Source organism: Zingiber officinale, chromosome 1A, assembly GCF_018446385.1.
Source record: "Zingiber officinale cultivar Zhangliang chromosome 1A, Zo_v1.1, whole genome shotgun sequence".
NCBI lineage: Eukaryota > Viridiplantae > Streptophyta > Magnoliopsida > Zingiberales > Zingiberaceae > Zingiber > Zingiber officinale.
This window is the reverse complement of record NC_055987.1, coordinates 148206198-148278286: the sequence shown is the minus strand read 5'-3', so window position 1 is coordinate 148278286 and position 72089 is coordinate 148206198. Positions and strand designations below refer to the sequence as shown.

At 38.6% G+C, this 72089-nt stretch overlaps 1 protein-coding gene and 1 long non-coding RNA gene across 2 annotated transcripts; both read right to left on the bottom strand.

Annotated features, from left to right (window-relative positions):
• Positions 1-18112: 18112 nt before the first annotated feature.
• Positions 18113-23730, bottom strand: LOC122037917 (5-methyltetrahydropteroyltriglutamate--homocysteine methyltransferase 2-like). The gene is made up of 13 exons (XM_042597393.1): positions 23623-23730; positions 22156-22509; positions 21982-22069; positions 21272-21399; positions 20987-21178; positions 20711-20913; positions 20464-20627; positions 20027-20107; positions 19784-19950; positions 19577-19682; positions 19008-19258; positions 18712-18913; positions 18113-18635 (listed from the first exon to the last, which is right to left on the bottom strand). The coding sequence occupies exons 1-13, from the start codon at positions 23700-23702 to the stop codon at positions 18267-18269; spliced, it is 2385 nt and encodes a 794-aa protein (XP_042453327.1). The 5' UTR covers positions 23703-23730; the 3' UTR covers positions 18113-18266.
• A 2535-nt stretch (positions 23731-26265) lies between these two features.
• Positions 26266-30293, bottom strand: LOC122037918. Its single transcript, XR_006127763.1, has 2 exons — positions 29144-30293; positions 26266-27006 (listed from the first exon to the last, which is right to left on the bottom strand). It is a non-coding gene; the product is annotated as an uncharacterized LOC122037918 (long non-coding RNA).
• Between the last annotated feature and the right edge of the window lie 41796 nt (positions 30294-72089).

The window sequence follows — 72089 nt, the reverse complement described above, 5'->3', positions numbered from 1 at the left end:
GTCCAACTCAATTAGCCTGCTTTGGATTACTCTTAATCCAATTTGGTTCATCATATGAACGTAATCATTTAGGTTCATCTAATGAACCTAATCTCCATCTAATTGCTCTTAGTGTGTGACCCTATAGGTTCTTGTAACGTTGGCAATGCCCCTAAACTCATTTAGGAGCATAAGTAATGAGCGGTATCTAGCAACACATCATTACTACCCAAGTTACAAGAATGTTGAGATCCAACATCACCTTGTGACTACTAATTGTGACTCCTCACAAAATATGACAAGTGTCCTTCTATCCTAGACATCTAGATTGATCAATGTGAGGCATAGACCGTGTCATCTTCTAATCAATCTAAATCTTGAACTCCAAGTAGACTCACTCAATCAAATGAGCTCAATATCCTATATTGACTCATTTGGGCATGGCCATGCACTTCATGGTCTCACTCTATCAAGAATATCGATGTCGCTCCCGTCATATAGGAGGGATAGATCCCATCTACATCACTCACATCCCTCTGCATAATTCGTTACATACCTAGTAATCGTCTTTATAGTCCACCCAGTTACGGGTGACGTTTGACGAAACCAAAGTACATAACTCCTTATGTAGGGAACCATGATGACTTCAGGTCTAAGGACTAGTAGTCATACTAATAGCCACATGAGAAAGTATATGACACTCATATAACGATCCATGATACTTTCTCATGGCGGGTCATTCAGTATACATTCTCCAATGCATACTCATGTGTCAACTTGATATCTCTATATCCATGACTTATGAGATCAAGTCATCGAGTTGACCTACATGCTATTCTTATTGCATTAACATTGTCCCTGAATGTTAATACTCGACTAGGAATGATTAAGAGTAGTGTTCCCTATATCATCTCACTATCGGTTCAACTAACCGATTGATATAGGTGAGAACCGTCTACTCAAGGACGTTTTTATACTTAGTTTATTTGACACCAATATAAGTAAGTATAATAACCAAAAACCAAATGCCTTTATTTATATAGAATATGATACAACAAGTCCAAAATACAATCATCAAATGATTGGTTCTAGGGCTCTAGCTAACATTTTGATAGTAGATAACTCTGAACATAGTCATGATTCACAGAATTAGACTAGCACTTGTGTTTCTATGGTGACTTCTTAATTATATATTGGTTATTGGATGATCTCGGATTATGGTAACTCAGAAAAATCAAAATCCCTATATTTACATTTATATATTTGCATTTGTATTAGTGCTACACCTTTAAAGCACTAAAAAAAAGACAAAAATATGAATAAGGGATAAAAAATAGTTATCGTGAGTGAAAACTAACAATTTACCCCTTTGATATTGAGTTAGGTTACTAGGGAAATAAATGTTATGTTTCTCTTGATCCCGAGCAGTCCTTTAAGACCTTATGTAATTTTAGAAATATGAACCATGCGTGTAGCAGATAAGTGCTTATCGCTAGAAGCATAAAGAACACAGTTTTATAATGACTTGACTAGGCTTAGGAATTGATACTTGACAAATTTATGTCACTATTGCACTGAGCATGGATAATTATTACTTAGGTCATACTCAAACAACTTTTGTATATTTCTCATCAATGAAATCATTTGATAGGATTAAATTGACTTGCTAGAGATTATGATGCACTATTTAACCACATGAATTTAGATACAGTTTTTGCTTGAGGACAAGCAAAGGGTTAAGTTTGAGGGTGTGATGTGCGTAGATTATATATACTTTTATGCATAATTTGACTCACATATACTTATATTTTACGAGCATAATCTATGTTTATTGCACCCTATTTCATTATAATGTTATATTTCCACTCCTTTTGTTCGGAGATCTAGTTTTTGCTTGTTTTGATTGATAGGACGTGATTTGGAGTGAAAACGGAGCAAAAGACGCACATTAGAGCAACTAGAGAAGATTAAGCCTAGGTCGTGTGGAACCACATGGTCGTGTGGTCTTGCCCATGACAAAGTAATCTTTAGATGTGTGAACTCACATAGCCGTACCACACATCAAAGAGAAGAAGACCATGGTCATATGAATCCACACGGCCATGTGGCCCAACAAGAGAAGGAGCAAGACACGGTCGTGTGATCCTGCACGGGTCGTGCCACTCATCCAAGAGCAAACAAGGCGCAGTTATGTGGATCCACATAGCCATGTGACCTTAACCGAGGCTGAGAAGACACCGGCCATGTGGATGCCACAAGGTTGTGGCACAGGCCATGCCAGGCCTGTGCCCTACCCTATTTAAAGAGTTTTTATCCCCTTTTTAGGAATCTTTGGCTTAGGGCTCATCCCATTCCTTGGAAAAGGGTTCTCCCCCTTGGGGAATCCTAGATCTTCCATTTTCTTTGCTGATCCGTCCATCTCTGGAGCAAGGGAGCGCTTCCAAGGATGCAACGCTTCATAGATAAGCATCTCTTCTCTCTATCTCAATGTATTGAGTTGTAGTTTGCTTTTTTCTTCGTCTTTGAATTGTATCTCCCTTGTAATGGAGTAGATTCTATAGATCTAGGATGTAGAAAGTAACTATGATGTGATGTGATGTATACACTATGTATTTGGATATTTTTCTATGCAATAAAGTATTTATATCATGTTCTATATATGTTGTGTCTTGTATGTGTTTGACGAAATATATGTAAGGTCAATTCATGTAGATATGAGGGATTTGTCTCTATGTTAAGATTTCTACTAGACTGGACAACTAGGGGATCCTTAGTAACAGAGGATACTCATTCAACCGGACATATATGTCCTTAGTGACAGAGGGCATCGATACTTACCCATTTTCTAGAGTTAAAAGATCTTAACATAGGACTAATCCTTGCTAGGGCATTCTAATTGGAGTGGATACTTCAGTGCTACCGTTAGGAAGTATATTAGATAACTCTAGCGATTGTATGACCGGGGGTCCTATGACAGAGGATAACCCTTTAATCGAACTTTATAGAGTTGCTTCTTTATTTAATGGCATTAGAACTTCTCCGGTGTGACTTTCACGGAGTTATGTTGGATTTTAGTTAGAAGCCCTGTACAAGTGTAAGCATGGAGTTAAGGATATGAATAATGCATATGGATATTAACTAGTATCATAATGAAATCGAAATCCAAGCATCTATCATCCATCTCCTTCCAAGATCACCTCTTATTCCTTCTCTCTCTCTAATTCTTCTTAATCTTTCTCTCAATCTCTCTTTTCCAACCAAACGTTCAATTGTCTAGATAGCTCGCCATAAAAAGTTAGCTAGTACTTAATCAATAGTCTTTGTGGGTTCGATATCTTTTGTATTACTGACAACATAACCATATACTTACGGTTCGTAACATTTACCTCTTCCATTACCTCAACGACCTATTTAAGTTTAGGACCAATCAAGCTTTTAAAAGAGTGGCATAAAAAATAAGACTTACTTTGGTAAAAGTGTTGACGCTTCGAGAGGACTACCCGTCGAATCAATTATCGATGCAAGCTTTTGGTTGGTGACATGTGTCTGCGTGTAATTACGAGTATAGCCCTTTCTTATACCCATCGTTTTACCTTACCATCTGATGGTCCATAATTTAGCACGTATTTTTACTATTATGAGCCGAGGACTTTGATTAAAAAGGAGCCCAAAAGGCAACCTTTAAAGGGTTTCCATAAAAAATCCTTAAGAACCCTAGCGTCCTTAGTTCTTCTTCTTCGTCGCTTCTTCTTCATTGCTTCCACTCGTTACTTCTTCTTCATTACTTCCATACCTTATATTTCCCTCATTTTCTTTTTCTTCCTTTTACCCAAAATGGCTGAAAATAGTGAGTGGTATATACAATGCTCTTCCGACTTCACTATCATAGATGCCTACGACCTCAACATCAACTACGGACTACCTTCTTACATAGTCATACCAACCAGTGAAGATCGCCCTCATCTTCCCCCAGCAGAAAGCATTGTTGTCTTTAGGGAGCAGGTCATAGCAGGGCTCTGTTTCCCCCTTCATCCTTTCTTTATAGCCATTAGCCAATATTTTGGCGTTCCGCTACATCAAATCCTCCCCAATTCCATCCGTATTCTGAGTGGTGCCACTATTATTTTTCATTTACTTGACCTCCCTTTATCCACTCGCCTATTTCATCATTACTTCTACCCTCAGCAAGTGATGAGTGACTTATTTCATTTCTGCGCCCACCATAAGATGGCTTTATTTGATAGGATTCCAACCCAAGGTGAATGGAGAGATAAATACTTCTTCATTTGACTCCCGACCTCTTTGCCTTGCCCAATAACTTGGCAGCAACATCTTCCCCCTATTCCAAATTTGGGTAATATCTACACTGATCCATCCTTGCTCCAGGCTCTCGAAGGCTAAGAGGCCTAAAATTCAGCCTACCCTAGCTAATCATAGAAAGCTTGTTATACATCTTTGGGCTCACCACAATTAACCTTGGGTTAAGCGCTACTTTTGGTAAGAACTTTCTATCTCTCCATTAATTATTTGTAAAAGTGTTTCTCATGACATTCACTTATTATTGTAGCAGAGGCTATTACCCCTACCTTCCTTTTCAAAAGCACTCAGTTGAAGAAAAATATTTTGATCCAACGAGGGGAAGCCTTGCTAAAGGATCGTGAAGTCGAGCAAGCTTCGCCCTCTTCCAGCTGCATGCTCCCTATAGATTCTCCTAAAGGAACATCCTCTTCTAGCTCTACTGATTCAGATATTCCTCTCACATTTAAGTGTAAACAGCCCTAGTCAGGGACTTTGAGTCTAGATCTACTCAAGCAACCAACCACTGAGCGGACTTCCCTTGATATAACCAAGACTTCTTTTGCTTGAGGTAAAGAGCCTAGATCTCAAAAACGTCATCAAACTCATTCTAGAATTGCCATGATGAGGCCAACCATTCTTACACCTGCATCTTATAAGATTGCTCCAGATATCCTGCCAATCGAGATAGTACCAGAACCGTTACTTGCTCAACCAACTTTGCCACAAGCTCTGGGTGTTTTTTCACTCACCTCAGGTTCTGAGCAAACTTCTGATACAAGATTGGCTGGTCGTACACTTGTGCGCCCAATCGTTGCACGGGATCCTGGGTTGGTCGGGAAAGCACTATAACCTTTGCTTGCTCAGCCAACCTCTATTCGTTCGAAGTCACTTAGGACTTCCATCGCTCTCCCTTCAAGGCCTAGCTCTCCAACTGGTCCTTCTTGCCATTTTAGACAATCTTATGTATTGTCCACTTAATAAGGGATGGAGGCTACTATTTCTTCATCGTATGGGGTGTTAAAGTTAAATGGTCCTTTAGCCAAATCCTAGTTAAAGGCTTAGTAATAGTCAAAAGGATTGATCGTTTCAGTAGATGCGAATGAACATGCTCTGAATGTGATTGCGGTAAGCCTACGACTTGGCCTACCTTATAAACTAATATCTTATTATTATACCTTACGCACTAAGACCTTATTGTTGTTCTTTTATAGTTTTTCGCTTCTGGGTCCTACAACCTCAAGACAACCATCTATTTCATAAGTATATCCTAAAGTTCTTTCGTCTGTGCCTACTTGTGGTAAAAACCCAGAGTTCTCATCTACTGATTGGTATATTGATACTGGAGCAACTCATCATGTCACATCAGATTGTAATATCCTTACAGACGTAATGCCATATTATGGCTCAGATACGGTGCAAGTAGGCGATGGTTCAGGTTTGCAAATTGCTAATCTTGGAAACACATATGTTCATTTATCTAATCGAACTTTTCACATGCGCAATGTCTTTCATGTTCCATCTATCACTAAAAATTTACTTTCTACACGCCAGTTTTGTCTTGATAACAATGCATTTAAGTCAAATGGCTATGGGCTTAGAGTGCGCCAATAAAGTTTTGAGAGAACGGATAGAGGAGCTAAAGGTTGCTGCCTCCACTCCCAACACTAAAGTGAATGACTTCTGAGCAGAAATTAAAGCCCAGGGTGAGCTCCTATTGGATATGGGGCAGACTGATGTGCGTAAATTATATACACTTTTATACATACTTTAACGAATATCTACTTATATTTCATTAGTATAATCTATGTTTATTGCACCCTATTTCATTATAATGTCATATTTCTACTCCTTTTGTTCATAGATATACTCTTTGCTTGTTTTAATTGATACGATAAGATTTGGAGCAAAAACAATGTTTAAATGGAGTCCAGAGCTTCCAAAGTGTACGGGTCGTGTGGAACTCACAATGGCATGCGAAAATTAAGTTTTTCCATGTTCTGGCCATGTGGAATTCACACGGCCGTGTGGAGGCCGTGTGGGGGTCGTGCAGAGGCTGTGTGGAATTACGACCGTGTGAAAGTCGTGTGAAATTTTTAGTACTGCAGACTGAAATTAAAATGGACATAACTTTGTGCTTGGTTGGAGTTATGGAATGTTCTTTATATCAAAATGTAGATAACTTCAAGATCTACAACTTTACTGAAGACTTCAACCAGAAAAAAACCCTATCGTGATGGTCTAAAAGACGTTTCAATAAGACATAGGTATACAGAGCCATGTCAGGGGGCATGCAAGGGTCAAGTCATGACCGTATGGACCACACGACCGTGTCACATTCCCAGAGAAGAAGAAGCCTTTGGTTGTGTAGACCACATGACCGTGTCGCATTCCCAGAGAAGAAGCCTTTGGATGTGTGGACCACACGACCGTGTCACATTTCTAGAGAAGAAGCAGAGTTAGGTCGTGTCAATCCACATGGCTCGTGTGGAAGTTCTAGATAAGAAGAATACTTTGGTCGTGTGGACCACACGACCTTGCCATCATATCAGAGCTAAGGCAGCACATGGTCATGTAGATTCACACGGCAGTGCCACAACCTGTGCAAGGGTTGTGCCAAGTGTTATAAAAGAGATTTTTCTCCCCTTTTCATGGATCGTTTGGCTTAGGACTCGCCCCTATTCCTCAGAGAAGGGTTTTCCCTCTTGGGGGAACCCTAATTATTTCATCTTCGTTGATCTGTCCACCTCTGGAGTGAGGATTGCATCTAAGAAGACCGGTGCTACATGGATAAGCTTTTTCTTCTCTTCTCCTTATATTTTGAGTTGTAGATTGTTTTACTTATTGTTTCTTGGTTATATTCTCTTGCAATGGAGTAAATCTTTAGATTTAGGATGTAGGAAGTAGTTATGATGTGATTGTGGATGTATGAACTATGTATTTGGACATTTCCTTATTCAATGAAGTGTTTTGTCATATTCTATTTGTGTTGTGAATTGTACAACATGTAGATGTGGATTGATTGTAGATCCCATAGAGGGATACCCTAGATCGTATGACCGAGGGATGCTAGTGACAGGCAGATCCCTCCAACAGATGTCTAGGGTATCATCTTGAAAGGAGAAGCAATTCTCTACAAGGAAGTAAGTAGTCATAGTCAATTATAATCCTCATCTCTATGTTTATTAAGTAGTGCATATGTTCCTATGTTGTATGACCAAGGGATGCTAGTGACAGGTAGATCCCATTAACGAACTTCATAGGAATCATTCCTATTTAATTTCAAGGGATGTTGATCTAACTATCCTGCCGATTGCCCACTACAGGGGATAGCCGGTAAATTTCTACATGTGAATAAGAGTGGAGGTAAGGAGATGAATAATGCATAGGGTCATTAACTAACATCATAGTGAAACCGAATTCCTAATATCTATCCATCCCCAAACCCAACTCTCCCTTTTTTTTTACTCTTTACATTCTCTCTTTTCTTCACTCTCTCTTTTCCAATTAACCTTCGATTGTCTAGATAGCTCCCGTGTAAAGTTAACTAGTGTTTAATCAACAGTCTATGTGGATTCGATATCTTTTGTATTACTGACGATGTAATCGTGCACTTGCGGTGGCATAACATAGACCTTAAAGACATCCTAATGACTAGAAAATTATCATTAGATGGATAAGAAGAGATTAGAGATTCTGCTACAAACTAGCGAGTCCCAGCTTCGAGTCAAGAGTGCAGTTATTTCTGACCTAGCTTAGAAAATTGTTCTACTAGAGGAGCTACAGTATTCTCACCTACCTGCACCCTTGAATCCGGTCGATGAATTATCTTCCAAGGACTTGGTGATAATAGAACAATGATAGAAAATGGATGTGCAAGAGGCCCAGCTAGGGTTATTGCAACCTTAATTAGACCTCGCAAGGGCTAAGTTGGAGACATACAAGACTAGGGAGGATGAGCGCTTCGAGACTATATGAAAAGCTTATCTCAATTCTCCCGATTTTGGGACAACATTGGCTAAGCACATCTCTATGACACTCACCCATGCAGCCAAGGGAGCTACCAAACAATTAAGAGAGGGTGACTATTTATCCACAGAGCCTCCCCCGCGATTCATAAATCATCATTGTCTCAATAGAGAGCTCCCAGAAGACATCTTAAGTGAGTTTGACTAAGTATATACCCATATTCATCACGTCATGCCTCATAATTGGTTGTAAAGCACAAATCAAAATGTTAAAATGTGCATTGAACATTGCTAAATCACACTTGTTTTCTCTCATACCTCCAGTATATCTTTAGAACCACTGATACTTTAAGTTATTTCTTAATCCGCACCATGATAATCCGAGTGACCAAATTTCCAAGATGATTTGTGTCATAAGGATTAGAGGCTATGATGAACAGCATATTGGCACCGGCCAGAATAACCAGATTGAACAACTATAACCTCTCCATACATTTGTGATACAATTCCTGAGCGAACTACTCATAATTGCTGATCCGACTGAATATTAACCTGGGCAAGGTAATAATGCCGAGAATATCAAGCAAGCCACATAATTATAGCCATTTAATAATGGAACTGTAAACAGATCCTTTATAGTAAATTTCTGAGTTGAATAATAAACCAAGCAGGATAACGCTACCGAGTATGATAATTAGGCCAGACAATATGATAATAATCTCTTTACAATTTGGATTAGTTTGAAGACTTGAGAGTCTGGGATTTGAAGATGCAGGACCCGCTTGTTTATGACCCGGTCAGCGGCTCAAGAATTTAGAATATAAGAGTCAATAATTTTCATCGTTGTCATCGTTGCTTGCCGGACTGAATAATGAAACCGAACAGGATAATTATACCGAATAGAAATTTAATAATCCGGACTATAGAAGCCCAAGTGCATGATTGCTTATAACCCAGAGTCTGAGACAGGCCTAGTCTGAAACCCGGGGGTTATAATTTTAAAGCACGAGAGCATGCTTGCTTATAACCCAACTAGTGGTTCGGGAGCTGGAACAGGTCCGACCGAAAACCCGAGGGCTATAATTTTAAAGCGCAAGAGCATGCTTGTTTATAATCTGGTCGGTGGCTCGAGAGTCTAGGACCAGCCCGGTTTAAAACCCAGGGGCTATAATTTTAAAGTACGAGAGCATGCTCGCTTATAACTCAGGCGGTGGCTTGAGCATCTGAGATAGGGCCGGTCTGAAGCCAGGAGCTATAATTTTAAAGCGTGAGAGCATGCTCACTTATAACCCGGCTGGCTTGGGAGTCTGGTATAAGCCCGATCTGAAATCCGAGGGCTATAATTTTAAAGCACGAGAGCATGCTTATTTATAACCCGGCTAATGGCTTGGGAGTCTGGGACATGCTTAGTCTGAATCCCAGGGGCTATAATTTTAAAGCACGAGAACATGCTCGCTTATAACTGAGTCGGTGGCTCGGGAGTTTGGGACGGGCCTGGTTTGAAACCCGAGGGCTAAAAATTGATAATCACGAGAACAAGGTCGCTTATAACTCAGTCGGCAGCTCAGGAGTCTCGGACAGGCCTAGTTTGAAAACCAGGGCTAAAATTATAGTTACAAAAGCATGCTCACTTATAACCCAACCAGTGGCTCGAGAGTCGGGGACAAGCCCAGTCTAAAACCTGAGACTAAAACTTTATAGTCGTGAGAGCATGCTCGCTTATAACTCGACCAGTGGCTTGGGAGTCTGGGATAGGCCCGGTCTAAAATCCGGGGCTATAATTTTAAAGCATGAGAGCATGTTCGCTTATAACCTGACCGTAACTTGAGAGTTTGGGACAAGCTCGATTTGAAACTCGGGGGCTAAAAATTGATAGTCATGAGAGCGTGCTTGCTTATAACCAGGTCGGTGGCTCGGGAGTCTTGGACATGCCCGGTTTGAAATCTGGGGGCTAAAAATTTATAGTCACAAGAGCATGTTCACTTATAACTCGGTCGGTGACTCAGGAGTCTAGGGCAAGCCCGGTCAGAAACCCGGGGGCTAAAAATTGATAGTCGCAAGAGCATGCTCACTTATAACCCGGCCGGTGGCTCAGGAGTCTTGGATAAGTCTAATCTAAAACCCGGGGGCTAAAAATTGATAGTAATGAGAGCGTGCTCACTTATAACCCGGCTAGTGACTCGGGAGTCTAGGATAGGCCAGGTTTAAAACCCGAGGCTTAAAAATTTATAGTCGTGAGAGCATGATCGCTTATAACCCATCTGGTGACTCAGGAGTCTGAGACAGACCCTGTCTGAAATCCGGGGGCTAAAAATTTATAGCACAAAAGCATGCTCACTTATAACTCAGATGGTGGCTCAGGAGTCTCGGACAGGTCCGGTCTGAAACTCGGGGGCTAAAAATTGATAGTCGTGAGAGCATGCTCGCTTATAACTCGGTCTGTGGCTCGGGAGTCTGGGATAGGCCTGGTCTGAACCCCGAGGGTTAAAAATTGATAGTCGCGAGAGCATACTCACTTATAACCCGATAGATAGCTCGGGAGTCTGGGATAGGCCCGGTCTAAAATTCAGAGGCTATAATTTTAAAGTGTAAGAACATGTTCGCTTATACCCGGCCAATGACTCGAGAGTCTGGGGCATGCCCGATCTCAACCTCGGGGGGATAAAAATTGATAGTCACAAGAGCATACTCACTTCTAACCCGGTCAGTGGCTCAAGAATCTGGAACAGGCCCCGTTTGAAATTCGGGGGCTAAAAATTAATAGTCATAAGATCATTCTCGCTTATAACCAGGCCGATGGCTTGGGAGTCTGGGACAAGCCCGGTTTGAAATCCGGGGGATATAATTTGAAAGAGATTTCTTGGATGAATTCGCTTGCATTTTCATTAAATGTAGAATTTTAACATAATACATGAACAAATTACAGGCGTACTCTCCAGGCTCTATAAGGCTGTAAATGATTTGCACTCCAAGGCCGCTCCAATCTTTTCCTTTCTGCGTCCTCGAGATAATAGGAGCCTGAGGTGAGTTTTTGTACCACCTTAAATGGTCCTCCCCATTGTGACTCCAGCTTGTTGACGTCCTCGACCGATTTGATCTGCTTCCAGACCAGATCGCCTACTTGGAAAAATCAAGGAATAACTCTCCAATTGTAATTTTGTCTCATTCATTAATGGTATGCCATTAGTCGTGCAGTCGCTTTGTATCTGATTTCTTCTATCAAATCAAACTCCATAAGGCATCGACCATCATTGTCTTCGTCGTACATCCGTCTCCGATCGGATTCCAGGCCGATCGACTGGGACCACTACTTCTCCACCATAAACTAGGTGAAAATGTGTTATACCTGTCGCTTCTCGAGGGGTTGTATGATACACCCACAGTACACTGGGTAATTTATCAACCCAACTCCCTCTAACATGGTCTAACTTGGTTTTGAGCCCTCTAATGATTTCTCTATTTGTTACTTCTGCCTGACCATTAATCTGGAGATAAGCTACAAAAGTGTATAATACCATAGGTAGAACACCACTCTCAGATTTCCTGCCCTAGAATTCCCTTCCATTGTTCAACCCCAGTTTGTGTGGAACTCCAAATCTGCAAATGATATGCTGTCATAAGAATTTGATAACCATTTGTTCGGTTATCTTAGCTAGTGGCTCGCCATCCACCCATTTCGAGAAATAATCCACTGTCACTATCAAGAATCTTCTCTGGACGAATGCCAAGGGAAAAGGTCACACTATATCCATACCCAACTGATCGAAGGGGCAGGAAATAATGGAGGTCTTCGGCAACTCCGTGGGGGGGTGATGTGGAATATTCTGGTGCTTCTGACCGGATAAGCAACTTCTGACTAACTGAACTGCATCAGTTTGCAAGGTAGGCCAAAAATATCTAGCCAATAAAATTCCTTGAGCAAGAGAGCGGCCGCCCGCATGACTTCCACATGAGCCCTAATGTACTTCCTGTAACATGTATTGAATATCGTCTGGTCTAATACACTTGAGCAACAAACATGAGAAAATATGTTTGTAAAGATGATCACCAATCATAGTTAATCGACTGGCTTTTTTCCTAATCATGTGTGTCTGCTCCGCATCTGCTGGTAAAATGCCTTGCTGTAAAAATAATATTATGGGTGTTCTCCAATCACTTTGCAACTCAAGGTTTGTCTGTCTTTCAATGCAAGGTACCAGTAGTGTTTACTCCACCGGTCTGTCTATGGTCCAGGGAATTATGGAAAAAGCTAACTTGGCCAGTCATATGCCGTTTGATTTTCTGATAAGGGAACCTTCCTAATAATTACCTCCTGAAACTTGGCCCTAAGTTTTTCGAAAGCTTCTGCATAGAGCTTGAGCCTTGATAACTACTGTGCAGCTAGTTAAGAGTCAGAATAAATTAAAACCCGAGACCCCCCACATGTCTGGTGGCCTGCAGGCCGACTATTAACGTTTCATATTCTGCTTCATTATTAGTAGCCTGATAATTCAACTGAATGGATAACTGCATCGCATCTTCCCTAGGCGATATCATTAAAATGCCTATGCAACTATCTTGCCGAATGGAGGACCCATCCATATATATTTTTCAAGTCCTCTCAGGCTCTGGGTTTTGTAACTCTATTATCAAATCAGTTAAGGCTCGAGCTTTGATGGTCGCTCGGGGTTGATATTATATATCATATTCACTGAGCTGGATGGTCCACTTGATCAACCTTCCAGAAGCTTCTGGGTTGACAAGTACTTGACCCAAAGTACTACTAGTGAGTACTATAATTAGGTGTGAAAGGAAATATGGTTGTAACCTCCGAGCAGCTAAGACCAATCCGTACTCTAACTTCTTGAGTGCGGTGTAATGACACTTGGCTATTTTTATTAAATGACTTAAAAAGTACATAGACTATTGTTTCTTTCCCTCTTGCCTCACTAATAATTACCATAGTATATGGTCATTAGCTGACAAATACACCCACAAAGTTTTGCCTACTATTGGCTTGGCAAGTATAGGCAGGGCATACAAGTAATTCCTCTTCAAAATTTTATCATAGTCGGCATCCTATTGAAATTTGATCGTCCAACGGAGTATCTTGAAGAAAGGCAGGCTTTGATCGGCTGATCGGGAAATCAAGCGAGAAAGGGCGATGATCCAGCCAATCAGTCTTTGTGCCTCCTTCAGATTACATGAAGGAACTATATCTTGAAGCACCCGCACCTTGCTTGGATTAACTTCTATCCCCTGCTCGGTCACAATGTATCATAGGAATTTCCCGCTCTTGGCCCCGAACAAGCACTTACTAGAATTAAGCTTTAGTCCGTAATGCCTTGCTTGGATTGGCTTCCTCCACTTACTGGCCCCGAACAAGCACTTACAAGGTTTTCAACAACTCCGTATGGCGGGTTTCCTCCACGTCAGCACACAAGTCGGTCGCCTAGAGAGATTTGATAAGGATGTCATCCACGTACACCTCTATATTCTGCTGATCTACTTCCAGAACACTTTGTTCATGAGTTGTTGGTAGGTAACCCCTGCATTCTTCAAACCGAAAGGTATAACATTATAACAATAAGTACCCTCAGCAGTTATGAAGTTGATTTTCTTTTGGTCGTCCTTGGCGAGCGGACTTGATGATATCCTTGATACGCATCCAGCATATAGATAAATTCACACCCGGAGGTGGAATCCACCACTTGGTTAATGCAAAGCAATAGATAATAATCTTTTGGGCAGACCTTGTTAAGATCTCTAAAGTCGATACAAACCCTCCACTTATTTTCTGGTTTAGACACTAGGATAATATTGGCCAACCAACTTAGGAATTGGACTTCGTGAATATAGTCTGCCTCCAGTAATTTGTCCACCTCCTCTTTGATGAGCTTATTCTGATCAGCTCCAAAACCCCGTATTCTTTGCATGATCGATCGAGTGTCTGGGTAGACATGAAGTATATGCTCTATGACTGTTGGTGACATTTCGGTCACTTCTTCGAGTGTCCAAGCAAAAATATCGTTGTTACGTGTAAGGCATGTAACAAACTTTTTTTTAGGTTCTTGAGATAGGTCGGCCGCCACCTGCATAACAGCTTTCAGCCGGCCTGGTCAAATCTAGACTTTCTCTTTCTCTTCGTAGACCAGGGTGGGTGGTGTCTCCTGGATGGTATTGACCTCCATCCATTGCATCTTCCGTGCAGAATTGACCTTGCTTTTTATTATATCGACATAGCAGTTATGTGCATGTGCCGCCAGTTGGTCTCCTCTGACTTCCCCGACTTGATCATCCACAAGAAATTTTATTTTCTGGCAGAAGATGGATACTACTGCCCGGAACTCGTTCAAGGCCGGTCGACCCAAAATGACATTGTAGGCCGAGGGTGCGTCCACCACTATAAAGGTTGATCGACGCATCCTCACTAGGGGATCCTCTCCTAAAGATATGATCAACTTTATTTGGTCGAGCGGCTGGACCTCATTACCTATGAATCCATACAAAGGAGTCGCCATGAATTGAAGGTCACTCGAATTTATCTACAATTGCTCAAACGCTTGTTTGAAAATGATGTTGACTGGGCTACCTATTTCAACGAAAGTACGAGAAATATTATAATTGGTTATAATAGCCTTAATTATTAAAGCGTTATCATGGGGTATTTCCACTACTTCTAAATCTTTGGGCCCAAAGCTAATTTCGGGCCTTGTCGGCCGCTCTATGTTGCTGCCGACTGCATGAATCTCCAAATACCTCCGGGTATCATGTTGATGTTGCCCCGGGAGGCATTATTGTGGTTCTCCTCCTGCCAGGTTGGGAGCTTCGGTTGGTTTCGGGTGGGAGTTGGTGTCCGATTTACTAGCAACGGTGGCTTCCTCTAACGCCACTCGGTCTCTCGCTGATTTCTTCTAGGTGAGTTATTTGGTTGTCGATAAGGGTGACGGTTGAGCGATGGAGTGCGCCTATGAAATCTCCGATTACCCTTGGCGATTGGCCAAAGTATAGCAATCTTGTGTGTCATAAGTAGTCGACCGGTGGATGGTACACCACCATCACGGAGCTCCTTGAAGAGGGGTGCTTGGGGTACCTCTCTAGCTCGACCTCCACATGATGCACGGTCTAGAGTTGTGGTTCTTGATGATGAGGCTGAGGACCCGCTCGAGGTCCCCTAGGTGGAGCGGGCAATGCTCGGTGGTCGGCCACCGGAGTAATAGTTGGCTTGGTGATGTCTTTCCTTCGAGCGGCTTGTGCCTCTTCGACATTGATGAATTCGATTGCCCGATCCAGCAGATGATCGAAATTCCTTGGAGGTCTCCTAACCAAGGAGACGAAGAAATCATTATTGATAAGCCCTTGGGAAAAGGCGCTCACCAGAATCTCGGTAGTGCCTTTAGGGACGCCCATGACCACTTGATTAAATTTTTTAATATAGGCCCTCAGTGATTCCTTGGGCCCTTGTTTGAGCGAGAAAAGGCTCAAGGGAGTCTTTTGATAACGTCAGCTGTTGACAAAGTGATGAAGAAAAGCTTTACGGAAATCTTTAAAACTACGAATGGATTTAGCTGGTAGTCTCTTAAACCATCTTTGTGTCGAATCACAGAAGGTAGTGAGGAACACCCGGCATTTTACCCCATCGGTGAATTGATGAAAAAGGGTAGCATGCTCAAATTTAAGAATATGATCCTTAGGATCTGTTAACCCTAAGTATTCCCCTATTTTCCAGGATTGATAATGTTTCGGCAATTTTTCCTTGAGCACCATTTGAGAGAACGGGGTGCTAATTTTCTCTTGCTCAGGAGAGCTGCAAGTTGTTGAAACTTTTCCCCTGCGTCCTTCTCGGACAAGAACTTCTCCAAAGGATTCTTAATGGAATCCCTCTTGGCCCAAGTGTTCAGACGGCATGTGAAAAAGTGCTCGATGACGTGGAAACAGTGAGTGAGACACCCACGACAGAGGAACTAGGGCCTTCTTCCCCAGCTCCTCTCTCCCTCTGATGAGTTGTTGTGGATGCTACGGGATTAGGTGGTGGAAGAGTACCCTCGATAGCCCCTTGTTGTTGTTGTTGCTATTGTTGCAGTAATTTTTGTGCTCGGGCATTGATGAGCAGATCTAGAACTTCTAGCGTTAAGGTAACGGTGGTGAGTCTTCCAGCTTCCTCCATCTCTGATTCACAGATTCAGGCAAAGATTCCTTCAAACGACACCAAATTTGATCCTGTCTGAAAAATGTAGAGATAACGCGCTAGACACGGTGGATTAGTGGTTGACTGGTAGAAAACCTTTTACTCCACGGAAAAGTTTCCTTATGCTTCTGCGCACACGGAGATGAGCCAACAAAACGTTAGTGTCTAGAAATCGGGGGGAGAGTCCCTCGCGAAGGCTCTCCAATGCTCAAGTCAGTACAAGCTCGGAGGGTGAATGAAGAACAGTAAGAAACGTGCGCCCTAGAGTAGAGTTGCATATGTCAGAGAGCGTACCTTCACCACGGAGATGACTCCCCCTTTATATACCACCTCTTCGAGTCTCCACAATCATAAGGTAGCAAACTATGTCAAAGTTTGTTAGGCAAGGCACAATAATTATCCGAGAAATCTTTCTTTTACCCACATGTATACCCCTTTTATCGTTTATATCTTTTGCTATTGCTGGGGTTGATAAGAGAATATGCTGTTATAAATGGTCTGGTGATGGGAGACATGATGATCCCAGATAAGTTTCCAGAAGAATATTTTTTTGACACATATGTTATTTTGACAGGTTGTTAGGATGTTGTCTGTTAAGTATGTCCTGACTGGTCTTTAAGACCGACCGTCTCTATTAAGCTCCTTGGTTACCTTCCGTATAATCTGCTATGTTATGTATTATATTTCCTGTATCTTGATCGGCCAATAAGGCCAACCACCTTTATACATGTCTCGACGTTAAGCCGCTTAGTTATGTTCTATACGGCATTGACATCTTCGTTCGGAGAATAATATAATGCCCTAATTATGTTAGTTATCCACTTGAGAAATAAGATGATGTCCTATGCTTTTTGGAAGTCCATCTGACAACATATGCTTTGTTAGAAATCCGTCCAAATAGTGATATGAAGATAAATACTTCAAAGCTGGTCGACTCAAAGTTGGCCGACCTTTTATCCAGCCGAACGTGCATAGAGAGATCCGCGATCCTCGAGGAGGCCAACCCATACTCTAACCAACCATATGGCTGGTTGATTATGAGATGGCTCAGGCATCCCAGTCGGCTGCCTCAAAATCCGATCGACTGTTAAATGATCGGATGTACTATCTCTTAGGTAAAGTACTAGGTTCTATATGTTTGATCGGTTGAAGGGTCAGTCGACCTTTATTCGCTCGGATGGTAATCTCGCCAGGCTAGACTTGAGAGCTCTAATACTAGGCGAAACTAGATGAGGGATGTTTTTCTTCCGTTAACTTTGATCATCACATCTCCTTAATCCTGAGCTATCACGTTATCTCTTGATCCACTGGTCCTAATCCGTATCATTATCCGAGTCAACATGAGCTAAATCTCATGGTATAATTAGTGAGAATGTCTCTTGTAGTTTTTAGATCTCCATTATAGAGCTTCGAGGATACAGCTTCTCGAAGAGCCGCCATTAGGTAATTGATCTTGTCCGTTCAAATTTCTACCCATCTGCATCCTCACGTTGAACATCTTATTTCCACTCATTAAATACTTGAAGAAAATGAGCATCAAATAGGGCTTATCAATGCGATGGTGAAAACTATTATCGACATGAGAAAACAATGATGCAGACAGACATATTATCATATAAAATTATAATTGATATTTTAAAATGCACAAACGATAAATATACTAACTTGTGTGAATCGACTAATTTGGATCATCTCGAATCAGTTGTCAAGCAAGAATCACGAGAATTCATTAAGCTGAAACACTTGAACAGACGGTACTACAAAATTCTAGCAAGACGCGAAACATTTGACCAATTTATAAATGGCTCACACCAACAACGTTATTAAGAAATATCACGATAAAGTTGGGGCGTCTCTCACTTAGCGCTGGCCAATTGGGTGCGGAGGAGCTTGGCCGCGGCAACCATGTTGGTAAGTGCAGGCTTGACTTCAGCATACTTGCGAGTCTTGAGCCCGCAGTCCGGGTTGACCCAGAGAATGTTAGTCTCAAGCACAGCGAGCATTTTGTTGATACGGTCAGCAATCTCTTCGGTGGTCGGAATCCTAGGAGAGTGGATGTCATACACACCTGGGCCAATGCCAGCTCCGTACTTGACTCCCTCACGAAACACGGACAGAAGCTTCTCATCAGACCGGGAGTTCTCGATTGTGATCACATCAGCATCCATGTCAATGATGGAATGGATGATGTCATTGAAGTTAGAGTAGCACATGTGAGTGTGGATCTGTACGTAAAGGATGAATGGTTAGACAATGACACAAGGTGCAACTAGTTCAGGAGGAAGAGTAAAGATGGGGAACCTGAGTCGTGTCCTGAACACCACAGTTTGTAATTCTGAAGGAATGAACAGCCCAGTCCAAATAGAAAGCTTCCTCAGACTTGCGGAGAGGAAGGCCTTCACGAAGAGCTGCTTCATCGATTTGAATAACCTGTATACCAGCTGCTTCTAAATCCTCAACCTCTTTCTTTATAGCAAGAGCAATCTGGTAGCAAGTTTCAAACCTGATACAGGAAGCAAGTGTATTTATGCAATTTTAAGATAATTTGATGTAATCTAACAATTTATCAATGGGATTTATAGAGAAACTGGCTTTACCTGGGTTGGTCATTCCTAACAAAGGACCAGTTAAGAATTGTGACGGGACCTGTCAACATACCCTTCATTGGGCGAGCAGTCATGCTTTGGGCCAGTTTAGACCAGAAAACTGTCATGGCACTGGGACGGCTAACATCACCGTAAATGATGGGAGGCTTAACACAACGTGAACCATAAGATTGCACCCAACCGTTGACAGTGAATGCAAAGCCCGAAAGTTGTTCTCCGAAATATTCAACCATGTCATTTCTCTGCAATGAAAAGGTAAAATTTTGACTAACATTGGATAAAAGTTGAACCAAAGTAGAAAAATAGACCGGATGCCACTTGGGACTATCAAAAACTAACAAATGAAAAGCTGGCAACATTTTCCTACATTCCCGATATGAAACAAGAAAATATGGCTTGAATTTTTTTAAAGGTCTACTTTTGAATGTGCATACACCCAGTTTTACCCAATAGACTGGGGCAAAATCATCTACCTCTAAAGATTAGTTGGACAAAACCTAGACACAGATTATAATAAAAAAAAAATAATAATAATAAAAGGATATGGCTTGCAAGCTCACCTCAGGCTCTCCGTGGACCAAAACATCAATATCAAACTCTTCTTGGAGTTTAACAACCTTGCTGATTTCCTCTGTGATGGCCTTCACATATTCCTCTTCAGAGATTCTGAAGATATACATGGTGATGAATATACAACAAATGCTAGGATTATTTAGAAAAAGGAAAAAAAACAACACTAGAAAGAGGATTTATTTTACAGCACCCACTTCTTTGCCTTGTATTCACGTCGGACTCTGCGAAGATCCATCGTCTGAGGGAATGATCCAATTGTGGTTGTAGGAAGAATTGGAAGGTTAAGCTTCTTCTGCTGTGCGTCTAGCCTAGCACTAACATTGGTGGCTCGGCGATGGTCAGAGCCCTTCAAAGCAGCAGCCTATAGTGCCATGCCATCATCGAATTATTAGGAGTTACCGAGAAACCAGAAATTAATCACAGGACAAAATCCTTACAGCTTTTTGAACTTCTTGGTTGGTCACCCTAGGAGACGACTTTCTTGAAGACTGGGCAGCAGCATTGGCTGAGAAGAAAGCCTGTTCATATAAACGAACAAACAATATAAGAGAAACATTTAATAAAATCTGTGCATGGTGAAAAGTAGAACTTGGCATGAATGAAAAGCAGATCACAGTAGAACCAGGTGCTGTTTATAACCAAACCTAGTGCGTAAAGAAACAAAAAAAAAACGTGTTTCTGAACCACTGGTAGCCTATAAATGTATCAATTGGCATCTCATGTTAGGGATATTTAACATGACACTGGTGTTCCTAGAATCTAATGGTAGATATGATTATCTTCTTCGGATAACTATTGCAAGGCCAGCCAAATCAAATTCCTTGGCTTTCAAAAGAAACTTAAAAGCTAATATTATCTTTGTAGGGAAAATTACCTCATCCTTATGACCAGCTAACGCCTTAGCCAATGCATTCACTTCAACCACTTTTTGAGCAGCAAAAGCAAGCCATGACTTAATCTCATTATCTAATTTAGTTTCATTGACAAGGTCCACAGCAGTGTGCATGAGTGAGCATGATGTAGAGACAACAAGCTTGTCTACAGGCAATTAACAAATTCTGTCAGCTGCCATTTTCCAATACAATGGCAATTGGAAAGAGTGCAAGAGTTATCCAAATTACCTTTGCCAACAATGGCCTCAAGAGCAGCAAGGGTGGTGAGAGATGATGCAAGATCATTTGCCCAAATGTTTCTTCCATCAACAACTCCAGCAAAAAGATACTTTCCAGTAGGGAAGCCTACAGTCTTGATCAAGTCAACTGTTTTTGTTCCACGGATAAGATCAAAACCAAAACCAGAGACGCTCTTCAAAGAAGTAATAGTCCTGAAAAATTCAAAATAAAGATGAACTTTCAAAGAAGATGCAATACTTTTTCACTCAATATGAGTAGACTAACTTGTATGTTTCTGCAGGCACATCAGCAAAATAAGTCTCAATAAGCACATCCAAGCCAGACAGTGATGATTCTAGTTCCGAATAGGCCTTTGTGAATGCCTCTATCTGGTAGGATTCAAGATCCTTGACAAGTGTTGGCTCATCAAACTGAATCCATGAAGCACCAGCTTCTTTCAGCTCAGCAATAACTTCCCTGTTGTTTTACAGTGTTGTTGTAATTATCGCTACATGATAACGTAAAAAGTAATCTCAATAAATATTGCAGGCCTTGGTTTAAGAACCTTACTTGTAAACAGGAAGAATGCTGTCAAGAAGTGAAAGAGGAGAAAATGACTTCTCAACACCTCTAGCAGGTTTTGACAGCAATAAGTATGTTACAGGACCAATTAGAACAGGGGCAGTCTCAATTCCCAACTGTAGATAACAAAATCAGACAAATAAGTTGATCAATCAATAAGTAGCATAAGCTTCTTACAATCTTCAACCATACCAAACATTTGAAGAAGAAAAAAAAAATTAATCATGAATGTCGAAAAAGATAATATACTAGTATAACTAGTTCGTGGTACAAATAAAATTTAATGTGCAATTGAATTTTCAAGTCACTCACTTTGACAACAAAGGATAACATGACCACAAGACCAGTTAATACCGATAGAAGTGATAGAACATAGATTTATTCAAAAAGATAGCTTTAGCCATATGCAAAAATAAATTATTCACATAAATATTTCTAGTTTATCATCAAATGAAAATGTAGGTGATCAAGGCAACATCAAAATGTTGAACATTCTCATGTCCTTGTAGAACTATAGGCTCTTCCAATAAACCTCCAATCAGATACAAAATAAATCAAATTTAAATTTAACAAAGAAGACAAGCATAATTCCATCAACACGAGTCAAAAAGATACTGGTAGAATAGGAACAACTGAATAAGAAAGGTCAGCAAGAAAATTCCAGTTTAGTTGGAAAACAGAAGGAATCAGGTACATACCGCCTTTGCCTCTTTATATTCAGATACTGCTTTGCGAGAGGAGTATGAGAACTTTGTGTGTGGGCCCAACTCAGGGACAATGAAATGGCTATAAAGTAAATGTAATAATGCATCATCAGAAAGAATAAAATCAGAAGAAACTAATTTAGGTGAAGGAAGCTGAAGAGGACTTACTAGTTTGTGTCAAACCACTTGGTCATCTCCATAGCAGGAACAGAGGCATTTCCCCTGGCCATAGAGAAATAAGTATCAAATCCAATCTCTCCACCAGTATAGTTGTACCTCTCGGGAACCGCACCAAGCATTGCCGTGGTATCAAGCACTTGATCATAATAAGAAAAAGTATTGCTGGGAATGTATTTGATGCCAGCATCAGCCATTTGCTTCCAAATGGCACATCTAAGATCAGTAGCAACCTTTTGCAAATCATCGGCACTGCTCTTCCCATCCCAAAAGGACTCCAATGCAAATTTGAGCTCTCTCTTGGGACCCATACGAGGATATCCAACAATGTGCGATGCCATTTTTCTGTACATAACAATAAAATGAAACTACAATCTTCAGGGAAAACATTTCCTTTGTATGGATAATAACACTACATTTTCATAAAACGCAAACTAATTAGATTCAGCAGAATATAACTCAAATACATTTAGCTCTTGTTAGCCATGGATAGAGAGTAAACCCAGCTAGGCTGAATTTAACTTAATCGAACTAACTTGTGCTAACATCTTAGAAATTCAAGAAATAGAACGTGTGACAACAATAACCAAGGCGATTTGGTGAGATCACAGGGCTTTTGTACATCGCTATCTCATCCATCAAAACTTAGTCCAAGATAAACCCATTAAAGCTAGATATCACTGTAGTTTTTTGAGTGTTGGAAAACCAACACGCGAGGTTAATTGTAACTAAGAAATGTGAGATAAAAGTAAAAGATCGAGATAAAATAAAGCAGGACAAGAAATCATCGGTTAACAACTACAAGACATTGATAGAAAAGGAGCCCAACCTATGTCTCACGGGTATACAAACAAACACAAGGATTACAATAGAGAAGTGCATGGCCAAAAAAAAAAAAAAAATTAACATAGCCGACAACAAAGGTAAATTAAATCACAGCAAACTAACCAACCTCGGATCTACAGTGTAAAATACCGAGGAACGATGGCACGTCAAAGAGCCAGATCTGAGTGAACTAATTATCAAAAGCACAGAAAGACATGCAGATCTAACATATCACTCAGCAGAAAGATTTGGCAATCAGCTTGAGATCAAAACTAAGAGAAATCAAACATGTAACCCAGATCCGAGTGCAAATATTATCTAGTGGTAGATATCCAGAACTGATCCAAAAAAAAATAGTGACGGCAACAATAGTGAAGATCAGATGCATAAATGTAAAAGTTCGGCAAATAAAGGAAAGAATGGTTAAGATCCAAATATATATTAAAAAATCAAACCCTCGAGCGTTAGCGAAGGATACTAACCAACTAAAACCTCGACAAGAACCAAAGTCAAGACGTTTCACGGACGAATCAGACCTAAAGAGGTTCTTCTTCGATGCAAAGAAGGGAAATATAACAGCGAGAGAGCTAGGATCGAGTGGAGAAGAGTAAATCCCGAGCAAGGAAAGCTTACCTTGGACGGCGGAGTAGGAACGGGAACCAAGGAGTGGCAAGGGATAGCGAAGAGAGAAGCGCGAGCTTGAGAGGTGGCATGGAGCGCTATTAATAGACTTAGTCAGATCTGCATTCCATATCGACACCAAACCAAAAAATAAATTAAAAAATAATAATTTAAAAGGCACCAGCTAATTTAAAGTTAAACCAAACAAAACAAATACAACTGATTAAGAATACATTAAAAAATACAGTAAATAGCAATATAAATTTACAATTTCCCTAATTTATTAAAACAGTTTACATGCACATGAACGTCTTTTTTTTTCCATTCATTTCGTGGGTAAAAGGTAAAAATAATGCTTTAATATAAAAATTACACAAAAATGATTCAATCATCCATCCATTTGTTAATCGTCTAGTAGTTTCTCATACAGAGTCGTAGATATTTGAATAAATTCTAATGTTCCTATGCCAAAAGTGAAGGAAGATAGTAGGTGAACAGAGGGCTCCTTTAGCCATTTGATAATTAATTACTGACGACTGAGATTATATTTTGATGGGATCGGATGGTCAATGAGAAATCCCTTTCGCGGTAGGTGAAGGGGGTTGGTGAAGCAGTGATACGCCATTGTCAATGGAGTAGGTTTCATGACTTGGCTAGCACTTTCTGAACCAATCGATTCATTATTCTTTCACAGATGGATGTAGAACGAAAGTTGGCCAACATGCTCCCGAAGCTGATGCTTAATTTGTAAAATTAATACACATTGATCGCTTGGCAAAAAGCTTCAGAATGAGAGATGCATGAGACGACTGACCTTGTCTTCTTCTTCAAGCCAGGCCTCACTCGTTGCATCAACAACTCGACGCGTCGTCTCAACCTACTTCACTACAAGGCTTGCTGCCCAGCATGACACGGCCCGCCTCGCCATAGTCGCTCGCAGTTCATCTCACAGGAATTGTGCCTCACAATGGCAAAAGACGAATATGCTCGTCCCCATTATCCCCGTCGATCCATCTCAGGATTAACATGAAAGAAATAAATCACAAACGATTACTAATCTTTGGAATAATTACTAAACAATTATACCTCACAGGTGGAAGCCTCACTTCGTTGCTGTCCCTGCAGTTTGTTTCTTTGACAGCGCACGGCAGGAGGTTTTTTAACTATGAAAAACAAAAACAGAGGGAACACTGATTTTTTGAACTGATGCAGGAATGTGGCCGACATATGGAGTGGTACCATATCATGATGCAAGGTTACAGAGTTGAAGAGCGAGCTGGAAAGTTGTGTCGGTCAGATCATCCAAAGCTATATGTTAACTGCATGTGGATGTGCAATCTTCCAAGGTGGTTTTGGTTTCAATGAGCCAAAACAAAGGTGTGGTCGAGCCATCCTATTCCTTCAATATTAAAGAAAAGGTTCAATTTTTCTTAAAAAAAACCCATATTGAAAACCAACATAGTATTTGACTAGTAATTTTCTTCTCTTTTTTTTTTTAATCTAAAAAAAAAGAAGAAGCCTTTGAGTGAAGTATGAATTGTGTTATATTAAATTGTGCTAGTCCCAACAACAACGATTGCTACATATATCTACCCAGCCTAATTTATCAAACACTCAATCTCAGGTGCAGCAAAAAAAAAAGGTTAAACCTCTCCAACAATCTTTCAATGAAAATTTGATATTTGTTGTGCTATCGAATTACAACCCTTTTAATTGGTAGGTAAAGTTCAACAACTAATATCTCCATCAATTTGGATGGAATTTATACTTCTTTTTTCAATTAAAAAGTCAACTTAAGCGCAATTATTCCTGATAAATTATTAGCAATGCGGTAGAACTTACTCATGATCATCAATAATTTATTAATAAAAAGTGATCATGGACGGACGAGATTAATTCCCAACTAAATTGAACAATTATACCCACACATGTTTTTATATCTAATCTACCAACTTTCCTATATAGATATTAAATACGAATCGTGGAAGAAGGAAATACTTAATTATTCATCCATTGACTAACAAGTGATTTTGCAACTTTTCCATTTTCATTATTCTAGTTTTTGAACATAAACTTTTCTAATGTTATTCTCTTTTCTTACCAATGAAATGAGTTTGTGCTTTGCCCTTGATATGGATATATTTCATCAACTCGGTTAAAAGTTTGATTAATTTGCATTGAGCTGATTAAATTTGGATATAAAAGTAAAATTATTATATCATTTTGAGACGTCGAAATCTTGTCGTTATGTTATTTTTTTAGATTTTATTGTTATGGGTTTTGTTTTATTTTATTTTATTCTCAGATTTCCAATTTTTTTTTGGAAATCACATGATAAGCGACAGTTGAGTGAGTTTTGGATTTTCTCTTGTTGCCTGCCTTAAAATGTTAGTTTGACAAAGATTCCCAAGAGTGGCAGTTTTACATATGTTCACCCAGAAAATTCCAATCATTAGTCTAATATATAAATACACAAATCAATTTTATTTTAAGCTGTAAATGAACCGGAGATTAATGAGCGAATTGATATTCAGTTCGATAAAGCTCAGTTACCTATGCTCGTGCAAACCGCATGAAATTACATCTGCAAGCAAATGTTGCAAAGTTCTCCAGATGGAAGAAAAGCGACGTGTCAGTAGAGCATAATACTGATCATTTTGTAGATCAAGAGGTGTATAAACCAAATTACAATGATATGGCTTAAGATTCATGGATAAGAGTACGCATGGAAGTTCAGATACACGTACAATACTTTGATGTAATTCAAAGCTTTTCCTATAAGAAATATCTCGGACATATTGGGAAAAAAATAATTGGAACAGGAAAAAGGATTAGAGAGCAAGAAAGAAGAATTTCAATATTCTCAATTCATTGGATAAACCAAATTAATTTTTAATTAGTAAAAGATAGAGAATATATTTTATTATATTCAAAACCAAAGCCAGTGTGAAGAAATTGTAAAGAAGCATCTCAATATGCTGCAGTGAAAATATAAATAAGGAGCATGAAAAGAAGGAAACTAAAAAAAAAACTATAAAGATGTTGCAATGTCATAGAACTTGTTAATGTCCACTGATATAACATTAACAAATTCAAAATTAAAATGCATTGCAATTCGCTTTTGGTTGCTTGCTGGAAACTGTACAATTCTCTAGTACAGTTTGGAAACTGCAACCATCTAGCACCGCTAGTTCCCTAATCCAGTTGATACATTAGATTTTGTAGCCAACGTACCCCCATCATCGTGGTTGAGGTGGCCAGATATCTAGACCTAGTTCATACCTCGTCTGATGTGCATAATGCACCCAGTATGCAAATGATAAGTGGGAAACTTTATTTACCAAAAATGGAATGCAGGTAAAAATTTCCAATTCCAAAGAACCCCACAGCCATGGACTGAGGCAAATTTAAAAAGCAATCAACCAATCAGCGAAATCAGATTCAAAGAAAAGATATAAACTTAATAAGTACTTATAGGAATCAGGCGGAAAAAAAAAAGGAAAAGCAATTCAAAAACAGCAAAAACTGCACTGTTATATGCATAATTTTCCCCCAATCAGTTCATATTCTAACCAGCCTTAGTGTACGGAAGCTCCTCTAGCATAAGCAAAAAAAATGAAGTGATCACCATCTCCACTATAACATGCAAAATAAGATGCAGCTCTTTGTCAATTTACCACACAAGCCTCGTCATTCAAACCCTAAAAACTAGCACAAGATCTTTTATGTCCGTTGCCACATTAGCTCTATTTTGGTATAACAATTTGGTGTTATATCAGGAAAAACAGGAAGAACAAAACAATGTAATTATCAATTGGAAGAGTGAAAAGAAACTTTCCATCGGTGAGATAACAAGAAAAGATAAAAGAAGAATTCACAATCACCAAACAAATTTTCTACTTTCCAGATAACGTAGTTAACTCCTTGTAAGCTTTATCTTCTAAAGTCTAAACCCTATATGTTTTCCTATTCAATACTCTTTTTACCTGTTTTCTCTATTCTGAATTCCAAATCATAATAACTATTGTTGGAGAGACATTCAGGAAATAAACAAGGTAGACATCAGCAATGGCAAATATTATTCCACACAATTATGATGATTACTTTTCAAGCTGGCTAATGGACTGCTGATTTTTGTCCATGATACCGCTGCTTCAGAGAAGGTGGAGGTTGTATCAGGTCGTGGTGGGACAAACACAGGGACCTGTGTGCCAGGCAAACTATGGTGGAATCCTCAATCTTGTTGGCATTTGAAAACATGGGACTGGAATGCGCACCAATGGTGGCATTAAAACAGGCATGTTGGTTCTCATCCCTAGATAAAGGACCACCTAGGGTTTTAAGAGGAGATTTCAACTAAATGGCTTATTCGTATCATGGTTTGTGGTTGATTTAAGTCCCATACCCAAAAAATAGATGAGGTATAAACGAACTTATAAAAAATCCCTTGAATGGACCTTGGATATACATGGGTGAGGGTTGGCTTGGCCAATCATGTATGCACACACAAACACATGGAGCCAAGCCGATACACACAAGAACGAATTTTTAGCAAAATATTTCTACTTTTTTTTTAAAAAAAAAAAAAGATCACTTTGAAAAGGACCCTTTTTGTATCCAGTTTTTCTCAATTCCGTTGTATCAGTCTTGGATGAATTCATAGTTAGATCAGTCCTATCATTGAACAGCTCCCTTGAATGAATCCAACCCATGACTTGAAAAATTGGGGGCTCTCTTTGGTGATTAACAGTATATTTGTTTTACCACTTGGCGTGCACCTATGTAAGGCAAATTGATTGTTGGATCTCATAGGAAATTCATTGTACCTTCTGCTTGGGTAGGATGCAATATTCTCTCTAAAGAGAATAGACTTGGCAATACTTCAACCAGATAATCTTTCTCTCTAGCTTTGTTTCTATTTTATCAATGATTACACTTCATTTACATTGCAAGGGTCCGTTCTTGTTTTGATTTTGGGCTCTCAGTTAAATTTGTCCCTTAATAGATTTTTATTAAATTGTTCAGAACAAGTTTAGAGAGAATAGTGACTATTTTAACTATGTTTTTTTTGCACAAATAATATCCTTGAAAAATATCAAAGAAAAAATAAAAAATTATAGAGTTGAAACTTTCTGCCATGACAATATTCGTTTTACTCTGTTTGATCCCTTGTAAACAGTTGTAATGTGTCCATGTAAAAGAATATGTTCATCACATAAATAATCCCTCTGTTTGAACTCTGCAAGGGTCGTAATACATTTAAACTCTAGTTTATAAGAGGAATCAAGACCAATTCTATATGTAAAAAAGAGACCTAAAGCTGTTGACCAAACATTTATTTGTTGGCAAAGTCATGATCAGAAGGTTTGCCTTCACCTTTTTACAGAATTAAAAATGGCCTATTCTCTCTAAAGTTGTTATAAATGAATTGACCGAAGAGAACTTTAACCAATAAAATCAAACAACAAACCAATACAGTGTAAAATGAACCTAATACAAGTAAAATAGAAGCAATGTTAGAGAGGAAGTTTACCTGATTGAAGCAACAGCAAGCCTCTTTGAAATAATATTGTCACCAACAGTGAACAAAATGTGCCAACCCGCCCAATATCCGACAACCAACCTGTTTAAAATAGATACATTCAACAATGTAAAACATAACGAATTATGAATTTCCAAAAGGCCTCTAGTAAATGAATATGAAGAGTTTCTAATTGGGACATAAAGAAGAATAACACTGTCTGAACATATAGAAGAAGAATACTTTCAGAACTGGAAGCTTTTGTATTTATAAACAACAGATTTGATCAATTCATAAAGCATGATAGAACTAAACTTATCATATACGTGAAGAATTGGTTATGCTACTTATGTCCAAGCCGGTAATGTGCACACCCCGGCCGCCCAAGTGTGTGTTGGCTAACACAAACTCATGCACACTCACATCCATGCACCATGTGCAAGATGTATATGGCGTGACTTGGTTATAAATCCCTTTATGGCCTCCCTACCTTTGGATGTAGGACTCCTAACAACACCAACATGACAGAACAAAACATCTAGTTGAAATCTTCTTCAAAAATCAACATGTCTCGTCGTCTGAAGCGGCCCCCAACGTGCATCCGCCAAACTATGGTGTTGGGGTCAAGAAAGGCAGTGGTAGAGTGCCAGGAATGGCAGCACACTGAACTTGCGCATATGAGCAGGCTAGGAAATACAGGCATCTGCCCTGGCACGGGTATGCGAACAACCAGAGGGCAAGCTGCAAGCGGCGCTGACAACTAGGCACTAACTGGAGCGTGATATGCCGTTGTATCCCCAGAGCGGTCGTGCAAGGACGAAGGTGTTGCGGTCCTCATTCTGTTCGCTAGGCTTTGTAGAGCCTACCAATGTAGGAAGCATATTCGAGAACTTCATGCGATAGCCGATAACAAGGTTCGTCACTTCATCTCGGTCGAAGACCATAATTTGCCCGGGAACTGGAGATCGTTCTGGTCCTTCTGGACGACTACGAATGACGCGAAAGCGGTAGTTGATGTGATGCAGCACGAGCCCTTGAAGATAGCCATGGCTGGAGATCGCATTCCCTCTCGCTTCCAGGGTGTCAGGGCAGCTCCGGCTAGGGTTTAGGAAAAGGAAAGCGGACCGCGGCAGGACGATGGTTCGTTCAGTCAGTCTCAGGAGGCGTGTCACGTGACTACTATATCACGACCACGAGCGACGAAATAGGACGGCCCAACACAAAAATGGCAAAGCAAAGACAATGCGAAATATAGTAAAAACAAAATTGATATGCAATAAAATTTGAAGAATTTTCAAATGAATTAAAATGGTATCTAAATAGAAATAGTTAATCTAATGAAATTTAGCAAAGGTTGATTTTACACAAACTATATTAAAAAAAAATTGATAAAGGAAGTCAAGTTCGAGCTAGGCACTAGCGTTTGTTAAACTAAAAGGACTCAATAATAGACCTAATATCTAAAGCCTTTTAAAACTTCAAGAGAAGAATAATGGAAAGTTTGAAAGAATAATGTTGAATAAAAGGAAGGGAATAAAAAACAAAGATGTTAGACTTGGGATTTATAAAGAACTTTTAGGGGGCGTTTGGTACGCGCGTTTTCTATTTTCATTTTCTGGAAAATGCGCGTTTTCTGAAAAACGGTATTTGGTTTGCGTTTTCCGTGCGCGTTTTCTAAAAATTTGGCTATCGTTTTCTAGAAAAACAGAGAATGATAAAAAGTCGTTTTCTGTTTTCTAGAAAACGCACGTTTTCCAGAAAATGAAAATGAAAATGAAAACGGTGTAAATCAAACGCACCCTAACATTTCATTTCAATTTTGAGTTTCCTCCCTGAAAACTTCTCTCACCATAGTTCCCAAACCCTTTTATATGAATTTTGATCAAAAAACCATTTCATCCAAATCTTTTCAACTAGCAAAGGCTATGAGAGATAGATATACCTAGGGATAGGATTTTTTATTTTTTTTATTTGATATCAAATCCGAATGAAAGAGGAGGATATGTTGAGATTTTATAGATCCGATTAAATAATTAGATAATCGAATATGAATATTTCGATAATAGAATATGGAGGAGATATAGTAAAATCTTATCCATATCCAATTAAATTATATATAACCACATAGAGTCATCAATTTGAGTTAGACCTGTCGGGTTGGTCCGTCCCGCCAAACAATTTAAGCGAGTTGGGTTGAAATTTTATCAATCCAAGTCCGCCGTGGGCCGACCCGCGCTGGTCGGCCCGCTCGGGCTTGGGTTGGCCCGCGGGTTGAAAAACATATGTAAGATAAGTTTTAGGTCAATTTATTATCTTTCTTTGTTATAATTTTGAAATAAAAATAGTATTTTTCATCCAACATAAATACTCGTTTATGTTCATTTATATTTAAAATACATGTTTATGTATACATTTAATTGTAGAAAATTTTTTCGAAGTAAAATGTTGAAGATATGAAATATTTTTAAATTTTTTTAAAAAATTTTTGATGGGTCCGCGAGTTGACCCGCCAAACCCGCAACCCGCTTTAGAATGGGTTGGGTTGGAAATTTCCCAACCCGTCAAGTTGACGGGGTGACCTGCCCTACCAAATGATTAGTCCACCATGGACCGACCCGCCCCACCACGAACTGACCCACCCTCCCATGGATTGACACGTCTGATAGCACTATAACCACATACAACTTAAAGAACCAACTTCTACCAAAGCATAGATAACTTCGATGAAACATATATATAAATCTTCTTAGAAAACATTAAAAAAACACAAATAACCACCTGCAATTTAAAAAACCAACTTCTACGAAAGCATAGAAAAAAATTAGTATAAGAGCTTTTAAGATTCTAGCGACCACTACCTATTTCAAAGTAATTATTTACATGAACAAAGTACAATATAAAAATACTTATTACAAAGATACTCTTAAATTCTCATAACAATTTACTAAAATTAAAGAAATCGGTTATTGTAATTCTACATTAGTAGGACAAGGAGATCGAATCTTACTACAACAAAACAATACTATCTCAGCTTTGCTTACATCCTTATACTATCGCCTTACGATTTTAGAAAATCAATTAGTAACAATTGAAGTCATCTTCACAAAAATACTGAGGCAACTAATCTTGAAGAAGCCTTAGGCAATTTAAATAAAGACCTTAGTAAATTTTATCTAGGAAAAATGTTCTAAGATAATTACCTAGTACTTACAAGTTTCTTACATATACAAAAGAACAAAACAAAAATTTCACCAATAAATCCACACACTTGAACCCACACTGTGCCTTTTGTAGGACCTTCATAAACATTAAGACAACCAAATAGAATTTTAACTACTCTACCTAAAAGATAAAGTCATGTTGCTACCTTCCAATTAGAAGAACTTATTGATATTGAATAAAATTTAGATACTTTTTCTAATGAATAATTAAATATTCTTAATCCAAGAAAGATATACAATCAAGGATTGTCATCATTTTCCACAATACTTTACCAACATCACAAAACACAACCACTTTATTTTCCAAATAGAGCTGAATAGCGTTTTACACTTATGACTGAAGATACAACAAGAACACTCTTGCAATACAAACATAACTATATTCATTTAGGACTAATTATGTTTGGCTTTAGAGGATTTATTATAAAAGGTATATGAGCTAAAGTCTTTTTAGTTCTCTATGACTCTAGGTTTTCTAGTAATGACAAAGTAATTATTGTACTTATTGAAGTTGATATGAATAGTAATATGGGCATCACTTATTTATGCCCAAACTTTAATATGATCATACCCGATTTTATAGAACACATTAAAATCTCAGTCCAAGCAAGAGGTTGTAAGTACTCCAGGTAAGTTTTGATGTGATCAACCAGATTAAATTAGGTCCTGTTAGATTTGATCCTTGTGTCTAAATGTGCAGGAACTTAGGAATACAATCAGTCAAGCAAAAGACGTGGCTAGCAAGAAGGATGGCAAGAGAAGCGAGTCAACGGATTCGGTGCATCCGAGAGACAAGGTACTGCAGAAGAGTACATCGGTGGACGAGAAAGACAGACATGGTGCTTCTAAGGGATGAGAAGCCAGAGCGAAAGACTGCTCGAGGAGAGAAAGCCGGAGTTGGGTTCGCTGAGCTCAACTCTGGATGGTGGGAGAATCACCCAAGCAATCAGAGTCAAAGCCGGACAAAATCAACTCTGAGTTGATCTTGTCCAGGTGCACAGAGAGGGTCTAGGCGCCCGAACCGCCTCGGTGTCGAACAGGTGCCTCGTTGCAAAGTTGTTACCATGGATCACTTTCAGGTCTACGTCAGCAGCACTCTGGGCTCCTGAACTGGTCCAAACACTAGGACAAGGATGAATTTTATCATCACATCGTTGAGTAACCGTTGCGAGTAGATAAGGTACACAGCTAGGGGCATCAAGATCGGGTCCATGCACCCAGAGATGTCATGTTAGCAAAATGGCTCGTTCGACCAGTAGGCTATAAATAAAGCTTTGGTCCTCTTCATTTGAGATATCAATTTTTGTACTTCGAATTTATTATTCTATTTTTCATAGTTGTGCTTTCAACGCGTGTACGAGGCTTCTCTGCCTTCGAGGATTCGCTCATAGAAGGAGATCTTAGTGAGTTGACATTGCCTTGGACTAGCAACCTTTTGATTGTCAACCAAGTAAATTTGATTGTCTCGTATTTACTTTTTATTTTTTTTGTTTTCCTTTATTAAGTGTTTGTCTAACTTAAGTGGAAAAATCGAGGAAGTGTATACTTATAATTTCAGGCAATTCATCCCCTCTTACTGGTCGTATCAGGACTGACAATTTGTATTATAGCCCAGATCATTCTAGAAGGACTAATCACCTACTAAAGCAAGGAGACGATGGTTGTACCAAGCATCTATCCGCCAAAGTTCGAGGGAGAGTTCGCACACTGAAAATGACAAATGGAGGTATTTCTAAAAATCGATTTCAAAATTCTTTTAATAATCAAATATAATTTTATAGTTCCCAAGGATCAACAAGGAGAAGAAAAAAAGAAGAATACCTTTGGACAAAGAATGAGCAAAATAACTTCGTAGCCAATAGCAAAGCAGAATACTACCTGCTAAGTATGTTACTACCTCAAGAAGTCAACTGCATCAAAAGTTACACCTCGACCAAAGAACTTTGGAAGAAGTTCCTAGAGCTTCATGAAAGCACATCAGAAGCAAAGCTAGCAAGATGGGACATTCTTCAAAGCCAGTTGACAAACCTCTAAATGGGAAAAGGAAAAACGGTGGCTCAACTACATGTAAAGATTAATGAGCTAATTACTAGACTTACCAACCTCGACGAATTGATAACAAATCGAGGCTCAGTTCGTTATGCACTTAATGTTTTTCCTAGAACTCCAAAGTGACTTCAATAGTAGATGTCTACTATATCTCAAAGGATCTAGAGGTAAGTACTTAGAATATTTATTCTTCACATTAGAATTACACGAGTCTAGACATGCAGATACAAGAAAAGAAAAAGAGCCAAGTCGGAACTTGACATAAAAAGGCAACAAGAAGGATGAATCGGAGTTAGATTTTTCACTTGACGAAGATGAAGTGACTTTCATGGTAAGAAATTTTTTTAAAAAAATTAAGTCTAACAGTTTTAACAAGTCATAGGCCAAGAAGCATCTTAGGAAAATTAAATGTTACAACTATGATAAAAGTCACATCAAGGACAACTGCCCAAAACTGAAGGAGAAGGACTAGAATAAAAGATCAACCCGAACGAAACACGGGAACCTAAAGGTGACATGGGATGAATCATCGTCATCTGAATCAGAGGTTGAAACTTACGCCAGACTTGCACTTATGGTAAGTCACCAAGAAGACGACGAGACTTCATCAGAGATAAGCATTGATGAAGAGGGAGACAATTCAATAGAAAGCAGCAATAAAGGGGGGAGAGCGTACCAACAAAATCGACTTGGTAAGTAAGGTGTGTTCTCTACCTTTCGATAAATTATATAAATTTATTAAAATGCATTCTAAAAGTCCTTGTAAATTAGAAACATAAAATGAAAAATTAAAAAAGAAAATTTTATGTCGATTAGAAGATTTCGACAAATTAAAAGTTGAAAATAAAAAATTAAAGGAAGAAATAGAAAAATTAGAAAAAAAATCATTCATACACACATGTTCAAAATTTTAAAAATTCTCAAAGGCTTAATTGATATTTTAGATATTACAAGTGTCAAATTAGAAAGTCATAGGAAAATATATTCTAAGAAAATTACTGATTAATCTAGTAGATAGGAATCTTTATTGAATTTCAAAATCATATTTAGATTATATTTTCACTACTATAATGATTTGCCATGTTAAAATTTCTTTACTTAGAAAAATATTTTTTCATACAAACTTTCTAAAATGATTTTTTGCTCTAAATTTTTATAGTTATAAGACAATAGATATTATATTCAAATAAAAAATTTATTTTTTTTTTTTTTTGACTATTAATGAATTTCCTGTGAATTTTCTTCTGAAATATTAATTTTTAATATTAAAATTTTTTGAAAATTGAATTTTGAAAATTTTGATTTTTTTTATAGATATACATTCAATATTACGTACTTATAAAAATTAGAAAGATTTTTAGAGATCAAAATACATTTTTAAATATTTATTCTCTAAAATAACATGCTTATACATTAAATGAATTATATCTATTAAAGATATACTTATAATTTTTGTGAAATTTTTTATCCTAATCTGAATATTTCTGTTTAACACTGTTAAAAAAAATTAGAATTTTTAAATTCATTTTGGCAAATTTAGTCTTTAATTCTTAAAAATTCGGATATTCAAAAATAATTCTTAAAATTTACTCAAAGTTAGGTATTGTTTTAGTCACCCTTTGAAAAAAAATTCAGATTTTTTCAAAAATGAACCCCTATTTTTTATATAATGGAGGAGAAATTGGAGGGTTAAATTTAGGACTTACTTGTAATATTTTAGTTGTACTTAACTGTATTATTCATGACAATTTATTTTTCAAATAAATTTATATTTATTTTATCCTAATTTTAACTTAGGTTGATGTATATAAAAAAGAGGGAGATTGTCAGTACCGCGGATAAATTTTAATATGATCAATCGAGTTAAGTTAGGTTATGTTGGATTTGATCCTTGTGTGTAAGTGTGCAGGAACTTAGGAATACAAGAAATCGAGGGGAAGATGCAGCTAAAGAGAAAGATGGAATGGAAAGCGAGTCGATGGACTCGGTATATTCGAGAAATGAGGTGATGTGAAAGAATACACCGGCGGACAAGAAGGATGTGCAGGATGCTTCGAAGAGACGAGAAGCCGGAGTGGAAGACTACTTGAGAAGAGAATGCCAGAGTTGGGTTCAGAGGTGAGCTCAACTCTGGATGATTGGAGAATCACCCAAGTGATCGGAGTTGAAGCCGGACAAAGACAACTCTGAGTTGACCTTGCCCAAGCGTCTGGACCAAGTCCAAGCACCCAGATTGAGTCTAGGCACCCAAAGAGGGTCCGGGAGCCCGGACTCCGGGCGCCCAAAGAGGGTCCGAGAGCCTAGACTCCGGGTGCCCAGAAAGGGTCCAGGAGCCCGGACTTTGGGCACCCAGAGAGGGTCTGGGAGCCCGGACTACCTTGGTGCCGAATAGGCGTCTCGTCGCATAGTCGTTCCTGCGAATCATTTTTGGGTCCACGTTAGCAGCACTCCGGGCATCTGGACTAGTCCAAATGCCTGGACAAGGATGAATTTTTATCATTACACTGTTGAGTAATCATTACAAGCAAATAAGGCACATAGCTGGGGGCGCCCGGACTAGGTCCAGGCACTAAGAGTTGCCACGTCAGTAAAAAGACTAATTCGACCAGTAGGCTATAAATAGAGTCTTGGTCCTCTTCATGTGAGACAATAATTTTTGTACTTTGAATTTATTATTCTATTTTTCATAGTTGTGCTTTCAACGTTTGTACGAGGCTTCTCCGCCTCCGAGAATTTGCTCGTAGAAGGAGATCTTAGTGAGCTGAGATTGCCTTGGACTAGCAATCTTCTAATTGTCAACCAAGTAAATTTGATTGTCTCGTGTTTAATTTTTATACATTTTATCTTTCCTTTATTAAGTATTTGTCTAACTTAAGTCAAAAGATCGAGAAAGTGTATACTTGTAATTTTAGGTAATTCACCCTTCTCTTGTCGGTCGTACCGGGACCTACGGAGGTTATGGAGATTTCTAAAGACATAATATCCAAATTGATATAATTTTTCTAGGAAAATAGTGACAAATATTAATAATAGTTTTAAAGTACAAATAAACAACATTATTGAAACTCTTACGATAAAAGCAATTTATTTTTCAAACCAAAAGACTTTTCGTCTAATGTACTAGTCAAACTCGACTACACTCTTAATTTAGAATTAAAAAACTAAACCATAAATGTTACAACCAATGTAATTTATTTTTCAGACCAAAAGACTTTTCATCATTTTTGGCTTCTTAATTGATTGAAAGAAAATTGTAATCGATTGAGAGAAACTTTTATTGTGAATTTGAACTACTGATCGATTGGCTTGGATGCATCAATTGGCAGGTATGTCAATCGATTGGCGGATCGATTAAAATCGATTCTGTAGGATTTCAATATTAGATCTGGAAATAATTTTTCACCTCTGTAATTTCCCTAATACTCAAAACAATAAAACTATGATTATTATAATTTGTAAAATAGATTTTATAATCATGTTGAAGGCTTTGATATCACTGTTGGAGTATGTCCGATGTGATGTGTGCTTAACACATTTCGAAAAACATGAAGCAGAAGTAAAAAGTACGATAATAAAATTATTTTATTACAACACACAACATATGCATGTAGGATACAATCACCCAGAGATTGTTGGTGCAGGTAGCACTAGACGATCGAACTTGTATTTTAATAATGGTAAATGCTTCAAAGTTAAGTTGTCTTGTTATCTAACAAGTATGATTGAGATTGCAAGAAAGTCCTAAGTGTTCTTAGGCAAAAGTCCTAGTGGATACTGTTGGGGCAATTTCCTTAGGTCATGTTTGACCAGTTTGACTAAGTTTGAGTTGAGTCAAGTTTGAGTCAGGATTTAAGTTTTGATGTTTGACAATATATGGAGATTGCTAGGGCAATCGTCCGGTTGTGGAGATGGTCAAAGGGTTGACCAGGTTGAGAAGAAGACAAGTCAAGTAGGTCAGGGATGACAGGAGACTTGACTGGGTAAGTCCTAACTGGAGGTTAGGCAGTGGAGAAGTCCTAACTGGAGGTTAGGCAGTGGTGAAGTCCTAACTGGAGATTATGCAATGGTGAAGTTCTAACTAGAGGTTAGGCGGTGGTAAAGTCCTAACTGGAGGTTAGGCAGTGGAGAAGTCCTAACTGGAGTTTAGGCAATGGGAAAGTCCTAACTGGAGTTTAGGCATCTGGGAAAGTCCTAACTAGAGGTTAGGCAAAAGAGAAGTCAAGTAGGTCAAGGTTGACAGGAGACTTGACTGTGAAAGTCCTAATTGGAGATTAGGTAAAGGTAAGTCCAACAGGAAGGTTGACAAGAGTGAAAATCCAAGTAGGTCAGTGTTGACTAGACTTGGTGGTGAAAGTCCTGATAAGTGAGATCAGACAATTGAAAAGTTCAAGTGTGATCTTGGCAAAGGGAGAAAGTCCTGGTAAGGAGCCAGACAATTGGGAAAGTCCAAGTGTGATCTTGGCAAAGGTTGAAAGTCCAAGCATGTGGTCTTGGCAAGGTAAGTCCTAGTGTGACTTGGCAAGGAGAACTCGATAACTAGGATGAGACCGAAGGAAGCTCCTGAAGGCAAGACGTGAAGTGTTGGTTGCTACTCGGAAAACCTAGAGGTTCCACTGTACAAAAATTTTGTACAAAGGTTTGAACATTTTCCTAGCTACCATGTGTTCTTTTAAATTAAATTTTGGATCGCCTGCGGAACTTAACACGTTTGATCCAAAACTTAATCTATTTGTTCTTTTAGGTTTTGACTTGGATCTCCTGCGGAACTTAACACGTTTGATCCAAATCACCTAAGTTATTAATTCTATTAAATATTAATTTTCAAAATTGGTTCCCAGTACTGACGTGGCGAGGCACATGGCCTTCTTGGATATGGGAGCAACCACCACCGACTAGACAAAACCTTTTAAGGAAAGCTAATATTTAATTTCCTAAAATAACTTTAGGTCAACCGAAAAGAACAATCAAATCACAAGGAAAATAAAAACAAAAGAACACTATATCGAAAACAAATTCGAAACACTAGAATCATATACCTCTTGTATTTAGTATTATTTCCAAAAATAACTAGTATGATGCGGAAAGAAAAATTACTAGTTATACCTTTTAGAAAGACCTCTTGATCTTCTACCGTATTCCTCTTCTAACCTCGGACGTTGTGTGGGCAACGATCTTCCGAGATGAGAACCACCTAGGCACCTTCTTCCTTCTTCCTTCAAGTTTCGACCAAGCACAAGAACTTCCAAAGGATGAAGAATTTTCCACCAACCAAGCTCCAAGGGATGCATGCTTTCTCTCCTTCTTCTCCTTCCTTGATCCAGCCACATCCTCCAAGCTCCAAGAGATGATAGATTTCGGCCACAACAAGAGGAGAGAAGAGAAAGGGAAGGGTCGGCCACCACACCAAGGAAAAGAGGGAGAAAAATAAAATAGAATCTTTCGCCTTGAAGCCTCCTCTACCCCCTCTTTTATAATCCTTGGTCTTGGCAAATAAGGAAAATTTAATAAAAACTTCCTTAATTTTTTTGCCATTGAAAAGGAAAATTTATTTAATTAAAACAATTTTATCTTTTCAAATTTCAATGGCCGGCCATAACAAATAATATCTCCAAGCAAATAAAATTTTAAACACTAATTAAAACTTCCTTATTTGCTTCCGGAAATTTATAAAAATTTCTCTAATAATTTTTATCCCTTCATGATTGGTTTATAAAAAGGAAATTTAATAAATTAAAATCTTTCTTTTAAACATGTGGATAAAAAGAAAGTTATCTCTATAAATTAAAATCTCTTTTAATCTACAAATAAGGAAAGATATTAAATCTTTTCTTAATCTTTTGTAGAAACTTATAAAAGAGAATATTTAATTTTAAACTCTCTTTTAAATCATGAACATGATTAAAAAGGAAAGTTTTCTTAAAATTTGAAATCCTCCTTTAATCAACAAATAAGGAAAGATTTCAAATTTTAAACTCTCTTTTAAACATGTAGATGATTTACAAATAAGGAAAGTTTTTACCAAAAATTAAAACTATCCTTTTAAACTACAAATAAGGAAAGAGATTAATCTCTTCTCTTAATCTTTTGTAGAAAGCTATAAAAGGAAATTTTAATTTTTTAAACTCTCTTTTAAAATCATGATATCCACATAAGAAATAATTTTAATAAAAATTCTTTTTAATATTCTAGTGGTCGGCCACCTAAGCTTGGGACCCAAGCTTTGGCCGGTCACCTACATGGCTCATCCACTTGGTTTTGGCCGGCCCTAGCTTGGGTTCCAAGCTAGCTTGGCCGGCCCCATTGGATGGGTAAGAAAGTGGGTATGCGGTGGGTATAAATCTCTATATACTAGAGGCTACGATAGGGACCGAGAGGAGGAATTGGTTTTGGTCTCCCGATAAAATTAAGCATCCCGTGCTCGCCCCGAACACACAACTTAATTTTATCAATAATAATTCATACCACTAGAGAACTATTATTGAACTACCTCACCAATCCCAAATTACATTTTGGGCTCCTTTTTATCATGAGTGTGTTAGTCTCCCTGTGTTTAAGATAACAAATGTCCACTAATTAAGTAAGTTACTGACAACTCACTTAATTAATATCTAGCTCCAAGAGTAGTACCACTCAACTTCATCGTCATGTCGGACTAAGTCCACCTGCAGGGTTTAACATGACAATCCTTATGAGCTCCTCTTGGGGACATTCTCAACCTAGATTATTAGGACACAGTTTCCTTCTATAATCAACAACACACACTATAAGTGATATCATTTCCCAACTTATCGGACTTATTGATTCATCGAACTAAATCTCACCCATTGATAAATTAAAGAAATAAATATCAAATATATGTGCTTGTTATTATATTAGGATTAAGAGTACACACTTCCATAATAACTGAGGTCTTTGTTTCTTTATAAAGTCAGTATAAAAGAAACGACCCCTAATGGTCCTACTCAATACACTCTTAGTGTACTAGTGTAATTATATAGTTAAGATAAACTAAAACCTAATTACACTACGACCTTCCAATGGTTTGTTCCTTTCCATTATGGTCGTGAGCTACTGTTTATAATTTATAAGGTACTGATAGCATGATCTTCTGTGTGTGACACCACACACCATGTTATCTACAATATAAATTAATTGAACAATTACATTTATCACAAATGTAGACATTTGACCAATGTGATTCTTATTTCTAGATAAATGTTTTATACCAAAAGCTAGGCTTTTAGTATACATCGTAACATGAAGGATGAGAGATATCCGAGGGACTCAAGGCTGATGGAGGAGGTTAGAAGGCTAGTTCGAGGTTGATCAAGTGTGGTGTATAATCCGACAACTAGGATGAGGCCGAAGGAAGCTCCTGAAGGCAAGGCGTGAAGGATGGGAGATATCCGCGGGACGTAAGGCTGATGGAGGAGGCTAGAAGGCTAGTTTGAGGTTGGTCGAGTGTTGGCCAAATGCTAGGCATGGATACCCAACAAGTCATGGTTGACCGGGAGTTGGGTTTGGGGCCTTGAACTTGAGTTTTAGGCAAGTTCAGGGTGTTCAATTGATTGGTCGATCAATTGAACCAGTGTCCAATTGATTGGTCGATCAATTGAACCAGTGTCCAATCGATCGGTCGATCGATTGAACTAGTGTCCAATCGATCGGTCGATCGATTGAACTAGTGTCCAATCGATCAATTGGAGTGTGCTGCGAGTGTGGGATGACTCCAATCGATCGGCCGATCGATTGGGAGCATTACTCGCAAGCACAGAAGCTTTCACAATTGATCGGGCGATCGATTGGGATCTACCAATCGATCGGTCGATCGATTGGGGAGGAGAAGCTCTCGTGCGGACGCGAGAGCACAGAATGAGTTTGAATCGATTGACTGATCGATTCAGATGGTCTCAATCGATCGGTCGATCGATTGGGAAGTGACCGTTGAGCAGGAAACGAGCAATGAACGACTGGGATTATGCAGATGTGACGTGGTAATCGATTGAGACTAATTTGGATCGATTGAGAGCATTGTATAAAGCCTGAGCAGAGCATTTTCTTTGCTAGAACTTTGCGTTCTTCCTACGATTTTTTGTGCGATCTTCACCGAGCTTCTTCCGATCTTCACCGCCAGTTCTTGAAGACTCTTGGGGTGCATCTCCAAGGTTCAAGAGGTAACCTACATCAGAAAGATCAAGCAAGGAGAGGTTTTATTTTATACACTTGTGTATTTTCTTCTTGTTTGAGTGATTCTTGTTGTGAGGTGTTTGTGTAAGGCTTCTCTGCCTTCGGCTGCGACCGAGAAGGAGTGTTTCATAGTGGAGGTGTATGCTCGGAGTGTGGATCCTTGGATTAGTCACCTCTTCTTGAGGTGGATACCAAGTAAATCCTTGAGTTAGCGTTGGTTGTGTTTGTATTAGTATTCCGCTGCATATTATCAAGACGAAGCAACCGACGAAGTGACAAGACGCTATTCACCCCCCCCCCCCTCTAGCGGGCATATCGGTCCCAATAATTGATATCAGAGCGAGGTCGCTCTTCTACGGACTAACCGCCAAGAGAGCAAGAAGCTAGAGGAAGAAGATGGACTTAGCAGGTCCACTTGGATGGGACATCCGGATTCCTCCACCATACGACAAGGAAGACTTCGCCTTTTGGAGGAATTGGCTAGAGACATGGTTCCAAATGGAGTGGAACCAATGGGTTGTCTTGAGTGTGTTGGAGTGTATACTGAAAGTCTAAGCTTTTGTAAACATTTATTTGGAATAAATAATCACATTTGGTCAAATTATCTACATTTGTTTGTAGTTGTTCAATTAATTTATATTGTAGATAACATAGTATGTGGTGTCACATGCAGAAGATGATGTTATCAGTACCTTATAATTTATAAATAGTAGCTCACGACCAAAATGGAAAGGAACAAACCGTTAGAAGGTCGTAGTGTAATTAGGTATTAGTTTATCTTGACTATATAATTACACTAGTACACTCAGAGTGTATTGAGTAGGACCATTTGAGGTCGTTTCTTTTATACTGACTTTATAAAGGAACAAAGACCTCGGTTATTATGGAAGTGTGTGCTCTTAATCCTAATATAATAACAAGCACATATATTTGATATTTATTTCTTTAATTTATCAATGGGTGAGATTTAGTTCGATGAATCAATAAACCTGATAAGTTGGGAAATGATATCACTTATAGTGTGTGTTGTTGATTATAGAAGGAAACTGTGTCCTAGAGATACTAGGTTGATAATGTCCCCAAGAGGAGCTCATAAGGATTGCCATGTTAAATCCTGCAGGTGGACTTAGTCCGACATGATGATAAGGTTGAGTGGTACTACTCTTGGACTAAGATATTAATTAAATGAGTTGTCAGTAACTCACTTAATTAGTGGACATTCGATATCTTAAACACAGGGAGACTAACACACTCATAATAAGAAGGAGCCCAAAAAATGTAATTTGAGATTGGTGCGGTAGTTCAATAATAGTTCTCTAGTGGAATGAATTATTATTGATAAAATTAAGTTGTGTGTTCGGGGCGAACACGGGATGCTTAATTTTATCGGGAGACCAAAACCAATTCCTCCCCTCGGTCCCTATCGTAGCCTCTTATTTATAGAGTACTATACCCACCTATACCTACCTTCTATACCCACCTAAAGGGGGTCGGCCAAGCTAGCTTGGAATCAAGCTAGGGCCAGCCTAAGCATGGTTTAGGGTGGCCGGCCCTAGCTTGAACCCAAGCTAGAGGGGGCCGACCATAATTAAATTAAAAAGAATTTTAATTTTAATTTTTATTATGTGGAAGATATAATTTATTAAAGAGAATTAAAATTAAAATATCTCTTTTAAAAGGATGTACAAAAGATTAAAGAAAGAGATTATATCTCTTTCCTTATTTGTAAATTGGAAAGATATTTTATTTTCTCTTTAAAAATTATTCAAATGTTGAAAAATTAAAATTATAGAAATTTTTTTTTATCAACCATGAAGGGATATTTGAAGAGAAATTTTTTTTTAAAATTTCTGGAAACAAATTAGGAAGTTTTAATTTGTTGATTGAAACTTGTCTAATTTGCCTCTCTATGATGTGGCCGGCCATTAAGAGTTTAATTGGGAAATTTTATTTTATTTTTCTCAATTAAATCATGTCAAGGAAATTAAGAAAATTTTATTGTAATTAAATTTCCTAATTTACCAAGGTTAAGGAATATAAAAGAAGGGGTGGGGGTGCCTTCATGGTGTACAACCTCTATTATTTTTCCTCCCTCTCTTATTCCTTGGTGTGGCCGGCCAACATCCTCTCCCTCTCTTCCTCTTTGTGGTGGCCGAAACATCCCTCTTGCTTGGAGCTCTTGTGGTGGTCGGATACTACTTGGAGAAGAAGAAGAAGAAGGAGAGAAAGCTTGCATCCCTTGGAGCTTGGTTGGTGTTTTTCTTCTTCCTTGGTGAAGCTCTCTTGTGTTGGCCGAACCTAGCTAGGAGGAGAAGAAGGTTCATTGGTGGTTTCTCATCTCGAAAGATCGTTGCTCACACAACGTCCGAGGTTAGAAGAGGAATACAGTAGAAGATCTAGAGGTCTTTCTAAAAGGTATAACTAGTAATTTTTCTTTCCACATCATACTAGTTATTTTTGGAAATAATACCAAATACAAGAGGTTTACGATTCTAGTATTTCGAATATGTTTTTCGATGTTATGTTCTTTTGTTTTATTTTTCCTTGTGATTTGATTGTTCCTTTTGGTTAACCTAAAGTTATTTTAGGAAATTAAATATTAGCTTTCCATAAAAGGTTTTGTCTAGTCGGTGGTGGTTGCTCCCATATCCAAGAAGGTCATGTGCCTCGCCATGTCAGTACTGGGAACCAATTATGGAAATTAATATTTAATGGAATTAATAACTTAAGGTGATTTGGATCGAACGTGTTAAGTTCCGCAGGAGATCCAAGTCTAAACCTAAAAGAACAAATAGATTAAGTTTTGGATCAAACGTGTTAAGTTCCGCAGGCGATCAAAAATTTAATTTAAAAGAACACATGGTAGCTAGGAAAAGGTTCAGACCTTTGTACAAAATTTTTGTACAGTGGAACCTCTAGGTTTTCCGAGTAGCAACCAACAATTGGTATCAGAGCTAGGGTTTTGCCTCTGTGTATTTGGTATTAGTTTAATTATGCACATGTCATACATAATTTAGGCAGGATAATAGTAGGATGTGCTAACTTTGTGGAAGCCAACTATTATGGCTTATAGTTTTATGTGTGTGATTGGACCCTTGAACATGTCAAGGCATTTATATGTGTGTGCATGATTGTATTATAAAATACAGCAGGAGCTGTATTTAGTTTTATTAGGATTTTATTTTTGATCTAGATACATGTACATTCCTTTTATGGAATATAGGATCAAAATTGTAAAATTCTATTTATGTCGCGGATCGAATCTTGCAAAGCGTGGGACCTTCTGAGGACCAGAGGCGCAGCGGAACAAGGAGCAAGATGGATGCGACAGCTAGACCCGGTAGCGGTGGCCAAATATGGCAGCAGCTTGGGATGACAACACACGGAGGACAACCATAGATAAAAGTCATAATAGTTGAAAATTAGATTTTCTATTTATTGCTTTTATATTGTGCTGTGTGGGTATGTTAGTATACATGTTTAGTAGGCTAGCATAGTTAAAATTCCTTATTTATAAATAACTAAGTGGGAGAGGGATTTTTAAGTAAAACTCATGGTCTCCATTACTGGTTTGTAAGTGATGCAAACAAGCTTGCGCGTTGGCTCTGAGTGCCTTCCTCCATATCGGATGAGCTTGTTTGTGGATCACTAGAACAAACTTCTATTTAGGATGACTATAGGAAGTTAATTAAGAGCGTGTGATCTTCCCCATCGGAAGTGGCACAATCTTATTAATGGACTTAGTGTCAAGTAATGGTATACACTTAGGCACAACTAATAGTATCCTCCCCATCGGAGTCACTGCTATTATTTGTGTGACCAAAGGATACCAACTATTAATTTTATTTGTCAAAAAGTTAAGTTGACAAGATAATAAAATTAATGGGTTAAAACCCTCCTTTTACAAATGTTGAATTTGTATACGTCCACACTATCGTGGCATACAAAATTCACGGTGGTTTAAGGTGTTGGTTAATTTAAAATAGTATTGTTTGAGGAATCAATATTATTCTAAATTTAGAGTTCTGACCAAAAGTTATTTGTAATTCTTAGGATGACTTTCAACCCACTGTCCATCATACTACAACAAAATAGACTTACTGGTCCTAACTACATAGATTGGAAAAGGAACCTGTTCTTACTACTGAAAGCTATAAGTTTGTACTGACTGAGCATTGTCCTGAAGCACCTACTGGTGAATCTACCCAAGAGGAGATTGAATATCATAGGAAATGGGTAAAAGCAGATGAGATGGCGCGGTGTTACATTTTGGCTTCAATGTCAAATGTATTGCAACATCAGCATCAAGATTTACCAACAGCCTATGATATTATGAACAATCTCAAGGAACTCTTTGGTCACCAGGATCGGGCCTCTAGGCAAGAAGCCATGAGAAAGATAATGACGGCCACCATGCAAGAGGGTACTCCTGTGAGGGATCATATCCTAAAGATGATGGCTTATCTGAATGAAATACAAATCCTTGGAGGAGAAATTGATGGGGAAACCCAGATCGATATGATCCTCCAAACACTACCTAGAAGTTTTGAGCAATTCCGCCTGAATTACAATATGAACAAAAGGGTATATTCATTGGCGGAACTATTGACAGAACTTCAGGCAGCAGAAGGATTGTTTCGTCACAACTCTCATATTCACTATGTTGAAAATGGTTCTACTTCTAAGCCGAAAGGAAAGAAGAAGAAGAAACAAGTTGGTTCAGCAAAGAAAGTGAATAAATCTCAGAGTACAGGACCTAAAGCTGGAATGAAGAAGCCGAAGGGCAAGTGCTTCATCTGCAAGCAGTCAGGGCATTGGAAGGCAGACTGTCCTCGTAGGAATCAGAACAACAAAGGTATATCTCATGCTCTAGTTGTTGAAACATGTTTAGCGGTGTTATCTACCAGCACCTGGTGTGTAGATACGGGAGCCGCTGATCATGTTTGCAATTCCTTGTAGGGGTTCCAGGAAACCCGACGACTATCTGAAGGAGAGATTACCGTCTACATGAGCAATGCTACTAAGGTGGCAGCTGTTGCAGTGGGAGACGTCTACTTATCTTTTAGTAGAAATAAAAATTTGGTTTTAAGAAATTGTCTTTATGTACCCAGTTTTAGAAAGAATTTAATTTCAGTTTCTAAACTATTTTTAGATGGATATTCAGTTTCCTTTAGTAACGATGTAGTTATTAAGAGAAATAAAGTGATTATCTGTTCTGGTACATTAGTTGGCAATTTATATATTTTAAATCCAATTTCTCCCACAAAGCAAAACATGGAAATTTATAACTCATCTTCTAACTCAAATAAGAGAAAAGAACCTTCGGAAATGAACCAAGCATATCTTTGGCATCTAAGGCTTGGTCATATTAACTTAAGTAGGATTTAGAGGCTAATAGCCGATGGACTTTTGGGTTCATTAGAGTTGGAAAATTTTCCAACTTGTGAATCTTGCTTGGAAGGTAAAATGACCAAGAGGCCATTCAAGGCCAAGGGGTATAGAGCCAAAGAAGTGTTAGAATTGGTTCATTCTGATTTGTGTGGTCCTATGTCTGTCCAGGCAAGAGGTGGTTTTGAATATTTTGTCTCTTTTATAGATGATTATTCAAGATACGGATACATTTACCTAATGCGCCGCAAGTCTGAGTGCTTTGATAAGTTCAAAGAATACAAGGCTGATGTGGAGAAACGACTAGGTAAAAGTATCAAGACACTACGATCTGATCGTGGTGGTGAATATCTCTTAGGAGAGTTTAGGAATTACTTATCAGAGGCCGGGATTCAATCCCAATTGTCTGCACCTGGAACACCCCAACAGAATGGTGTAGCAGAACGAAGGAATAGGACTCTTATGGAGATGGTTAGATCGATGATGAGTTATTCAGAATTACCAAATTCGTTTTGGGGATATGCTCTGGAAACAGCAGTATACGTTCTGAACTTAATACCTTCTAAATCAGTTTCTTCTACTCCCACAGAATTGTGGAATGGGCGAAAACCCAGTGTAAGACATATTCGGATTTGGGGTAGTCCAGCACATGTGCTGAAACCAGATGTTGATAAGTTAGAATCTCGTACAGAACTTCGAGTGTTTGTGGGATATCCCAAAGGACCAGTAGATCATTGTTAGCACCAATGTCCAATTTTAAGAAAAAGACTATATAATGGATCACAAGCCCAGTAGTAAAGTTGTTTTAGAAGAACTAAGAGAGGACAAGTCTACTTTAGTACCAACAGTACAAGATGAAGTACCATAAGAAACTGCAACGCGTGTCACACATGATACACAACCACAGACAGTGTCTCGTCGTAGTGGGAGGGTTGTGAGGCAACCTGAGAGATTCATGTTTTTGGGAGAGTCTTCGGACTTGATCCCGGGTAAATATGAACCTGATCTCCGGACATATGACGAAGCACTCCAAGATATAGATGCAGCATCTTGGCAAAAGGCGATGAATTCTGAAATAGAGTCTATGTACTCTAATAAGGTCTGGGAGCTTGTAGAACCACCTGATGGTGTAAAAGCCGTTGGATGCAAGTGGATCTACAAAAGGAAAAGAGGGACAGACGGGAAAGTAGAAACCTTCAAAGCTAGGCTTGTTGTGAAAGGGTACACTCAGAAAGAGGGAATCGATTATAAGGAAACCTTTTCACCGGTAGCCATGCTTAAGTCTATCCGGATACTCTTATCCATTGCTGCTCATATTGATTATGAGATTTGGCAAATGGATGTCAAGACAGCTTTCCTTAATGGAAATCTTGAAGAGAACATCCATATGAAGCAACCAGAAGGGTTCATTGAAAAAGGCAAAGAGCATCTAGTGTGCAAGCTCAATCGGTCCATTTATGGATCAAGCAAGCTCAAGATCTTGGAACATCCGGGTTTAATGAAGTAATCCACCATATGGATTTATTCAAAGTCCGATGAGTCTTGTATATAAGAAGTGTAACGAAACGCGGTATTTCTTGTACTATATGTAGATGATATTTTGTTAATTGACAACAATGTCAAGGTATTAGACGTAAGGGTGGTTGTCCAAACAATTTGATATGAAGGACTTAGGAGAGTGTGCACATTCTTGGGATCAAAGTAATGGATCGCAAGAAAAGAATGTTGTGTCTGCCCCAAGCTTCATATATAGATACAATCCTTGCTCATTTTAGCATGCAGATTCCAAGAAAGGTTTCTACCTTTTAGGCATGGAATAGCTTATCTAAAGAGGTCTCTCTAGACATCAAAGGAGATAGAAGACATGAAAGCGATTTATGCCTCAAATTGTAGGGAAGCTTTATGTATGCAATGCTATGTACGAGGCATGATATTTGTTTTGTCGGGCATGGTCAGAGATATCGGAGTAACTCGACAAGGACATTGACTACGGTAAGTATATTAAAGTACCCGAGAAGGACTAGATTATATGCGCGTTTACCAGCAGACGATTTGCTCGTGGGTTACATTGATTTGCACCAATCGATAGGGAACAAGTTTACATCGTGCTATGTGTTTACTTTAGGAGGTGGAGCCATTTCATGGAGGAGTGTTAAGCAGAATTTCGGACTCAACCATGGAAGCTGAGTATGTAGCATCCAGGAAGCAGTATGGCTCAGAAACTCTTAATGGACTTAGATGTGATTCCTTTGCCCAAAATCATCACAATTTATTGTGATAATAGCGGTGCAATCGCAGGAACCACGAGCCCATAAGACAAGTAAACATATAAAGCGCAGTACCACCTGATATGAGATATCGTGAGCGAGAGAGTTGTCATCGCCAAGATTGCATCAGCGATAACCCGCATCCTTTCTGCCCTTCCATAAAGCTTCGATCGGCATGGAGGGAAATGAGAATCGGATGTATGGTAAAAGATATGATACCTAGTCATTAGTATGGGCGGGACTATTAATTTTATTTGTCAAAAGTTAAGTTGACAAGATAATAAAATTAATGGGTTAAAACCCTCCTTTTACAAATGTTGAATTTGTATCGTCCACACTATCGTGGCATACAAAATTCACGGTGGTTTAAGGTGTTGGTTAATTTAAAATAGTATTGTTTGAGGAATCAATATTATTCTAAATTTAGAGTTCTGACCAAAAGTTATTTGTAATTCTTAGGATGACTTTCAACCCACTGTCCATCATACTACAACAAAATAGACTTACTGGTCCTAACTACATAGATTGGAAAAAGAAACCTGGACATTGTTCTTACTCGAAAGCTATAAGTTTGTCTTGTTGAGGCATTGTCCTAAAGCACCTCTTGGTGAATCAAGAGGAGATTGAATATCATAGGAAATGGGTAAAAGCGAGATGAGATGGCGCGGTGTTACATTTTGGCTTCAATGTCAAATGTATTGCAACATCGACATCAAGATTTACCGCCTATGATATTATGAATAATCTCAAGGAACTCTTTGTCATCAGGATAGGGCTTCTAGACAAGAAGCCATGAGAAAGATAATGATGACCACCATGCAAGAGGGTACTCTGAGGATCATATCCTAAAAATGATGGCTTATCTGAACGAGATATAGATCCTTGGAGGAATTGATGGGGAAACCCGGATCGATATGATCCTCCAAACACTACCTAGAAGTTTGCTTTGAATTACAATATGAACAAAAGGGTATATTCATTGGCGGAACTCTAACTTGGCGCAGAAGGATTGTTTCGTCACAACTCTCATATTCACTATGTTGAAAATGGTTCTACTTCTGTCGAAAGGAAAGAAGAAGAAGAAATAAGTTGGTTCAGCAAAGAAAGTGAATAAATCTCATAGTACAGGACCTAAAGCTGGAATGAAGAAGTCGAAGGGCAAGTGCTTCATCTCAAGCAGTCAGGGCATTGGAAGGCGGATATCCTTGTAGGAATCGAAACAACAAGGTATATCTCATGCTCTAGTTGTTGAAACATGTTTAGCGGTGTTATCTACGCACCGGTGTGTGAATCTGAGCCGTGATCATGTTGCAATTCCTTAGGGGTTCGAAACCCGGCGACTATCTGAAGGAGAGATTACCTCTACATGAGCAATGCTACTAAGGTGGCAGGTATTGCGGTGGGAGACGTCTACTTATCTTTTAGTAGAAATAAAAATTTGGTTTTAAGAAATTGTCTTTATGTACAGTTTTAGAAAGAATTTAATTTCAGTTTCTAAACTATTTTTAGATGGATATTCAGTTTCCTTTAGTAACGATGTAGTTATTAAGAGAAATAAAGTGATTATCTGTTACGGTACATTAGTTGGCAATTTATATATTTTAAATCCAATTTCTCCCACAAAGCAAACATGGAAATTTATAACTCATCTTCTAACTCAAATAAGAGAAACTTCGGAAATGAACCAAGCATATCTTTGGCATCTAAGGCTTGGTCATATTAACTTAAGTAGGATTTAGAGGCTAATAGTGGACTTTTAGGTTCATTAGAGTTGGAAAATTTTCCAACTTGTGAATCTTGCTTGGAAGGTAAAATGACCAAGAGGCCATTCAAGGCCAAGGGTATAGAGCCAAAGAAGTGTTAGAATTGGTTCATTCTGATTTATGTGGTCTATGTGTGTCCGGGCAAGAGGTGGTTTGAATATTTTGTCTCTTTTATAGATGATTATTCAGATACGGATACATTTACCTAATGCGCAAAGTCCGAGGTGCTTTGATAAGTTCAAAGAATACAGTGATGTGGGAAAGCGACTAGGTAAAGTATCAAGACACTACGATCCGATCGTGGTGGTGAATATCTCAGGAGAGTTTAGGAATTACTTATCGAAGGTCGGGATTCAATCCCAATTGTCCGCACCTGGAACACTGTGGCAGAACGGAGGAATAGGACTCTTATGGAGATGGTTAGATCGATGATGAGTTATTGAATTACAAATCGTTTTGGGGATATGCTCTGAAACAGTGATCGTTCGAACTTAATACCTTCTAAATCAGTTTCTTCTACTCACGGTGTGGAATGAGGCGAAAACCAGTGTAAGACATATTGGTTTGGGTAGTCCAGCACATGTGCTGAAACCAGATGTTGATAAGTTAGAATCTCGTACAGAACTTCGAGTGTTTGTGGGATATCCCAAAGGACCAGTAGATCATTGTTAGCACCAATGTCCAATTTTAAGAAAAAGACTATATAATGGATCACAAGCCCAGTAGTAAAGTTGTTTTAGAAGAACTAAGAGAGGACAAGTCTACTTTAGTACCAACAGTACAAGATGAAGTACCATAAGAAACTGCAACGCGTGTCACACATGATACACAACCACAGACAGTGTCTCGTCGTAGTGGGAGGGTTGTGAGGCAACCTGAGAGATTCATGTTTTTGGGAGAGTCTTCGGACTTGATCCCGGGTAAATATGAACCTGATCTCCGGACATATGACGAAGCACTCCAAGATATAGATGCAGCATCTTGGCAAAAGGCGATGAATTCTGAAATAGAGTCTATGTACTCTAATAAGGTCTGGGAGCTTGTAGAACCACCTGATGGTGTAAAAGCCGTTGGATGCAAGTGGATCTACAAAAGGAAAAGAGGGAAAGGTAGAAACCTTCAAAGCTAGGCTTGTTGTGAAAGGGTACACTAAAGAGGGAATCGATTATAAGGAAACCTTTTCACGGTAGCCATGCTTAAGTCTATCCGGATACTCTTATCCATTGTTGCTCATATTGATTATGAGATTTGGCAATGGATGTCAAGATGACTTTCCTTAATGGAAATCTTGAAGAACATCCATATGAAGCAACGAAGGGTTCATTGAAAAAGCAAAGAGTCTAGTGTGCAAGCTCATCGGTCCATTTATGGATGAAGCAAGCTTGAATCTTGGAACATCCGGTTTAATGAAGTAATCCGTCATATGGATTTATTCAAAGTCCAGATGAGTCTTGTGTATATAAGAAGTGTAAGGAAACGTGGTGGTATTTCTTGTACTATGTAGATGATATTTTGTTAATTGACAACAATGTCAAGGTATTATCGGACGTAAGGGTATGGTTGTCCAAACAATTTGATATGAAGGACTTGGAGAGTGTGCACACATTCTTGGGATCAAAGTAATAAGGGATCGCAAGAAAAGAATGTTGTCCTCAAGCTTCATATATAGATACAATCCTTGCTCATTTTAGCATGCGGGATTCGAAAGGTTTCTTACCTTTTAGGCATGGAATAGCTCTATCTAAAGAGATGTCTCCTAAGACATCAAGGAGATAGAAGACATGAAGGCCTTATGCCTCAGTTGTAGGAAGCTTTATGTATGCAATGCTATATGGCATGATATTTGTTTTGTCGTGGGCATGGTGTGAGATATCGGAGTAACTCGGACAAGGACATTGGACTACGTAAGCATATATTAAAGTACGAGAAGGACTAGAGATTATATGCTAGTTACCAAGACGATTTGCTCCCCATGGGTTACACGTATTTCCAATCAGATAGGGACAACAGTAAGTTTACATCAGGCTATGTGTTTACTTTAGGAGGTGGAGCCATTTCATGGAGGAGTGTTAAGCAGAAATGCGTTTCGGACTCAACCATGGAAGCTGAGTATGTAGCAGCCTCTGAGGCAGCTAAAGAAGCAGTATGGCTCAGGAACTTTCTAATGGACTTAGATGTGATTCCTGGTTTGCCCAAAATCATCACAATTTATTGTGATAATAGCGGTGCAGTCGCAAACTCGAAGGAACCACGAGCCCATAAGACAAGTAAACATATAAAGCGCAAGTACCACCTGATATGAGATATCGTGAAGCGAGGAGAAGTTGTCATCGCCAAGATTGCATCAGCGGATAACCTGGCAGATCCTTTCACTAAGGCCCTTCCAGCGAAAGCTTTCGATCGGCATGTGGAGGGAATGAGAATCAGATGTATGGTAAAAGATATGACAGCTTAGTCATTAGTATAAGTGGGAGATTGTTGGAGTGTATACTGAAAGCCTAAGCTTTTGTAAACATTTATTTGGAATAAAGAATCACATTTGGTCAAATTATCTACATTTGTTTGTAGTTGTTCAATTAATTTATATTGTAGATAACATAGTATGTGGTGTCACATGCAGAAGATGATATTATCAGTACCTTATAAATTATAAACAGTAGCTCACGACCAAAATGGAAAGGAACAAACCGTTAGAAGGTCGTAGTGTAATTAGGTATTAGTTTATCTTGACTATATAATTACACTAGTACACTCAGAGTGTATTGAGTAGGACCATTTGAGGTCGTTTCTTTTATACTAACTTTATAAAGGAACAAAGACCTCGGTTATTATGGAAGTGTGTGCTCTTAATCCTAATATAATAACAAGCACATATATTTGATATTTATTTCTTTAATTTATCAATGGGTGAGATTTAGTTCGATGAATCAATAAACCCGATAAGTTGGGAAATGATATCACTTATAGTATGTGTTGTTGATTATAGAAGGAAACTGTGTCCTAGAGATACTAGGTTGATAATGTCCCCAAGAGGAGCTCATAAGGATTGTCATGTTAAATCCTGCAGGTGGACTTAGTCCGACATGATGATAAGGTTGAGTGGTACTACTCTTGGACTAAGATATTAATTAAATGAGTTGTCAGTAACTCACTTAATTAGTGGACATTCGATATCTTAAACAGGAGACTAACACACTCATGTAAGAAGGCCCAAAAATGTAATTTGGGATTGGTGCGGTAGTTCATAATAGTTCTCTAGTGGAATGAATTATTATTGATAAAATTAAGTTGTGTGTTGGGGCGAACACGGGATGCTTAATTTTATCGGAGACCAAAACCAATTCCTCCTCTGGGTCCCTATCGTAGCCTCTTATTTATAGAGTACTATACCCACCTATACCCACCTATACCACCTTCTATACCCATAAGGGGCCGACCAAGCTAGCTTGGAATCAAGCTAGGGCCGGCTTAAGCATGGTTTAGGGTGGTGACCCTAGCTTGAACCCAAGCTAGAGGGCCGACATAATTAAATTAAAAAGAATTTTAATTTTAATTTTTATTATGTGGAAGATATAATTTATTAAAGAGAATTAAAATTAAAATATCTCTCTTAAAAGGATCTACAAAAGATTAAAGAAAGATATTAGATCTCTTTCCTTATTTGTAGATTGGAAAGATATTTTATTTTCTCTTTAAAAATTATTCACATGTTGAAAAATTAAAATTATAGAATTTTTTTTTATCAACCATGAAGGGATATTTCAAGAGAATTTTTTTTAAACAATTTCCGAAAACAAATTAGGAAGTTTTAATTTGTTGATTGAAACTTGTCTAATTTGCCTCTCTATGATGTGGCCGGCCATTAAGAGTTTAATTGGGAAATTTTATTTTATTTTTCTCAATTAAATCATATCAAGGAAATTAAGAAAATTTTATTGTAATTAAATTTCCTAATTTACCAAGGTTAAGGAATATAAAAGAAGGGGTGGGGTGCATTCATGGTGTACAACCTCTATTATTTTTCCTCCCTTTCTTATTCCTTGGTGTGGCCGGCCAACATCCTCTCCCTCTCTTCCTCTTTGTGGTGGCCGAAACATCCCTCTTGCTTGGAGCTCTTGTGGTGACCGGATACTACTTGGAGAAGAAGAAGAAGAAGGAGAGAAAGCTTGCATCCCTTGGAGCTTGGTTGGTGTTTTTCTTCTTCCTTGGTGAAGCTCTCTTGTGTTGGCTGAACCTAGCTTGGAGGAGAAGAAGGTTCGTTGGTGGTTTCTCATCTCATAAGATCGTTGCCCACACAACATCCGAGGTTAGAAGAGGAATACGGTAGAAGATCTAGAGGTCTTTCTAAAAGGTATAACTAGTAATTTTTCTTTTCGCATCATACTAGTTATTTTTGAAAATAATACCAAATACAAGAGGTTTACGATTCCAGTATTTCGAATATGTTTTTCGATGTTGTGTTCTTTTGTTTTATTTTTCCTTGTGATTTGATTGTTCCTTTTGGTTAACCTAAAGTTATTTTAGGAAATTAAATATTAGCTTTCCATAAAAGGTTTTGTCTAGTCGGTGGTGGTTGCTCCCATATCCAAGAAGGCCATGTGTCTCGCCATGTCAGTACTGGGAACCAATTATGGAAATTAATATTTAATGGAATTAATAACTTAAAGTGATTTGGATCGAACGTGTTAAGTTCCGTAGGAGATCCAAGTCTAAACCTAAAAGAACAAATAGATTAAGTTTTGGATCAAACGTGTTAAGTTCCGCAGGCGATCAAAAATTTAATTTAAAAGAACACATGGTAGCTAGGAAAAGGTTTAGACCTTTGTACAAAATTTTTGTACAGTGGAACCTCTAGGTTTTCCGAGTAGCAACCAACAGAGTGACCCATTTGAAGCTCCTACGGATAAGAAGGGTAAACGCCTCCGACCTCGGCATTGGACCGAAGAGCAACGAGAGCAATCAGAGGCGAACAAGGAGGTAACAAGAATTTTGCATAATTTACTACCTTCTAATGTTTTGTTGAGTGTAGGTGAAACCACAAATGCAAGTGATCTTTGGAAAAAGATCATTGCCTATCATGAAGACCCTACACAAGTCCAAGGAGTGGAAGAGCCCATGGAGAAGGGCTCATTGGTCCAAGAAGAGAAGGACCAATCCAATGTTGACATGAGGTCAACATTCGAAGAAGAGGAGGAAGAAAAGATGCAATCTGATGTTGACATAAGGTCAACATTCAAGGAGAAGAAGGAAGAGGAGGAGAAGGAAGAAGATGAGAGATCTTCTACGTCTTCAATAGAGGAAGAGATGGAAGTATCCATATCCTCAAGAGTTGAAGAGGTGAAAGCACCCACCCACACCCTCAAGAGGAGAAGAAGAAGATGATGCAACCTCCACAATGCAAGCTACATCAAATGGAGAATCAAGCATCACCCCTACACATGAAGGTATAATTAGTTCAATTAAGAATAAAAATTATATCATTTGTTTTGAGTGTAGGGAACATGGACATTATAAGAGTAAGTGCCCCAAATTGGCCAAGACGAAGAGCCAAGTAGCACCTAAGGGCAAGGAGAAGCCCAAGGAGATTGGTCCCACGAAACGCAAATGCAAGGAGCACATTGTGTGCTTCTCATGCAATCAAAATGGGCATTACCAGAGTCAATGCCCTAAAGGGAGGAAGCCAATCAAAATTAAAGGAGGAAGCACAAATCAAGGGAAAGCTTCTAAAAGCAAACCCAAGGTAACCTTTAATAGTGCAATTCCTATTAGTCATGATGAAATGCATGTTAGAAATAACACTCATCATTTTAATGTAAATTATCATGAAAGTAGGAAGCATGATAGTATTAAGGGAAAATATATTCGTCCTCATGCTAGAACTACCACACCTGAGTTTAGGAAGGTAGATAGTAACTTAGGCAATAATACTAAGGACTTTAGATATAAGCCTAAGGCTAGCAATGCTCATAAGAGTCAAGAAAAATCTAAATCTATGGATTTAATGACGGAAAACCAAGTCTTGAGGTCAAGACTTGATAACTTAGAAAGGACCCTAGCAAGAATGGAAAATATTCTTAAGGGTCAAAATGAGTAAACTCTAGGGAGAACTAGGCAAGAGCCATACAATGGCTATAGAGGTTTGGGATACAAACCTAAAGCCAAGAAGGATGTGACTTCCTTTCATAGGGTTCCATATAGTTATGGGATCAACCCTAGGATTAGAGGTCAAGTCAAGGATACTAGGGAAGGAATCCCTAAAGGTCCTTTTGGCAAGACCAATGTGACTAAGACTTCTAAGAAGTCTAACAAAGTCACAAAGAAGGTCACAAGGGAGACCATCCCTAGAGTTGACCTAGTAAAGGTGACTAAGGCTTCAAAGAGGCCAAACAAAGTCACAAATAAGGTTACAAGGGGAGTTAGCCGTAGGAGTGACCTAGTAGAATTGACCAAGGCTTCTAAGAAGCCTAGAAAGGTCCTTAGGAAGGTATCTAGGGAAGTTATCCCTAGTGAGTACCTAGAGCATCCAAGGGGCACCAATAGGTTTTGAGTTCCTACAAGCATATTCTCTACACCCTAGATGGGTTTAGAGAGTGTCAACTCCAATTGGAAGGGTAGTTAACCCAATCTTGTTAAAGTTGACACTTGAGAGCATTTTCAAGGTTATTGTTAACCTTTGAAAATGAAAAGGATTGTAGGGTTACTCTTTGAAAGAGTAGTATATGTGTCAAAATTTGAAGAGTTGAACTTAATCTAAATTGGCACACTTAAGAAAAGTATAAGAAAAATTGAGTTAAAATCTTGATACTTTCTTAAGGAATTAAGAGAAAACTCATGCTTTAATCAAATGTGATTAAGCCTTGAAGGGCAAAAAGATGCCAAGTGTTGAGGATTTGAAATTAATTTTAATTGACACACTTGAGAGAAGCAAAAGTAATGTCAAATTTGGAATTCGGAATTTTCTTATGAAATTAAGGAAAATGTAAACCTTAATCCAAAATTGTCACTCTTGGAAAGAGTAATATGTGCCAAATCTTAAGAAATTATGGTTGAATTAAATTGACACAATTGGGAAAACATAAGAAATATCAAATTGGGGTTTTGATATTTTCTTAGGGTAATTAAAGGAAAATCTAAGTTTTAATGTTTGATTGCATTTACTTTTTGGAGGAGTAAATGTGCCAAGTCTTGAGGAATTGGACTTAAATTTAAATTGGCACAAATGCAAAAAAGAAATACCAAGTTAGAAATGTGGTATTCTCTTAAGGGTTAAGGGAAAAATTTAAACCTTAATCAAATTAATTACTCCTTGGAAGAGTAAGTTGTGCCAAACTTTGAGGAATCACATCTAATGTAAGTTGGCACACTTGGAAACAGGATAAGGAATTGTCTAGTTGAGATATTAGCATGTTCTTAAGGGATTAAGAACAAATCTAAATCTTAAGTCTCAACGTGTAATCCTTAAAAGGAGTAATTTGTGTCAAACAAAAATTTGAGGATTGAATTCTTAATCTCAATTGGCACAAACAAAAAGGGTAGAAGAAATGCCAAATTGGGTTTGGTACTTTCTTGATGAAATTAGGCAATCTAGGATTTAATTTTAAGGTTTAGCTAAGGTTCAAGGATACTTAGATAGATTATCTAGGTATATTTTGTTTATGCTAAAATGCCATGATTGTTTGCCCATAATATGTCATGACATCATATTTATTTTTACATTCATGATTATTATGAAAAACATAAAAACATCATGTCATGTCATGTCATACATACATCATGTAGTTATAGGAAATTTTCTTTTGAAAATTATTTTTTTTGATGTATGTCATAACATATCATGCATTATGTTAATTTCCTTGTAATTAAGGACAAAAAGGCATTCACTAAGAATGGTAAACATCCTAACAAGTAGGATTATACCAAATGACATCCTAGATGGATGATCATGATTTTTACAATGCCTAGATAGCTATGCATTATCCCTTAGTATAGGGCAAAACCAAATATACATCTCACAAAAAAATCATAAGGTGACTTGTATGTGTTTTAGTACACATTAGATACAAGTGAGATGTTAGGATGGTGAACAAAACTCAAGATGTTGATTTAGTGCATCTTGTTGAGTTTTAGGTTCATCAAAACACATAGTTCTGTGTTTTCCAATCATTGGGAAAGCTAATGTACAAGTTATGTGCATTGAGCCTAAAGAACATGGTTGGATATTGGTTTTGAAAATGATTTTAAATGTACTTTGGAAAACCTTGATGAAGGCTATCTTTTGATAGTAATCATCATTGAATAGTTGAGCACAAACTTGGAAGAAAACATTAGAGTTTTTATAAGTTTCAAAGTTTGTGTCAATCTTTGAAAATAGGAAGTATTTTCATAGAAAACTATTTTTCCTTGATAGTATATACCCTAAGTAGTGTCTACATGAATTTTCATGATTTTTAAATTTTTGTAGAATTTTTGGGGAGTTTTTGAAGTTCGTTGAAATTGAATTTCAGGAAATCAGAAACTCAATCGATCAGCCGATCGATTGGATTGGGTTCAATCGATCAGCCGATCGTTTGGGAAGCCAATTCCCGTGAACAGAAGGGTAGTGAATCGATCAGTCGATCGATTGACCCAGTCTGGATCGATCAATCGATCGATTCAGAGGGAATTTCTGCGAGAAGTAGCTTGCGAAATCGATCAATGGATCGATTGAAGTGATTTCAATCGATTGAGTCCCAACTTCGATCGATTGGGAAGTCTGATTTTGGCTCGAAAAGCCTGATTTCAGCATCCCTTCGCTAACCGTTAGCTGAGGATAAAGTTTTATCATCGACGGATAAACTCTATCTGATGGAAGGTGCCTTGGACCTCTTTGGAGGCACCTTCAAGTTGTGGATAACTTTTTCCAAGGGCTATAAAAAGACCCCTGGACGTAGGAAATCATGTTCAACTCTTGTATTCATTTCCTAGAAACTTTCTGAGCATTCAACGAGTGTAAAAGGCTTCTCCTCCTTCAAAGAAGGAGATTTTTAGTGATTCTTTTACCTTAGATTAATAATCACCTAGGTCGTAACCATATAATTTCTTTGCCTTTTCTTTTTAGTTGTTGTTTTAATTTAGTATAATTGTACTACTAATTAGAGTTGAAAGATCGAGAAAGGTAAATTTTATTTTATAGGCAATTCACCCCCCTCTTATCGGCCTACCTGCGCTAACAATTGGTATCAGAGTCAGAACACCTCAAAAAGACTAACCGCTGACTAAAGTACTGAGACGATGGTCGAATAGAGCATCTATTCACCAAAATTTGAGGGAGAATTCACGACATGGAAGAAACACATGGAAGTATTCTTTAAAACAGACTTTGAATTACTTTTAATTATTAAATATAGTTTTGTAGCTCCCAAAGACCCATAAGAAAATGGAAAATAAGAATATCAATGGACTAAGAAGGAGCAAGCAGACTTCATAGCAAATGGATAAGCTGAATTCCATCTACTGAGCATGCTACCTCCGCAAGAAGTTAATAGAATCAGCGCCTATGAATCAGCAAAGAAACTTTGGGAGAAGTTCCTAGAGCTACACAAGGGGACATCTGAAGCCAAGCTTGCAAAATGAGATCTGCTCCAGAACCAATTGACCAACCCCTAGATAAAAGAAGGAGAGTCAGTAGCACAACTGCACGCCAACCTGGAGGAGTTAATAACTAGACTTACGAATCTCAGAGAATAGGTAACAAACCGAGATTCATTAAGGTATGTCTTAAATACTTTCCCTTGGACACAAGACTGGACATCTATAATAGACTCTTATTACTTTTCAAAAGATCTAGAAGTAAGTACTTTAGAGAGTTTATTTTCTACTTTAGGACTTCACAAATCTAGATGTGCAAAATTAAAAAAGGAGATCAGTCAGAACATTACCCTAAAGACAAGAATAGATAATCAAGACTCCGAAGCATCCATCGATAAAGATAAAGCGACGTTAATGGTAAGAAAATTTGGTAAGTTCATTAAATTAACTAAGTCACAGGCGAAAAGGCACTTTTAGAGTAAAAGGAAGGTCTAATGTTACAATTGTCAAGGAGAAGGGCATATTAAAGACGACTACCCTGAACTAAAGAAGAAGGACAAGAACAAGGGCAAAAGACCAACAAGATTGAAGCACAAGAATCTGAAGGTCACATGGGATGAATCATCGTCCTCTAATTCGGAGATCGAAGCTTACCCTGGACTAGGTCTAATGGCAGACCACCAAGGAGAAGATGAAAGCAGCTCAGAGATGAGCATCGATGAAGGGAAAGGATCATCAGAGAAAAATTACGATGAAAGGGGAGGATCAGAACACTAGGTAAGTGAGGTACGTGCGTTATCTCTCAAGCAATCTTTTGAATTTATTAAAATACTTTCTAAAAATATATGTAAATTAGAAAAAGAAAATGTTGATTTAAAAAGATAATTAGCTAATACATATCCACTAGAATTGTTTGATAATTTAAAATTATAAAACAAAAAATTAAAAATATAAATAGAAAAATTGAAAGATAACCATGCATATTCTAACTATTTTTAAAAATTATAGTTTAGAAATTATGGTAGAATCAGCTGGTACAATAGAAATTATCAGAGACAAATTAAAAAAATTCCTAAAAATTATATACCTCTCAAATTTTTAGTAAATCCAATAGGCGGGAACCTATATTAGATTCCAAAATCTTTTTTAATTAAACTCTAATTTTTTTAATTATTAAGATAGAAATTGTCTCAATTAGAAAAATATTTTTAAATATTTATTTTTAAAAATTAGCTTATGTACTGAAATAACTTATTCCATTTCAAATATAAAGTATTTCGTCATGTGAATTTTTATACCGATCTAACACTATCTGGTTGAGGTTGACAAAATTTTTTAGGATTTTTCAAAATCGATAAGTATTTTTAACATTATTTTTTTTTTATCAAAATAGGAGTTTAATTAGTAAAAATAAAATATTTTCTAAAATTATTTCCAAAATATGTTAGCTTACTGGTAATCATTATAATGTACCCCTCGAAAAGTTTCCAAATTTTTTGACAGCTTACTTTACTTTTTCAAATTTTTTTCTTGATTTTTTTTATGTGATCAAACGAGAAGAAATAAATAAAAGATAAGGGGGATTAAGGGAGAGTTAGGATAATTTTCATAATTTTTATCCTTGTATTTATTTTTGCAATTAACTTGTTTAATTCATTACTTTACTATATTACCCTAACTTGAACTTGGTTTGATGCATATCAAAAAAGAGGAGATTGTTCGTACCCCGGGGTAGTTTTGATGTGGTCAACAAAGTTCAGTTAGGTCCTGTTGTGTTTGATCTTTGTGTCTAAGTGTGCAAGAGCTTAAGAACATAAGAAGTCGAATGAAAGATATAGCTAGAAAGAAGGATGACACAGGAAGGGAGTCGACGGGCTCGGTGCATTCGAAGGACGAGATGCTGCGAAAGAGTACACCAGCGGATAAGAAGGGCGTGCACAACATTCGAGAGTTGAGAAGCTGGGAAGGAACCCTGCTCGTGGAGAAGGTCGGAGTTGGGTTTAGATAAGCTTAACTCCGATTAGTCGAAGAATCACCTACGTGAAAAACTAAGTGAAGAGATCAACTTTGAGATGAGTTCGATAAACAATACGAAGGCACCTTCCAGCCTTTAAAGGTGCTTGTGCTACCATTAACCGAGGATAAAGTTTTATCATCGGTGGATAAACTCTATCCGATGAAAGGCGCCTTGGACCTCTTTGGAGGTGCCTTCAAGCTGCGGATAACTTTTTTTCAAGGGCTATAAAAAGACCCCTGAACCTAGGAAATCATGATCAACTCTTGTATTCATTTTCTAGCAACTTTCTGAGTGTTCAACGAGTGTAAGAGGCCTCTCCGCCTTTAAAAAAGGAGATTTTTAGTGTTTTCTTTTGCCTTGAATTAACAATCACCTAGGTTATAACCAAGTAATTTCTTTGCTTCTCCTTTTTAGTTATTGATTTAATTTAGTATAATTGTGCTACTAATCAGAGTTAAAAGATCGGGAAAGGTCAATTTTATTTTATAAGCAATTCACCCCCCTCCCCTTTTCTCGACATACCTGTGCCAACAAAGACTTTGAATAATAATCCTAACAAGTGACCATAGGGTATACGTCTCCTCATAAGGAGTGGTGAATCCTCTATGGGCTATCCAAATACCTTCGACACTTCTACTTATACCCAATCATCCTGGGTTCACATCTCCAAAGAGATGTTTTTCTTAATATGTCAAAGTATAAGACTCCATAACCATGGTAACTTGAAATACTTCAAGTCAAAGGAAACTTTCACTCGAGCTGCAGTAAGTACTTCATAGACATATCCATATATGTAGAGAACCGTATAAAGTCTTATAGTAAGTCACTCAATGAACTAGTTATCGTAACTACCATCCATGTTTAACTTTTGACATTCCAATGTCTCCAGCTAGTGAGTAACAACTGCTTGGTTATACTAAGAAGTATAACCCGTGCTAGTTGATGTGCATAGGTTATATATGTTGGAACCCCAAGATTATTTTGGTATGATCAACAAGTTAAGTTAGGTCCTGTGTGTTTTTAACCTTGTGTCTAAGTGTGCAGGAGTTTAGGAGCACAGGTAGTCTAGCGAAAGACGCAGCTAGTGAGAAGGACGGCACGCGATACGTCCGAGGGACGAGACACTACGGAAGAGTACACCGAGGGAAGAGAAAGAAGTGTGCGATGGTTCCGAGGGACGAAAAGCCGGAACGGAAGACTGTTCGAGGAGCAAGAGACACAGCTAGTGAGAAGGTCGGCACGGGGTGCGACCGAGGGACGAAGACTGCGGATGAGTATGCTGGTGGACGAGAAGGAAGCACGCGGTGATTCCGAGGGATGAGAAGCCGGAGCGGAAGCCTGCCCGAGAAGACCGGAAGTTGGGTTCGGGTGAGCCCTATTCCGAATGGCAAAGATAACCCAAGCGAGCGAAAGACTCAGTCTGAGGCAAATGGAGCCGGAGCAGAAGACTCGGGCTGGAAAAAGTCAACGGGGTTGACTTTTCCCTCCGGGGCACCCGGAACCGTCCGAGGCGCTCGGACCCCTTCTGAGCGCCCGGAGTTGAATTTTTGACCAGATCGCATCAGACACGATCTGAACGTTGGGGGATAAAGTTTTATCCCCCCCCAGGGCGCCCGGAATCCCTTCGGTGTGCCCTGACCAAGGCTATAAATACAGCCTTGGTCCATAAGCTTTTCAGCAATTCCAAGCAATTCATTTCAGACACTTGTGCGCTTCTTTTTAGAGTTAAGCTTCTGTTTTTTATACGTCAACGTTGTAAGAGGCTTCTCCGCCTAGAGGAGATTTGTTAGTATGCTTTTCATCTGCCTTGGATTAACAACCTCCTCGATTATAATCAAGTAAATTGTGAGCCTTGTCCTTTCTGTTTTATTTACTTACTCTTTATATGCAAGTGTTAGTTTAAGAAGTCGAGAAGAGTTGTGCTTTTTATTTTTGCAGGCTATTCAACCCCCCGTCTAGTCGACCACTGTGATCCAACAATATATGTTTCTAGGCATTATTTGATGCACATCTACTTGTATTTTATGGATATAATCTATGTTTGTTATACTCTATTTTAGTATTTATGTCATACTTCCATCCTATTTGTTCAGAGATATGCTCCTTTTTCCTTTTTATTGATAGGGTATAATGAGGATCGAAATTGGATGAAGAACGTGAGGAAAATCACATCCAGAAGCAAGCATTGGGTAGCTCGTGCCTCCCCCTCTTCAGCAACCAACATGGTCGTCCCTTTTATCCAGCAGCCAACACGGCTTAGTTGTGTCCACTCTTTAGTGGGTCACATGAGCTATCCGTGCTCAGAGGCACAGTTGTGCCTCCTTATTCCAGTGGTGTACATAGCCCGACCGTGCCCACCAGGCACTGTTGTGTGAGCTCTTAAGCCGTGTGCATGGCCCAATCAAGCCAAATGTCATGACCGTGTGGGTTCAGCGGCTAGGGCATGTTGGGACCGAAAATGTAGCTAGAGGGGGGTGGGGGGGGGGGGGTGAATAACTCGTCGCGTGCTTGTGGTTGGCGTTGCTTGTTTCTTCAAAGATGTGCAGCGAAAATATACAAGAAACAACACACACAACGCTAACAAGTAGATTTACTTGGTATCCATCTCTAAAGGAGGTGACTAGTCCAGGGATCCACACACTCATACACACCTCCACTAATAAACACTCCTTTTCGGTAACTACCGAAGGTGGAGAAGCCCTACAAGTTCACACTACAAGAAGAAAGGGAAACAAAATACAGCACAAGCTTACAAGGAAACCCTAACTCTAGCTTTCTTCTTCAGCTGTAGATCCGCCTCTTGACTTGGAAAACCTCCAAGAACCTTCAAGAACTGACGATCTAAACTTTGTGGAGAAGCTGTGGAGTTGCTGAGATGATCTGAGATGAACAGTGTGAGCTCTCCGATTGGGGAAGGAATCGAATGCCTACAGCTAAATACGACGTCAACGGTCGTATCTCGATCGATTGGATTGCTCCCAATCGATCGGGGAGGCTTTGGATCGATCGGCTGATCGATCCAGAACGCCTATGTGCTCTCAGGAATACGCCTGGATCGATCGGCTGATCGATCCAGGGCTTATCGCGCGACATCGCCATCTCCCAATCGATCCACTGATCGATTGGGAGCTCTGGATCGATCGGCTGATCGATCCAGAGGCGTTCTGTGCGCTCTGCGACTTGCCCACTCGAGGCTTGTCGCGGGGATCTTCCCAATCGATTGGACGATCGATTGGGCATCATCCAATTGATCGACTGATCGATCCAGACATTGGTTTTTGCCCAAAACCAAGTCCCAAGCCCCCAAACCAACATCAGGGCAATCCATGACATGTTGGTTCATCATGCCTAGCATTCGGTCACCCTTGACCTGCTAGGACTCCCTCACCAAGTGTCCGGTCAATCCCTTTGACCCACTTGGACTTTTCTTCATCATGCCAAGTATCCGGTCACTCTTTTGACCTACTTGGACTTTCACCAGATGTCTGGTCAACGTTGACCCATCTGGATTTCCTCGTGCCAAGTATCCAGTCAATCCTTTGACCTACTTGGACTTTCACCAGATGTCTGGTCAACCTTGACCCATCTGGATTTCCCCGTGCCTGGCTTCACTCACCAGGACTTCCCTTCTGCCTAGCTTCACTCACTAGGACTTCTCTTCTGCCTGGCTTCACTCACCAGGTCTTTCACCTAGCTTCACTCACTAGGATTTTCACCTGGCTTCACTCACCAGGATTTTCTTCTGCCTGGCTTCACTCACCAGGACTTTCACCTAGCTTCACTCACTAGGATTTCCTCACTGCCTAGCTTCACTCACTAGGTCTTTCACCTAGCTTCACTCACCAGGATTTTACTTCTACCTGGCTTCACTCACCAGAACTTTCTAACTGTCTAGTTTCAATCACTAGGTCTTTCACCTGGCTTCACTCACCAGGATTTTCCTTCTGCCTAACATCTCAGTTAGGACTTCCTAGTCAAGTATCTGGTCAATCTTGACCTACTTGACTCTTCTTCAACCAACCTGATTAGACCCTGATCAGAGGGGAATTGCATCAAACAATTTTTCCAAATGAACAACTGTACCTGCACTTATCCATATCATCGAAGTCTTGTATTGTCAAACATCGAAACTCAAACCAAGACTCAAGCTTGGTCAACCGATCAACCTTGACCTGAGGGATATTGCACCAACAATCTCCCCCTTTTTGATGTTTGATAATACCTTCTTTAAGTTAGGCTAATCTCATAGCCTAAACCTCTTTCATGCCACTAGGTAATGAAAGCATAAGTTAAACCCTTTATTCTCCTCCTAAGAGGGCAAACTCCCTCTTAGATAATGAAGTCCTAACTTAAACCCTACATTCTCCCTCTATTGGCACACATCACAAACATTCCCCATCTTTGGGCACACATCCAAACAAACCCTCCCCCTGAAGAGTTACTCAACGTTGTTCACAATTTCACTCGTTGTGATCAACCCGATAATGAAAGTCCCATACCTTTCATTTTCCTTTAACCGTACATTCTCTTCCAATGTAGTCAAATGCCCATCCTTGAGCATTTTCACGACAGAAGGTTAACCACCTTCCAAGGTGTATGAAAATTAGATTTTCATGTCCTTAAAGAGTAACTCCCCCTAAAGACATGGTCGTGACTTCTGTCATTGCACCAACAATGACTTGGAATCCCTAAACCTTTAGGAAACCCACATTTAGAAGTTTTGAGGTTCAAATATTCAAAATTTGAAGCAAACCTCAACCTAAAATTATACTTAGTCTCCCTTAACCAATTCATCCTTGTTTTCAACATGAAAATACCCTTTTTATGTATACAAATGTATTTTTAGGTGTTTGGAATGGTTCCCTAGACTAAAATAGGTTCAAAATGCTGAAAATAAGCTTTCCTAGCCAAAATCAGCACCTTCGATCGATTGGAGTTGGGTTCCAATCGATTGAACCAGCTTGAATCGATCCACTGATCGATTCAGGAGGACTGGATCAATCGATGGATCGATCCAGAAGGCTTCTGTTCGCGAGAAGCCTGCTCTCAATCGATCGCCCGATCGATTGAGACCCTTCAATCGATCGGATGATTGATTGAAGGCCTGATAGTTCTGAAATTCACTTTCAGTGAATTTCAGAAACCCCTAGAAAAATCTATAAAATTCTAAAAATCGTGAAAATTTGTATAGACATTATTTAGGGTATACTTTATCATGGAAAAATAGTTTTCTAAGAAAATACTTCATATTTTCAAAAATTGACATAAACTTGAAACCTTGCAAAAACCTTAGTGTTTTCATCCAAGTTTGTGCCTAACTATTCAATGGTGATTACTATCAAAAGATAGCCTTCACCAAGGTTTTTCAAAAGTATTTTAAAATGATTTTCAAAACCAATATCCCACCATGTTCCTTGGGCTTAATGCACATGACTTGTACATTAACTTTTCCAATGATGGGAAAACACATAACTATGTGTTTTGATGAACTTAAAACTCAAAGGAATGCACTAAATCAACATCTTGAGTTTTGTTCATCATCCTAACATCTCACTTGCATCTAATGTGCACTAAAACACATACAAGTCATCTTATGGGTCTTTGTGAGATGTAAAATTTGGTTTTGCCCTAATTTAGGGATCATGCATATCTATCTAGGCATTTTGTGGATATTGAGCATCTACCTAGGATGTCACTTGTTGATACCACCTGTTGATAAATGCCATTTGTCCTTAATTTTAAGGAAATAAACATAATGCATGATAATGTTATGGCATACATCAAAAAGAAATAATTTTCAAAAGAAAATTTCCTATAACTACATGATGTATGTATGTTATGATATGGTATTTTTGTGTTTTTCATCATAAGGTATGAATGCAAAAATAATCATGATATCATGGCATATAATGGACAAACAAAATATGGTAAACTAGCATAAATAAAATACCTAGATTACCTATCTAAGTATCCTTAATCTTAGCTAACTTAAGATCTAACCTAGATTTGTCCAAAGTGCTTCAAGAAAATGTCAAAACCTAAATTGACATTTCTAGTTCTCTTGATAAACTTATGCCAATTGAAATTAAGTATATTCCTTAAGTGTTGGCATATTTCATTTTTCTACAAGAGTAACTCTAAGAAAATACCAAAATCCCAACTTGGTACTTCCTTATGTTTTCCCAATATGTGTCATTTTAAAGTAAAATCAATACTTCCGGAATCAGGCACATTTTACTCTTCCAAAGAGTAAATGATAAATCTATTTCATTTTCAAAGGTTAATAATAACCTTGAAAATGCTTCTTGAGTGTCAATTTCTTCAAAGTTTGGTTAACTACCCTTCTTCTTAGAGTTGACACTCTCTAACCCATCTATGGGGTAGAGAAAATGATCCTAGGAACCTAAAACCTATTGGTGCTCCTTGGATGCTCTAGGTATTCACTAAGGATAACTTCCCTAGATACCTTCCTAGTGACCTTGTTTGGCTTATTAGAAGCCTTGGTCATTTTTTCTAGGTCAACCCTAGGGATTACTTCCCTTGTGACTTTCTTAGTGACTTTCTTAGACTTCTTAGAAGTTTTAATCACATTTGTTGCAAAAATACTCTTAGGGATGACCTCCCTAGTATTTTTGGCTTGCCCACTAAGCCTAGGGTTGGTTCCATAGCTATATGGAACCCTATGGTAAGAAATTATATCCGTCTTGGTCTTTGGTTTGTATCCCAAACCTCTATGGCCATTGGATGACTTTGATACTCCTAGCCCTAGATTTTTACCCTTAGACCCTTGTGTTTCATTTTTGATTTTTCTAAGGGTCTTATCTAATTTATCAAGTCTTGACCTCAAGACTTGATTTTCCTTCCATAATCCCTCAACCATAGATTTTTCACTAAAATCATGACTTTCCTTTTTCTTAAGCAAATACCTAGAATCCTTAGGGTTCTTGCCTAAATTCCTATCTACCTTTCTAAACCTAGGTTGAGAGGTTTTAGCATGAAGAGCTACATGATTTTCTTTAATAACATCATGCCTCCTATTTTTATGGTAAATAGCATTAAAGTGATACAAATTAGCACTAGCATACAAATAACATCATGATACCTTCCTTTTTACCTTGGAGGCTCCCCCTTGAGTTGAGCTTCCTCCTTGAGCCTTGACCGCCTTCTTCCCCTTGGGACATTGACTCCGGTAATGTCTCTTTTGATTGCACAAAAAGCACACAATGTGTTCCTTACTCCTTTTTGTTCCAGGAGTGGTCTCCTTGAACTTCTCCTTGCCCTTTTGTGCCACTTGACCCTTCTTCTTAGCCAATTTAGGGCATTTACTTTTGTAATGCCCTTTTTCCCTACACTCAAAGCAAATGATATGATCTTTGTTATTTTCTATTGAAATTGTTATACCTTTGCTTGTAGGGGTGGCATCTTCTCCTTTTGATCCGGAGATAGAAGCTTCCTCTTGATCCGAACTTGATACTCCTCCAATAGATTTGTCTTGACTTGTGGAGGTGGAAGCTTCTTCATCCTCATCTTCTTTTGACCCGGATGTAGAGGCTTCTCCTTGCTCTTGATCCGGTGTCAATGAACATTGCTCCCCCTCAATCCTAGAGGTGGAGACTTCTTCATCTTCATCTTGGACATGAAACAGGAGTATGCCCTCTCCTTGCCATCTTCATTGCATTCCTTTGAAGATGAAACTTCTTGGACTTCCTCTTCTTTGGAAGTTGAGCATCTCTCAACTTCGGAGTCCTCTTGCTCTTTATTTTGATCCAATGAGTCACCCTCTTTGGATTTTTCTTGGTCTGGTACAGTGGAGGGGATCTCATGAATTGATGCCAATTTGCTCCAAAGCTCCTTGGCATCCTTGAACTCTCCAATTTTTCCAAGAATGTGGCTAGGCAATAGATTGACCAAAAGCTTGGTCACTTTATCATTGGCCTCACATCTTTGGATTTGTTCTTGGCTCCATTTGCTTTTCTTGAGGACTTTGCCCTTGGAATTTGTTGGAGCCTCGAAGCCTTCCATAAGAGCAAACCATTGCTCTATCTCCACCATTAAGAAGTTTTCGATCCTTGATTTCCAAAGATGGAAGCTTGTAGATGTGTATGGTGGAGCCACCCTTGTGTCAAATCCAAGTTGATCTTGGAATTGCATCTTGAAGTTGAGCTTCTTGAATTCTTTGACTTTGATAATTTTGCTCCAACTTCTTCACCCTCTAGCTCTTCTTGTTATGTTTGCCCCTTCCGGTGATGATTCCGGTGAAGAGCGACCTCACTCTGATATCAATTGTTGGTACCGAAAATGTAGCTAGAGGGGGCGGTGAATAGCTCGTCGCGTGCTCGTGGTCGGCGTTGCTTGTTTCTTCAAAGATGTGCAGCGGAAATATACAAGAAACAAAACACACAACGCTAACAAGTAGATTGACTTGGTATCCACCTCCAAAGGAGGTGACTAGTCCAAGGATCCACACACTCACACACACCTCCACTAATAAACACTCCT

What these genes read in the sequence shown, in the direction of transcription:
- LOC122037917 (XM_042597393.1), bottom strand. Translation starts at nt 23,702, where the DNA reads ATGCCACCTCTCAAGCTCGCGCTTCTCTCTTCGCTATCCCTTGCCACT. An exon ending in TGAGGCCATTGTTGGCAAAG is followed by an intron (nt 20,628 to 20,710) that starts GTAATTTGGATA and finishes AATTGCCTGTAG; the next exon opens with ACAAGCTTGTTGTCTCTACA. An exon ending in TAGCTGGTCATAAGGATGAG is followed by an intron (nt 20,108 to 20,463) that starts GTAATTTTCCCT and finishes TTATATGAACAG; the next exon opens with GCTTTCTTCTCAGCCAATGC.